The sequence below is a fragment of the Ranitomeya variabilis genome, chromosome 4 (assembly GCF_051348905.1).
Source record: "Ranitomeya variabilis isolate aRanVar5 chromosome 4, aRanVar5.hap1, whole genome shotgun sequence".
Taxonomy (NCBI): domain Eukaryota; kingdom Metazoa; phylum Chordata; class Amphibia; order Anura; family Dendrobatidae; genus Ranitomeya; species Ranitomeya variabilis.
Genome location: NC_135235.1, coordinates 576,653,528 through 576,725,616, shown reverse-complemented (window position 1 = coordinate 576,725,616; position 72,089 = coordinate 576,653,528). Strand labels below are relative to the sequence as shown.

Here is a 72,089-nt window from a genome sequence, read left to right as displayed (position 1 = left end):
CAGTATCAGGGTGTCTATATAAGAGGGTCAGTCGCAGTGCCCATATAATGGTATCAGGAGGTCTATATAAGAGCGTCAGTCACAGTGCTCATATAATGGTATCGGGGGTCTATATAAGAGGGTCAGTCACAGTGCCCATATAACGGTGTCAGAGGGTCTATATAAGAGGGTCAGTCACAGTGCCCATATAATGGTATCAGGGTGTCTGTATAAGAAGGTCAGTCACAGTGCTCATATAATGGTATCGGGGGTCTATATAAGAGGGTCAGTCACAGTGCTCATATAACAGTATCAGGGTGTCTATATAAGAGGGTCAGTCGCAGTGCCCATATCATTGTATCAGAGTGTCTATATAAGAGGGTCAGTCACAGTGCCGATACAACAGTATCAGGGTGTCTATATAAGAGGGTCAGTCACAGTGCCCATATAACAGTATCAGGGTGTCTATATAAGAAGTTCAGTCACAGTGTCCATATAACAGTATCAGGGTGTTTATATAAGAGGGTCAGTCGCAGTGCCCATATAACGATATCAGGGTGTCTATATAAGAGGGTCAGTCGCAGTTCCCATATAACAGTATCAGGGTGTCTGTATAAGAGGGTCAGTCACAGTGCCCATATAACAGTATCAGGGTGTCTGTATAAGAGGGTCAGTCACAGTGCCCATATAACAGTATCAGGGTGTCTGTATAAGAGGGTCAGTCACAGTGCTCATATAACAGTATCAGGGTGTCTGTATAACAAGGTCAGTCACAGTGCCCATGTAATGATATCGGGGTGTCTATATAAGAGGGTCAGTCACAGTGCCCATATAACAGTATCAGGGTGTCTATATAAGAGGGTCAGTCACAGTGCCCATATAACAGTATCAGGGTGTCTATATAAGAGGGTCAGTCACAGTGCCCATATAACAGTATCAGGGTGTCTATATAAGAGGGTCAGTCACAGTGCCCATATAACAGTATCAGGGTGTCTGTATAAGAGGGTCAGTCACAGTGCCCATATAACAGTATCAGGGTGTCTATATAAGAAGGTCAGTCACAGTGCCCATATAATGATATCAGGGTGTCTATATAAGAGGGTCAGTCACAGTGTCCATATAACAGTATCAGGGTGTCTGTATAAGAGGGTCAGTCACAGTGTCCATATAACAGTATCAGGGTGTCTATATAAGAAGGTCAGTCACAGTGCCCATATAACAGTATCAGGGTGTCTGTAGAAGAAGGTCAGTCACAGTGCCCATATAATGGTATCAGGGTGTCTGTATAAGAGGGTGAGTCACAGTGCCCATATAATGGTATCAGGGTGTCTATATAAGAGGGTCAGTCACAGTGCCCATATAATGGTATCAGGGTGTCTATATAAGAGGGTCAGTCACAGTGCCCATATAACAGTATCAGGGTGTCTGTATAAGAGGGTCAGTCACAGTGCCCATATAATGGTATCAGGGTGTCTATATAAGAGGGTCAGTCACAGTGCCCATATAATGGTATCAGGGTGTCTATATAAGAGGGTCAGTCACAGTGCCCATATAACAGTATCAGGGTGTCTATATAAAAAGGTCAGTCTATCCACCATATGGAGGAATTGTTTGCACAGGCTTTGGGTGATAACTCGAGGAACTTGCGGACATGGCAACCCTGGATTTTATTTAGGGACTCTGGGAGTTTCGGGGCTCTCATGGAGAAATGGGAGGTACTTTCCCGGCAGTGAGGTTTCTCCTCAGCTTTCCTGGGCTGGTTTCAGAGGGCTGCGGAGGCATGGTCCTTCCTTTCCTCTTCCCATTTTTCCTTTCTTTTTCCTCTTTTCTTCTTATCTTTCCTTTAAGTCTGACGTTATACCTTAAGCAACCATAGCTGCTGTCAGGAATAAATAGTGATATATTGGGCAGATTCTATGGATAAATATAGCAATTGGAAATAGACTTCCGCTTAGCGAAATAATTATCGAAATGGGGCAACAGGTGGTGGACAATACGAGATGCTAAGAAAGAACAGAAGAGTTGAGCAAGGAACATATACGGCAATAACTAATAAATATGACTCTGATGATACCATATTTGCGTGAAGTAAAAAACACGTACTATTTTGAGAAGTTTAGTAACTACTTTAGTCTATATGTACTGTATGTTTGTATTTGTGATATGTTGTACTATTTTAATACTTTAATAAAAGAGATTAAACATAAAAAGGTCAGTCACAGTGCCCATATAACAGTATCAGGGTGTCTATATAAGAAGGTCAGTTACAGTGCCCATATAACAGTATCAGGGTGTCTATATTAGAAGGTCAGTCACAGTGCCCATATAACAGTATCAGGGTGTCTATATAAGAGGGTCAGTCACAGTGCCATATAACAGTATCAGGGTGTCTATATAAGAGGGTCAGTCGCAGTGCCCATATAACAGTATCAGGGTGTCTATATAAGAGGGTCAGTCGCAGTGCCCATATAACAGTATCAGGGTGTCTATATAAGAGGGTCAGTCGCAGTGCCCATATAACAGTATCAGGGTGTCTGTATAAGAGGGTCAGTCACAGTGCCCATATAACAGTATCAGGGTGTCTATATTAGAAGGTCAGTCACAGTGCCCATATAACAGTATCAGGGTGTCTATATAAGAGGGTCAGTCACAGTGCCCATATAACAGTATCGGGGTGTCTATATAAGAGGGTCAGTCACAGTGCCCATATAACAGTATCAGGGTGTCTATATAAGAAGGTCAGTCACAGTGCCCATATAATAGTATCAGGGTGTCTATATTAGAAGGTCAGTCACAGTGCCCATATAACAGTATCAGGGTGTCTGTATAAGAGGGTCAGTCACAGTGCCCATATAACAGTATCGGGGTGTCTATATAAGAGGGTCAGTCACAGTGCCCATATAACAGTATCAGGGTGTCTATATAAGAGGGTCAGTCGCAGTGCCCATATAACAGTATCAGGGTGTCTGTATAAGAGGGTCAGTCACAGTGCCCATATAATGATATCGGGGTGTCTATATAAGAGGGTCAGTCACAGTGCCCATATAACAGTATCAGGGTGTCTATATAAGAGGGTCAGTCACAGTGCCCATATAACAGTATCGGGGTGTCTATATAAGAGGGTCAGTCACAGTGCCCATATAACAGTATCAGGGTGTCTATATAAGAGGGTCAGTCACAGTGCCCATATAACAGTATCAGGGTGTCTGTATAAGAGGGTCAGTCACAGTGCCCATATAACAGTATCGGGGTGTCTATATAAGAGGGTCAGTCACAGTGCCCATATAACAGTATCAGGGTGTCTATATAAGAGGGTCAGTCGCAGTGCCCATATAACAGTATCAGGGTGTCTGTATAAGAGGGTCAGTCACAGTGCCCATATAATGATATCGGGGTGTCTATATAAGAGGGTCAGTCACAGTGCTCATATAACAGTATCAGGGTGTCAATATAAAAGGGTCATGACAGAAAAACGACTGGCACATCCAAACTAGTGTGAATAGGTGCATACCAGGAGCAGCTACCTCCATATATAATATACAAAAAAAGGTTGCACTCTATCGTGCCAAAGCATGTCTAATATGAAATACATGAAATTTGAATAGCAAAATGGCTTTTGAACATTAGAAAAATATTTAAGAGACTATTTGCACAGAATTTGATTTAATCAAATAGTGTATATTAAATATAAAAGGGTCAGTCACAGTGCCCATATAATGGTATCAGGGTGTCTATATAAGAAGGTCAGTCACAGTGCCCATATAATGATATCGGGGGTCTATATAAGAAGGTCAGTCACAGTGTCCATATCATTGTATCAGAGTGTCTATATGAGGGTCAGTCACAGTGCCCATATAATGGTATCAGGAGGTCTATATACAGGGCTGCCACTAGAAATTTCGGGGCCCCATACTGGCAAAATTTCCGGGGGCCCCTTGAGACTCCGCCCAGGCTCCACCCCAGCCCCGCCTCCACGCTCCACCCCTCAAACTGTCCACAGTCCCACCGCTCTCTCTTGGAAAATCTCCACTTCTCACCTATCACACATTGACAGTTCCCATCACCAGATCACACATGTAGCCGGCAGCTTTTGTTTTGGCCAATAGATTTTTTTAAGCCACCAAAATGACAAGGTAGACACTTTTGGCCGGGCCCTACTCTACTGTAACCTATTAAATATTTGTTAAAATATGCAGTACAATTTAGGTATATTTTTATTTTTCAATTTTGAAAATGACCTATAATACCACATACAAGGAACAAATACCACAGCACCATGACCAGACACCATATTACCAACACATAGTGACTGAATACTACAATACTGATCAATAATAAAAAAACACACAATACTATCACCATAAGTGCCATTATACACAGGAGATCTGTACTTAGTATGCAGTGTCTGTGTACAGGTAATACAAGGATCACCAGTGACATTATACACAGGAGCTCTGTATATAGTCTATAGGTAATCCAGTGATCACTGGTGATATTATACACAGGACCTCTGTATATAGTATACAGTGTATAGTGTCAATGTATAGGTAACACACTGACTTACCAGTGACGTCTCTAGGTGAAGTCCTTCATCTTTCATCCCGCACAGACCGCCATCATTTCATGCAGCCAGGACTCGTTTCTGCAGGAAATAACACCGTTATCTCGAGTTCCACTTGCAGAACACATTACTTAATTTTCCCAACTTCTACATTACACCACATGAAGAAGGCGACATAGTGTCAATCTACACAGTAATAGGACCGCCCCTCCATTTAAAACAGTGTACTCAAAAAATAAAATAAATACATCACTGCAGTAATAATATCCCTTAATTAGCCCCTATGGTAATAATATTCGCCATCCTGGCCCCGTGTGTCTCATTACTGGGGTCAGCCATATGTTCTCCCATCCTGCCCTAATGAGTATCCATCCTGCCCCATATGATCTCCCCATCCTGCCCCATCTGTCTCCATCGTATCCATCCTGCCCCATGATCCTGCCCCATCTGTCTCCAATCCTGCCTCCAGTGTCTCCAATCATGCCCGTATCACCATTCTGCCCCGTCTCCAATCAGGCCCCCATTTCTCAATTCTGCCCCATCTGTTTCCATTCCTGCCCCAGTGTCTCCAGTCATGCCCCAGTGTCTCCAGTCATGCCCCAGTGTCTGTCATCCTGCCCCGTGTCTCCAATCATGCCCTGTTTCTCCTTTCTGCCCCCCTGTGTCCAGCTTTCTGCCCCTGTGTCCAGCTTTCTGCCCCTGTGTCCAGCTTTCTGCCCCTGTGCCCAGCTTTCTGCCCCCCTGTGCCCAGCTTTCTGCCCCCCCTGTGCCCAGCTTTCTGCCCCCCTGTGCCCAGCTTTCTGCCCCCGTGTCCTGCTTTCTGCCCCCCTGTGCCCAGCTTTCTGCCCCCCCTGTGCGCAGCTTTCTGCCCCTGTGTCCAGCGTTCTGCCCCTGTGTCCAGCGTTCTGCCCCTGTGTCCAGCGTTCTGCCCGTGTCCAGCGTTCTGCCCCTGTGTCCAGCGTTCTGCCCCTGTGTCCAGCGTTCTGCCCCTGTGTCCAGCGTTCTGCCCCTGTGTCCAGTGTTCTGCCCCTGTGTCCAGTGTTCTGCCCGTGTCCAGCGTTCTGCCCGTGTCCAGCGTTCTGCCCATGTCCAGCGCTCTGCCCGTGTCCAGCGCTCTGCCCCCTCCTGTGTCCAGCGCTCTGCCCCCCGTGTCCAGCGTTCTGCCCCCCGTGTCCAGCGTTCTGCCCCCTCCTGTGTCCAGCGTTCTGCCCCCTCCTGTGTCCAGCGTTCTGCCCCCTCCTGTGTCCAGCGTTATGCCCCCTCCTGTGTCCAGCGCTCTGCCCCCCTGTGTCCAGCGCTCTGCCCCCTCCTGTGTCCAGCGCTCTGCCCCCTCCTGTGTCCAGCGCTCTGCCCCCCCTGTGTCCAGCGTTCTGCCCCCCCTGTGTCCAGCGTTCTGCCCTCCTGTGTCCAGCGTTCTGCCCTCCTGTGTCCAGCGTTCTGCCCTCCTGTGTCCAGCGTTCTGCCCTCCTGTGTCCAGCGTTCTGCCCCCTCCTGTGTCCAGCGCTCTGCCCCCTGTGTCCAGCGTTCTGCCCCCCCCTGTGTCCAGCGTTCTGCCCCCCCTGTGTCCAGCGTTCTGCCCCCCCTGTGTCCAGTGTTCTGCCCCCCCTGTGTCCAGCGTTCTGCCCTCCTGTGTCCAGCGTTCTGCCCTCCTGTGTCCAGCGTTCTGCCCCCTCCTGTGTCCAGCGCTCTGCCCCCTGTGTCCAGCGTTCTGCCCCCCCCTGTGTCCAGCGTTCTGCCCCCCCTGTGTCCAGCATTCTGCCCCCTCCTGTGTCCAGCATTCTGCCCCCTCCTGTGTCCAGCGCTCTGCCCCCTCCTGTGTCCAGCGCTCTGCCCCCTCCTGTGTCCAGCGCTCTGCCCCCCCTGTGTCCAGCGTTTTCCCCCCTCCTGTGTCCAGCGTTCTGCCCCCCCTGTGTCCAGCGTTCTGCCCCCCCTGTGTCCAGCGTTCTGCCCCCTCCTGTGTCCAGCGCTCTGCCCCCCCTGTGTCCAGCGTTCTGCCCCCTCCTGTGTCCAGCGCTCTGCCCCCTCCTGTGTCCAGCGCTCTGCCCCCTCCTGTGTCCAGCGCTCTGCCCCCCCCTGTGTCCAGCGTTCTGCCCCCTCCTGTGTCCAGCGCTCTGCCCCCCCTGTGTCCAGCGTTCTGCCCCCTCCTGTGTCCAGCGCTCTGCCCCCTCCTGTGTCCAGCGCTCTGCCCCCCCCTGTGTCCAGCGTTCTGCCCCCTCCTGTGTCCAGCGCTCTACCCCCCCTGTGTCCAGCGTTCTGCCCCCTCCTGTGTCCAGCGCTCTGCCCCCCCGTGTCCAGCGTTCTGCCCCCTCCTGTGTCCAGCGCTCTGCCCCCTCCTGTGTCCAGCGCTCTGCCCCCCCTGTGTCCAGCGCTCTGCCCTGCCCCCCCCCCCCCCCCCCCCCCCCCCCGGATCGCCGCTCTCAATTAAAAAAAAAAAAAAGTTCTACTTACCTCCCGTCCCGCGCTCCTGCTCTCTGCACGCAGCTGCAGCGTGCACTCGCCGGCGACTGACAATGAAGTCAGATGCCGGCGACATGCACGCTGCGGCTGACGTCAGCTGCCAGCCTAAGATTGGCTGGCGGCTGTTAACTATTGACGTGCGGGCTCGGGCCCGCACTTCAATAGCGCTGCAGCGCCGGCCGCAGCTAAGGGCCCGGTTCAGCCTGCGGCTGCCGGTAGGGGCCCGATGGGCAGATGAGACGGGGCCCGATGCGGGCCCCTCTGCCCACCGGGCCTCATACGCCAGTCACGACTGTAATGCCCTGATGGCGGCCCTGTCTATATAAGAGGGTCAGTCACAGTGTCCATATCATTGTATCAGAGTGTCTATATAAGAGGGTCAGTCACAGTGCCCATATAATGGTATCAGGAGGTCTATATAAGAGGGTCAGTCACAGTGCCCATATAATGATATCGGGGGTCTATATAAGAAGGTCAGTCACAGGGTCCATATCATTGTATCAGAGTGTCTATATAAGAGGGTCAGTCACAGTGCCCATATAATGATATCAGGGTGTCTATATAAGAAGGTCAGTCACAGTGTCCATATAATGATATTGGGGGTCTATATAAGAAGGTCAGTCACAGTGCCCATATAATGATATCGGGGGTCTATATAAGAAGGTCAGTCACAGTGTCCATATAATGATATCGGGGGTCTATATAAGAAGGTCAGTCACAGTGCCCATATAATGATATCGGGGGTCTATATAAGAAGGTCAGTCACAGTGTCCATATCATTGTATCAGAGTGTCTATATAAGAGGGTCAGTCACAGTGTCCATATAATGATATTGGGGGTCTATATAAGAAGGTCAGTCACAGTGCCCATATAATGATATCGGGGGTCTATATAAGAAGGTCAGTCACAGTGTCCATATAACAGTATCAGAGTGTCTATATAAGAGGGTCAGTCACAGTGCCCATATAACAGTATCAGAGTGTCTATATAAGAGGGTCAGTCACAGTGCCCATATAATGATATCAGGGTGTCTATATAAGAGGGTCAGTCACAGTGCCCATATAATGATATCGGGGGTCTATATAAGAAGGTCAGTCACAGTGTCCATATAACAGTATCAGAGTGTCTATATAAGAGGGTCAGTCACAGTGCCCATATAACAGTATCAGAGTGTCTATATAAGAGGGTCAGTCACAGTGCCCATATAATGATATCAGGGTGTCTATATAAGAGGGTCAGTCACAGTGTCCATATAATGATATCAGGGTGTCTATATAAGAGGGTCAGTCACAGTGCCCACATAACAGTATCAGGAGGTCTGTAGAAGAGGGTCAGTCACAGTGCCCATATCATATCTTCAGACTGCTCCTATAAACCATTGGTAGCCACAGTACCTATTTAGTTGCTAACCTACAGGCAGCGGAGGTTCGGGCAGACAGTGTGGTATATTTTCATTAATGTACAAAGTTGCTTCCTGTTTCATTCATTGGCTGCACATGATGTGAGCATGCCCCTTACCGTGGCCAGACACCTCTGCAAATACACAACCATCATACATCTCCCTGAGCATACGCAGCGTAGATCCAACAGCCCCCGAGTCGTGTATACCAGCCACGGTGCCCCTAGCATAATGCGACAAGAAACAGGCGTGTTTATGGCGTGTGCTGCTCAGTCACGTGTCCCTCCGTCTTCACAGCAGTCAGCAGGGAAGAAATGGTGTCAGCATCTTTATCCATTATCGGCGTGGGTTACCATGGCAATTGAGTCTGCTCAGGATCCCAGGGTACCAAGAACACATAAAGCTTTGAAGCAGCGGCTCACAACCGGCTTCTTCACACACCCATCAGCCATAACATTAAAACCATCAAGTGAATGAACAAGGCAAGTCGGTGGTCACAGCGTGAGGCCCTGGGCAATGTTCTACTGGAAACCTTGGGTCCTGACTACATGGCAGCCTTATACCCTGTGTCCTCGTTCAACAGGATAATTCCTCTGCCATACTGCAAAGAGTCCAAATTTCCCAGATCTTAATCCAATCTTAATCCAATCGCATGTGGGATGCGCTGGAAGAACAGGTCCAATCCATGGAGGCTGAATCTCATAACTTACAGGATCTGCTGCTTATACTAACAGAGTGGAAAACACTGATTTATTCCTCAAAGTCTGTCCGTGAAATAAATTGCAGTATGCCCTAATATTCGGATCACAGTCGGCAATGCAAGCCAATGAGACTCCGAAAACCATCGGACCGCACTTGGATGACATCTGAGTGCAGTCCAATTTCCACAGACTGACACAATGGAGAAGATGTGGGAATATTTCTCCATCTTCTCATTCGGATCGGATCACACTGTGATCACACTCTGATCAAACTCTGAACAGAGTGTGATTTGCATAATTCATCAGATTTTCTCAGATGAAACAAAATACTCTCATCTGAACCTAGCTCAACAATGATAAATACATAGAAGAGTAATACAATATCAAAAACACAAAACAGTAACTATAATGAATACATAGTGCCACTATATAGTGCACACAGTATATATAATGCACACATATAGTACTGTGCAAAGGTTTCAGTCAGATGGGGGAAAAATGAGAGAAATCTAAATCACACAATATTCACCCTTTACCTCCAAAACATCATCACTTCTTTTCGGTACACTTGTCACTTGATGACATGTTTTGAGGGAACTCGGCAGAAGGTTGTTCCCAACATCTTGGGGAACTAACCACAGATCTTCTGTTGATGTCGCTTTTGCAAATCCTTCTGTCTCTTCATGTGATCCCAGATATTTGGTTTCGTTGTGCTCCTGAAGAATAAAATTGGAGCCAATCAGATGCCTCCCTGATGGCATTGTATGATGGATAAATATCTGCCTGTATTTGTCACCATTGAGGACACCATTCATTCTGACCAAATTGCCAACTCCATTTGCTGGAATGCAGCCCTAAAGTTGCAAGGAGCCTCCACCATGCTTCACTTTTGCCTGCAGACACTCATTATTTTACTGCTCTCAAGCCCATCGGCGAACAAACTGCCTCCTATGTTTTCATGCATAGTTGAGTCACTTTGCCTTATTTCCATGTTAAAGGTTTGGCTTTTGACTGCACTTCTTTCATGAAGAATACTAATGGCCAGATTTATTTGAACAGTAGATAGATGTAGCTGAGTGCCACTGGTTGTTGCCAGTTCTGTGCTGATGGCACTTCTGGACATCTTCCGTTTTAGAAGGGACGTAAGCATGATGTATATTTCATCTGCTGCACTAAATTTCCTTAGCCGACCACTGAGTCTACTGTCCTCAATGTTGCCCATTTCTTGGTGTTCTCAATGCTGAGAAATACAGGCAGATACTTATCCATCATGCAATATGATCAGGGAGGTATCTGATTGGCTCCTAATTTATTCTGCAGCAGAACAACAACCCCAAACATACAGCCAATGTCGTTAAGAACTATCTTCAATTTCAAGAAGAACAAGGTGTCCTACAGAGCCCTGATCTCAACAACATCCAGTCTGTCTGGGATTACATGAAAGCCTGAAGGATTTCCACAGGCGACATCCACAGAAGATCTGCGGTTAGTTCTCCAAGATGTTTGCAACAACCTCCATATCAAGTTTCTTCAAAAAACTGTGATCAAGTATAAGTGGACCTGGAAGAAGTGATGTTTGATGCTGTTTTGAAGGCATATAATATATGAGTTTCACTTTTTGTATTGAAGAATTGAAATAAATTAACTTTTTAATGATATTCTAATTTTGGGAGAAGCACCTATATATATAAATAATTACACACACACACATAATTACCTTTCTTGCACAGCAGTCACATCTCAGCCGTGGGTAGGATGTTGTGGTGATCAGAGATGAACCTGATTCCTGCCTGAGCTGCCAAATTTCTCTACTCTTTCCCTGCCTTCACCAGAAAACTGCCTAGATCAGGTTACAACGCCTATTTAAAAGCTCTAGCTGTTGTAACTTAAAGCAGTAGAGACAGGATAAGGAGGGCATAGGCAGGATCTTTAGACAACCTCATTCTGCCATGCCTAGACTGTAAGAACTCATTTGTTGGCACAAGGACTCAAGCCCAAGCAATATTAGGCAGGTGGTCTTAATGTTATGACCGATAAGCTTATATTGCAACAATTAATACTGCAACTGCGGTCCGAGGTCTCCAGAACACTGGAATAGGAGCCACTGAGACATCTTCAATCTACTATCATCAAGAATGAGTGTGGTGCTTTACTAAATATTAGTTGGTAAATGATCTAGAACCTAGATTTTTAGAAAATGAGTGTGGCATTATTTCCTGACATTTAGAAGAAAAGAAAGAAAAAACACAACAATTATTACATAGATCGATAGATAAATAGATGGATAGATAAATAGATAATTGATAATTGATAGATGATCTACCAGTCTCATTCTATGTATCGCACTCCTCAATGTGTCACATGACACGATGCAGTGTTATCTTTGCAATGTGTTCTAGCGCCTCCTGCTGGATTTTTGAGGTCTAAGAAATATTTATTGGAATAAATGTGAAATTATTTTTTTACTCATGTTTTTTCCCAAAACTTTGAAGTCCATTTATTCATCTCATAACCGCTTTAGGATTTTCTTTGTGCTTTTTATTTACTATATATATATATATATATATATATATATATATATATATATATATATATATATATATATATATATATATATATATATATATATATATATATATATTTATTTTAATACATTTAGTTTTTACCTTGCTGAAATAAATTAAATATTTCCACATTTGTTTACATTTTCAATTACTTTTCTTTATTATAATTAATATTTTTTCTTTATATCTTCCTAATATGTTGATCTATTTACAAATTTGTCAAAGGTATAATCGCAGTGTATGCCGTACATTCCCATTCCATTTAGTTTGTATTTATTTTTTTCTTATTCAACATTATGACCCTTGTTGTTTTCCAAGTCCAGTATGCGAATGGGCATCCCTGTATGAAAATAAATGAATGCATTGCATCTCTACAGCTGTAAACTGGACATTGTATTGCTCGTGATCATGAAATATTTACACAATATAACTTGGTCCTTCTGCCTTCTCTCATTACTGCGGCTGCTCAGCGAACTCCATTCGGCCAGCTTCGAAGTCAGTGCGATCATATAATAACTGGCTTATATTGTGTGATACCTCTATTGAAGCCACTCTAGCACTGTTTTCTCTAAGCAAATGGCATATATATTCTTAATTGCCAATTTATTCATTAATTTTCACACGGCACTGCCTATTTGAATATTGGGAGCTGAAAATAATGGGGGCGATAGCCAGAGGCGCAATTACAGTCTTATGGACCCCAGTGCAAAATTTGGACCTGGCCTTCACCCCCCTCCCCCACGCACACACCACAAGCATATCGCTTATTTGAGTGGGCCCCAGTAGAGTCATTATTCACACCCCTACTTGTAAATTTTAAAAAATAATAATACAAATATAATATATAAATATTTTAGTAAACGCAGCAAAAAGACCCTCATACAGTCAGCAAATCCTATCACTATACTGTTAATGAACAAATATAACCTAGAATAAAAACAATGACCAGATACCCTGCCTATATACAGCAGGTGAAATAAGCATTGAACATGTCACCAATTTTGTAAATAAATATATTTCTAAAGGTGCTATTGGCATAAAATTCTTGCCAGATGTCGGTAACAACCCATCCAATCTACACAGGCAAAGAAATCAAATCATACATGTTCCCAAATTAAGTTATGTGTATAATGAAGAGAAATGACACAGAAAAAAAATACTGAACACGCTTACAAAAATTTCTTACTACGTACAAAAGTATTGTTGGTGATGACAGGTTCAAAACACCTCCTGCATGGAGAAACCAGTTACATGCATTGCTCAGGTGTGATTTTGGCCCATTCTTCACATCCTAGAGGTTCCATGGGCTCCTTCTATAAACTATGAGCTTTATTTACTTCCATACATTTTTTTATTGGATTCAGGTCAGGTGATTGGCTGGGTCATTCTGACAACTTAATTTTCTTTATCTGAAAGCAATTGAGAGTTTCCTTGGCTGTGTGTTTGGGATCATTGTCTTGCTGAAATGTCCACCCTCGTTTCATCTTCATCATCCTGTTAGATGGAAGCAGATTTTTATAAGAATGTCATGGTACATTGATCTATTCATTCTTTCTTCAATCATATGAAGTTTTCCAGTGCTGTATGCTGAAAAATTGCCCCTTTCATTATCTTCCCACCTTCAAACGTCACTGTTGGTGTGGTGTTTTTCGATGATATGTGCTTTTTGGCCTCCAAACATGGTGTATTATGGCATCCAAAAAGTTAAATTTTGGTCTTATTTGACCAGACTGTATACTCCCAGTATTTCACAGGCTTGTCTAAATGTTGTTGAGTAACTTTAAACACTTCATGATCATGACCGGTTTATGATGAAATTATATTCTTTCTTCTTCCAGATTATGGTCCCAACAATGCTCACTGGAACCTTCGGTAGTTTAGAAATTCTTCTGTAACCAATACCATCAGTATATTTTGCAGCAATAAGGTTGCAAAGGTCTTGTGAAGGTCACTAGCTTTACCCTTTATCCATCATGAGATGTTTCTCATGTGGCGCCTTGGTAATGAAATACCTTTTTATAATCCATCATATTATTTTTCACTAAGTGGCAAGATTGCTTTCTAATTACTGACAGATTTCAGCTGGTGTCATTACTTTCTATGGCTTTTTATACCACTCTTTCTTAATGTATTCAATACTTATTCCCTGTGTCATTTCACATTATTACACATAACTTAATTTATGGACAAGTGCACATGTGTGCCTACATATTACACTTATACCAACAGATGTGCAGGCCCATGTTTTTGGTTTTGTTAATGAACAAAACCCACTATACCAAGACCAAAAAAACAATAATACACTCTAACAAAAGAGAAAAAATACCGCTTCCCTATGAACATACTGTGGTGACTAACTAATGCCACCATACTGATCATTATTTATTAACCAAAAATCACTGTAACTAATACCAATATTAAACCCATACGGTGACCATATAGTGGTAAGTGCCAGTTATACAGACAAGTTCTGAAGATTATATATGTGTTTGCACTATAGGTAAATCCAGTGACTCACCAGTGTCAGCTCTAATAAAATAGTATAGGGAAAATGGTGTGCACTCAGGTCATAAGACAGTGAGGTGCTGGTAAACTGACCATAAGGTCAAGTCTATCATAGAGAAAATTACCGCACACTCGATACTGGTGTAATGCAGAAAAAGGGTTAATGCCAATTTTATTCAAGAAAAAACAAAGTAATAGTTTGCCACATTGATAGAACAAAACCCGACGTTTCGACCCTCCCGGGCCTTATTCATGGGGTTACTGGAGAAACAAACAAAAAATATATATAAACAATTGTTTGACATACATTAGGTAAGGATACATAACTACAAAATAGATAAATAAAATAAAATAAATCACCAAAAGGAAAAACAAGCAAGACTAATATATACAAAACAACTCGAAGGATGACAATGGTCATACAATAAGGAGCGGCGAAACAATTCAGTCATAAAGTGCAATGATAATGAAAATAGACTATACAAAGTTTTACCTCTAGTCTAATGATATACATGCATTAAGGTGGCAGTAGTGGAGGAGAAACAAACGATCCCTGTTTTAAAGGGCATAACCTGTCACAGTGACAAGATTACAGTGTTAATACATAAATCTCATGAGAGTACAGAATCAAGATCCTAGCAATAAAGGATGGGTACCAGACACGTGTATTGTTAATTAAATATTATGTATGGCCGAACTGGTAATAAGGTGTTAATCCGGGCATAGTGAAAAATGATATACATAATGTGATGCCTCTATGTGTACAGGCAACATACGGATTACACCATAGATGATATTGAGTGTTATACAGATGTGTCCCATTGGGGGTGCCCACACTAATGCAGAACAAAGGAACCCTCCTTTTGCATGTAAAGTACAATACCTTATAATGAGGCCAGTAAGGGCTGCTGTCCCAAAAAATTTTTGTAACTTATTTCAGAAGGGCCGTATCGTACATGGTGGGCCTGTAAATTAGGTGGAGACAAAAAGGGTAAATGGGTGGTAACCAGGATTACCAGGTAGAAGCGGTCAGGAATGACCGGCAGGGGAAGGAGGGGTGGCGCCATATATGTACCTGATGGGGGTCTCTTGTGAGGTCAGCGGCGCATCCCGCGCCTTGCTGTGTTGTCCTGGAAAGAGGCTTGCAGAGTGGGGGTGGGTGGAAATGCCGCCCTGAAATATCGCCGGACCGGAAGTCCCGGACCGGAAGTGGCGGAGCTGCGCATGCGCACTGAGCCCTGAGTGTATGTAAGGGCATAACATTGCCCAGAGGTGGGAGTGTTGCAGCACTGTTAGAAGTGCTGGTGGAAGAAACACTTGCGGAGACCATATATAGGCGCCAAAGGAGAAAACTATGTATAATGACAAAGTATAATGTGGTCATAGCTGGGACGACTTGGGGATATATTAGTAGAATTGATGGTTGTAAAAATGAAAATAAGAATAAAAATAAGAAGTAAAAATGATGAAAATAAGAAACGCAAATAAAAAACGCAAACAATAAAAATAAATGTAAAAATAAAAAAATTAATGAAGAAAATGAAAAAAATGAATGAAATAAATGAAAAAAAGAAATGGTGGACCAAACAAGAAAGATAAACCCTGGGAAGGGGAAATGAGTATTCTGAAAATGGAAAAAATAAAAAAATAATAGAAAATAAAAATTAATATTAAAATAAAATTAAAATAAAAGAAAAAATGTATGTAAAAAAAATAAAAAATAAAAAGCACTCATTTTGTCTTGCCTTCTTCATCCGGAGCAGACAGCCATAACTTTTTCCAGCCTTGTCTATGCAGAATGTAACACACAGACATCTGCAGCGCCCCAGAGTCCTGGTCGTTGCAGTAATGTTGTTCTTCCACCAGGGGCAGCAATATTACGTCTGAAGGCAATAAAGGAGATCTTCTGTCCAGGTATCACAACCACACACAACACACTTCACACACCAGTCCACCAGGAGGAGAAAAGGTTCTATCCACTAGGCCACTCCTCACGGTTAGGTAAAACTGGTGGGTTGGTTAGAAAGTTAGACAGAAGCTGACTGGGCTTCACACAGACAGTGAGATCCCGACGGAGTTTGGCAGAAGCTGGCTGGAGTGGCTTCCAGCCAGATCCAGACTACGGTCTGTGGAGGACGAGGGTCCACGGAGCTGCGCCTGCCCCACGTGCGGCAGCATCCAAAGAAAGGGACATTGAAAGGAAGTGTATTGCAGTGAGTGAGAAATGAAGGCATAGCAACAAGTGGATACCAGAGAGGATAGTGACCAAAGAGAAGCGGCATCCTTCTGGTGCGCGTTCCGGTAGCCAGAATACCGAGGGAGTAAAATCCTGTACGCCTTGCTTCAGAGACTGGCAGGACAGTCAATTCCAAGTTGGCTGCCCGACCTTAATACCTAAGAAGACACGGTGGCAACTTGTGGGGGTCGGGGCATCTCTAGGGTCCCTATAAACAAGCCTCAGGCCATCAGTCATACGGGTTTTGTTCTATCCGACCACGGGGAACAGTGAGAAGAGTAATAACAGTGAGGACTTAATTAGAGCTTATGCAAGTGAGGACCTACTGTGTTACTGTGCGTATAGGAAGGCTATTGCATTCCACCTGGACAAGGAGACTCTGGATTTGCCTTCAGACCGGCCGGACTCTGCCTACCCTGTGATCCGGTGCCCTGGACTGAGGACACTGAAACCTTCAGTAAAGGTAAAGAGACTGCAACCTTGTGTCCTCGTTATTTACTGCGCCTCACACCATCCACCATCTACACTCTGGGAAGCCCTGGGGATACACTTCACCTGTGGGAAGGTATACCATCAAGCTGCCATAACATCACCCCAGCGGACCCCTAAGCAGCGTCGGTCACCCTGACCGAATACCACAGGTGGCGTCACAAACACTTCCCCTTTAAAGACCTTTCCCAAAACCATAAAAACTCTTCCTTTTATTGGACGCCCCCCACGGCGGACCGAGTTTGGCCTGGCCACCGTGACATCCCCGCTGAGAACCGAAGGACCCGGTGCCGAGTACCCCATTGCCCTAACCTGGGGGTGATCCACATCTATTGCTAACTGATTCTAAAGCATCCACCCCATTTTTCCCCCCACATCTACACAAACCCAGTACTAGTACCTCATTTTTAAGCGCAATAGAAATGCATGTATATAAGGACTCAAAATACAATGAAAAAAACACCGCAAAGTAACCTACTTTAGCTAATAGGTGGAGAAATTCCGCAGAAAACCTGACAAACTTACCAAATACTCATTGTGGGAATGTAGCCTAACTATACTGACTCACCTCTCTATGTGCCTAACCGGGCCTCAAATGGAATGAAGAAGAGATAGGAGCCAGGCAATTAAACCAAACCAATATTCATCAAGCATACATACTGTATATACCGTGCCTTGCGAAAGTATTCGGCCCCCTGGAACTTTTCAACCTTTTCCCACATATCATGCTTCAAACATAAAAGATACCAAATGTAAATTTTTGGTGAAGAATCAACAACAAGTGGAACACAATTGTGAAGTTGAATGAAATGTATTGGTTATTTTAAATTTTTGTGGAAATTCAAAAACTGAAATGTGGGGCGTGCAATATTATTCGGCCCCTTTACTTTCAGTGCAGCAAACTCACTCCAGAAGTTCATTGTGGATCTCTGAATGATCCAATGTTGTCCTAAATGCCTAATGATGATAAATATAATCCACCTGTGTGTAATCAAGTCTCCGTATAAATGCACCTGCTCTGTGATAGTCTCAGGGTTCTATTTGAAGCACAGATAGCATCATGAAGACCAAGGGACAAAACAGGCAGGTCCGTGATACTGTTGTGGAGGAGTTTAAAGTTTTGGATACAAAATGATTTCCAAAACTTTAAACATCCCAAGGAGCACTGTGCAAGCGATCATATTGAAATGGAAGGAGTATCATACCACTGCAAATCTACCAAGACCCGGCCGTCCCTCTAAACTTTCATCTCAAACAAGAAGAAGACTGATCAGAGATGCAGCCAAGAGGCCCATGATCACTCTGGATGAACTGCAGAGATCGACAGCTGAGGTGGGACAGTCTGTCCATAGGACATCAATCAGTCGTACACTGCACAAATCTGGCCTTTATGGAAGAGTGGCAAGAAGAAAGCCATTTCTCAAAGATATCCATAAAAAGTGTCATTTAAAGTTTGCAACAAGCCACCTGGGAGACACACCAAACATGTGGAAGGTGCTCTGGTCAGATGAAACCAAAATCGAACTTTTTGGCACCAATGCCAAACAATTTGTTTGGCGTAAAGGCAAAACAGCTCATCACCCTGAACACCATCCCCACTGTCAAACATGGTGGTGGCAGCATCATGGTTTGGGCTTGCTTTTCTTCAGCAGGGACAGGGAAGATGGTTAAAATTGATGGGAAGATGGATGGAGCCAAATACAGGACCATTCTTGAAAAAAACCTGTTGGAGTCTGCAAAAGACCTGAGACTGGGATGGAGATTTGTCTTCCAACAAGGCAATGATGCCAAACATAAAGCAAAATCTACAATGGAATGGTTCACAAATAAACATATCCAGGTGTTAGAATGGCCAAGTCAAAGTCCAGACCTCAATCCAATCGAGAATCTGTGGAAAGAGCTGAAAACTGCTGTTCACAAACGATCTCCATCAAACCTCACTGAGCTCGAGCTGTTTGCCAAGGAAGAATGGGCAAGAATTTCAGTCTCTCGATGTACAAAACTGATAGAGACATACCCCAAGCGACTTGCAGCTGTAATCGCAGCAAAAGGTGGCGCAACAAAGTATTAAGTTAAAGGGCCCGAATAATATTGCACGCCCCACTTTTCAGTTCTTGAATTTCCACAAAAAAACCAATAAATTTTGTTCAACTTCACAATTGTATTCCACTTGTTGTTGATTCTTCACCAAAAATTTACATTTGGTATCTTTATGTTTGAAGCATGATATGTGGGAAAAGGTTGAAAAGTTCCAGGGGGCTGAATACTTTCACAAGGCACTGTATTAGTATTGGCTAGAGATATATTAGTCCCCCTATCGATACTTACAAACAATCAGTGGAGTGGATTCCTCCAATGTTAATGCCTACATATAAATACCAAAAGTATTCCAAAACCATTCACATATATATAAAATATATCCCCAAAAAATGTTATTGCACAAGTTAAAAAATAGACAAAATAACAGAAATAAATCTAAAAAATACTACTCGAATTCTACTTCAACTACACAGCATTTATCTGATGAAGGTCCACGTGGACCGAAACGTTATTGACTAGCTGTTGATCTATGGACTGATCCACTGTAAATAAATTCATCTTGTTTTGCAACATATCTGTGTAAGTGCCGAGTTTTACTACTACTACTAGTAAGGGGCAAGGTTAGCAGTTCTCGTGTTAAGAATGGCTCCCATACATAAATGACCAATCCTGCACAATTGCCTGTAGACATATGGCCATCAATATCCACATGTCACAGCATACTGCTACTGCTTACTAGTATTATAGAATAGAGACCACCTCAGCCATCCCGACAAGCGTTTCGCAAGAAATGCTTTCTCAAGGAGTGTACAAAATAAACCTCTCCTGTATACCTTATAAATCCACCAGGATTCAAATATGGTCCAATCAGGTGGCGTATGTAGCACCAGTCTCCCCTCACAGGTGGATCCTTTTCCGATTCTTATCACTGTCACATATCAGAAGAAATGATCTCCATGATGTCATAGGCGCATGCTGGGATAGTGTGAGGCCTTTACAGGTGAAGGAGACGTCAGAAATAGTGCGCATGTGCAACGGCTGTCATCTCTATAGAGTCCATAGGTAAGCACCATTTCATGTAAGTACAAACAAGTGATCATTAGGTCCCCTGAAAGTGCTATGTGCAAAGTGAAATGTGCAAAGTGCAAGTTGGCGAATAAATAAATGTATAAAAAAATGGGAAGAATTAATAATGATGAGAAGAAAATATAAAATAAAATAAAAAATAATAGATAAAAAATACAAAATATTGGTGAGAAAAAATGACAAATAAATAAAGTAATGGGGAATAAATAAAATAATTTCTTAAAGTGAAAAAATATATTAAATAATTAATACATACAGATAAAACTAATAATGCATAATGAAGTGACAGAAATAATAATGGACCGTTTCATAAATATTAGTGAGTACAAAAATAGTAATAATTAAAATCAGAAATCCATACAAAAATAGAGCAAACATCATGACCATATCCCCCCCAAAAAGGATAAGATGACAGGAGAGATGGACATCTTCATGCCATTCATTCTTCTAGTTCAATGAAGATCCTGGGGACATGAAGGAATATGGATGCAGTACACATTACTAAGATCCTATGGAAAGGAGAAAACAAATTAAAAACTGAATGATAAAAACACAGGCAAAGATATTACAGAAGGAATGAAGCTTAATTTTTTCAGTTAATCCACCTGAGGACATAGTACCGAGGTCTACTATCCACCAGGATTCCAATTGGGCCGAGGTCTGTTTTGTATTCCAAGCTCTGATACGACAATGAACTCTGCCAATACCACGGACTTTAAAATGTTGAGGATCCGAGTCATGAAAGATTTTAAAATGTTTGGATATAGTTTTTAGTGAGGAAATATCCCTCACCTCCCTCATTGCAACAATATCTCTCACATGTTCCCTAGTCGAAATACTCAATTCGCGTGAGGTCAACCCTATATATCTTAGAGCAGGAGCAGGTTGCATAATACATTACATAGGTACTGCGTAATATATAGTTAGTGATTACAAATTATCTAATCTCATCGGCTGATGAGAAAGAAGTTGCTCAATTTCCACATGGATAACAACCCCATCTTCGTCCCCTTGACCCAAATACATTTTTAGTTTTATCTACATAATGGCTTTTGACCAAATGATCTTTAAGGTTTTTACTTCTCCTTGCCGTCATAAGGGGAGTCTTGGGGAGATCAAGCCCCAAAATGGGGTCAGTCTTTAAGAGAGACCAATGTTTCATCAGAATTTAGCGAATCAGGTTCCATTCACAATTAAAAGTGAATATAAAACGTGTTTTGAAGTTTTTCTTAGAGCTTTGTTTTAGACAAACTCAAAAGTTTTTCACGTGACACAGCTCTAGATCTCTGATATCCACTTTTAATTGTCCTGTGGCTATACCCTTTATCTAGGAACTTGTCCCTCAGATCTATAGCCTGTTCCTCAAATCTATCATTAGTTGAACATGTACTTCTCTCCCAAAAACTGAGAAACAGGTTTGTGTACAACGGGGCATATGCTGCACCCATGGCGGTGCCTTGTTTCTGTAGATAGCATTGTTACTTAAATACAAAAAAAATGCTTTAGACAAATGTAAGTAGTTCTAGTATCAGGTTAATTAATTGGCCATCTAAATTGCTCATCTCCAAAAAGAAACTTACAGTTCTTACACGTCCTCATGCCATATACATGTGTACAAGGACTCGACGTCTGTCGTCACCAGAATCATAGCTGGTTCTAGGATGATACCATTAGTTTTAGTCAGCACATCAGAGGCATCCCTGACATGGGAGGCCAGGGTCCTCCCAAGTGGTTTGAGACAGTAGTAAATGAATTTACAAGTGCCAGAGCCAATTGGACGTCCAGGAGCATTGACTGGATCTTTATGAATTTTGGTGAGGAGATATAATGTTGGAATCCTAGGAAATTTACAGTAATAGTAAGGTTGGTTATCTAGCACTTTCATGGGGATAATCCCTTATTCAAAGGCCATACTCAAAATCTGTTGTAGCTGCTGTGAAAATGATAACAGAGTGTTATTAAGGATGCCTATATAGTTCTCTTTGTGTCTAAGCTGCTTAAAGGCCTCTTTCTCATATTTTTGTATAGGCCAGACTATGACATTGCCGACCTTTCAGCCGCTTTAAATACCACATCATCCCATGATTTGAGCTCTTTAAGACTTCTATTCTATGTAGGGGTACGATTATCACCCTTCGTTCCACACGGGATCTTTTTGAACTTGTTCATTACCAATTTGGCAAAGATGTCAATCTGAGGGCAGACTGACAAGGGTGGGAAGGTTTTGGAGCTGGGTAGAACTGATTCAAAGAACTCACCTATAATCTCATGTGCTTGTTCACTTTAGTAACTCCTCATGGACAGCCAAAGCCTCCTGTTCTGCCTCACTATCAAGACCCAATTCATTTCATGGCCATGGTGAAGTTTTTTAAGGGAAAGCCTGAGGCAAAAGAGGTGGAGATCGTTCAGTGCTGTAAAGTAATTAAAACCATTAGTTGGTCCAAATGTTAAACCACGTCTCACAACCACACATTATGTATCAGAGAGGGTATGTGTGGATAAATGTATTGCCTCTAAATTATTCTACCTGGTTTTCTTTTTATAGTGACAAGGGGATGTAGTTTTCCCTTTACAGTATGATTTCACTCTATTATTCCTGAGTTGTCTCCCATTCTCTGATTTAGTGTTCCCCTCAGTAGTCTGGTCATTGTTCAGTGACAAAGGTCGTCCATGGATGTGTAGGGAGGAGAACCAAGTTGATGGTCTCTCCTGCATATTTGTGCCGGAACCGTCGGGGCTGTCACCATTGTTTCAGGGGGAAGAGATTACTGACCGGAACAGTACAGGGCACCTGACTGATGGGGGCGGGTCGGACTTAAATAGCAGTTTGAGTGGGAAGACAGGACACTTGGCGGGGACCGAGCTTGTGAGTAGTAAGATGGTTAACTCCCTCTTCACGGACCCACGCCCGCTGTCAGGACTCTGAACATTTTTTATTACCTTTTGTGCATTACTGCCCTTTTCCAAGATGGCGTCCTTGGTCTCATGTGCACTGTGTCTTCCTGCTATAAAACTCCACCCCAGCCTTCAGTCTGTGCTAGAGTATTCTGCCTTGCATCCAGCTCCTGACCTCTGGTTACTCCCTGGCTATATACCTGCTCCTGTGAACCTGTGGGGTTATCCTGCTACTCTGCTCTGAGTTCCTGCTGCATACACCAGTTCCAGTAATCCTCCTTCATCTGCTGCTCCTGTTTACTTCCATCTGCATTTGCTGGACATGTAAGCTGTTGCTGCTCTGCAAGAACCTGAGACTATTACCCAGGCCTCCCTGGTTGAGCTAAGATATTATTTGAACTGCCTTATAAGCATATCTATCTGTGTTTTGGACTAAGCAAGGACTTATTCATGTCAAGTATCCTCAAGAATAATTGTGCTTCATAGACTTTCTGCGTGATTGCATTTTCCTCTGAAGTTTCCTATAGACTGCTAAGCTGCATTTAATATTTACACCAAGTGTTGTGGACTTGAGTTTCTCTCTGCACCTGTTTGAATCACCGTGTGATAATATAGACTTTACCACTTATAAAACTGTGTACTGTAGTTGTCTTGTTCCACGCAAAGAGTCTCCTGAGTTATCCCCTATAATTATTACAGGATATTCTAGCCTAAAAAAAAGGAGACTGCTGGAACAATGACTGCAGAAAGCAGACTAGAGCAGGTGTTTTCCATAATTAGATCACTGCAGAAAGATGTGGAAGGTCTGCAAAAGAAGTTTAGAAGCTTTGAACACAATCAACAAGTGTTTGGACAGACTTTGCAGGACTTAAGCACCCGCATGGCAGCCCAGGAAAACAAACTTGCTGGCATAGAGTCCCACTATGGACGGGCTTTTCAGGACATAAGCACGCAAATAGCTGCACAAGCGACTTTTCCCTCTGGGCAACCACCACCGGCTAGCCCACCTAAGCTGCCCCATTCAGATTTAATGGTGATCGCGACAAATTTCATGGCTTTGTGAATCAATGTATGCTATATTTTGATGTGCATGCTGACCGTTTTCCTAATGATAGATCCAAAGTATTGTATGTAATAATGCTGCTGACCACACGAGTGCTCGCCTGGGCGAATCCGATGAGTAAGTCTCGAGACCCATGGTTAAATAACTTGGATGATTTCTTGGCCGCTATGGCATTAATGTTTGATGATCCTAATCACCGTGCAACTGCTGAATCTGCTTTATTGTCTTTACGCCAGGCAAAACATTCTGTTATTGAGTATGCTACTGAATTCAGGAGATTAGCGGTAGATACCAATTGGGACAGTTATGCACAATTGCCTATTTTTAAAAGGGGTCTGCTAGTATTGTAAAAGATGAACTATCTCGCTCTGAGTCACCACAAGAGCTAGAGACATTTATACAGCATTGTGTGCGCATTGACATTCGCCTTACTGAGTGTAGGCAGGAGAAGTTTGCTGCATATAACCGTATTTCTAACTTTTCCCTTCCTTCCAAAGAGCCTGCAGGTAAAACATCTCGGGAGGTGGAGGAGGTGCCCATGGAAATTGATTCCGTTCAGACGCGCGAGATCAATGAGCGCCGGGAGCATCGCCTTCGTGAAAGTCTATGTTTCTACTGCGGCCAGTCTGACCACTTCTTGATCAATTGTCCTAAGTGTCCTAGACGTCCTAACAAGGTGCTAGCAGCAGTAGGGGAGTATGACAACTGTGATGATGAATCTGACATCTCTGAATGTAGCCTGCCTTTATTCCATTCACTTTCTATGACTTCACCCCCCAAGGAGCTTAAGGAAAAGAACTCCCACTGTTCTCTCCCTATTAAGATCCTGTGTTCAGGACAGTGGATTTCCAGTGCAGCTATGATTGACTCTGGTGCAGGTGGCAATTTCATGGATATCGCATTTGCCAAGGAACATGGTATTGAAATTCAGCAAAGAGCCTCTCCAATTACCATGGAAACAATGGATGGATCACCTTTAATCTCTGGGCCTGTGGATCAGGAGACCGTACCCCTTGAAATTTTGTTGGAGCCTAATCATCAGGAGCAACTTTCTTTCCTGCTAATTTCTTCTCCTCATTTTCCTGTGATTTTAGGCATTCCTTGGTTGCATTCTCAGAACCCAATTATCAACAGGGAGACCAAGGAGATTATCTTTCCAACAAGGAGCAACTCAGCGTTAACAGAAGCTGTCCCTGAGTCCACGGCTACGGAACCACATGTACAGGTATTTTCTTTACCTCCAGCATATAAAGAGTTCTCTGACATCTGTGACAAGAAGAATCCAGATCAGCTTCCTCCACACAGGCATTATGACTGTGCCATTGAGTTGCTTCCTGGGGCAACTATTCCTTTTGGTAACGTATACCCTTTGGCGGCACCTTAAAGGAGTATATTGATGAAAATCTGGCCAAAGGCTTCATACGTCATTCTTCCTCACCAGCAGGGGCACCTATCTTTTTTGTAAAGAAGAAGGATGGGACCCTGAGACCCTGTGTTGACTATCGGGAACTCGATAAGGTAACCGTACGAAACCGTTACCCTTTGTCTCTGATTCCCGAATTACTGGAAAGAGTCCGCCATGCTAAGGTGTTCTCTAAACTGGATCTTCGTGGGGCTTATAATTTGGTGTGTATTCGTCCAGGGGATGAGTGGAAGACAGCATTCAGATGCCGGTATGGACACTTTGAATCTCTTGTGATGCCCTTCGGGCTTTGTAATGCCCCTGCAACGTTTCAACACCTTGCTAATGACATTTTCAGAGATTTGTTGGACCAGTTTGTAGTGATCTATTTGGACGATATACTAATCTTTTCTGACTCTCTACAGGAACATAAAGAACATGTCAAAACTGTTTTAAGATGTCTGAAAGAGAACCATCTGTATATTAAGCCGGAGAAATGCGAGTTCCATCGTTCTGAGATACAGTTCTTAGGTTCTTAGGTTATATCATCTCTCCCCAGGGTGTCAAATATAAAATACAGTCTGTATAGAGTCTTGTGCTTGGGTGCAAGGAAACACAGAAGACACAGGCTTCTTTAAGTAGTTCTTGTATTACTTCATACAAGTAAGGGTTAACACAGTTGCAGGCAGGATACAAGACAGGCAGGAATAAACCTTAAGTCCATCTAGTCACAGAAACAGGTTAAAGGTTCTCTCTCTACTTCCCTTGTCAATGTTGATGGTAAGCTGAGAGATTCCTGAGTCCACACATGTCCAAGGATCTGAAGCAGAAGGTGGTTAGGATAAGTCCAAGTCTTCCAGGAGCAAGGTGACAGGTAACCTGCAGACTTGATTCTGAAGCACTGATTAAACAGCTGATGCTGCTTAAAAGGGCAAGTGGCAGAGAACAGGGCGGAAACATTGAAACTGAGAACTCCATGCTGGTTAAGGGCAAAGTAGATACAGCATAACAGAAAGCAAAATGGCTGACAGAAAAAACTAGGTTCTACTAAAAATAACAGCAGATAATAATAATAATAATCTTTATTTATAAAGCGCCAACATATTCCGCAGCGCTTAGCAGATATAGCAAATTGTCTAAAACCTTACATTACTCCCCCCTTAGGGACAGCCTCCGGATGACCCCAGACCTGGCTTATCTGGGTACCTCTGATGGAACTGGCGAAGTAAGCGAGGAGCATTAATGTTATCAACCGGTTCCCATGAGTTGTCTTCAACTGAGTAGCCTTGCCACTTAATCAGGTATTGTAGCTGATTTCTATGCAACCTAGAATCCAGAATCTTTTCCACTACAAATTCCTCCTGACCATCAATCAGCACTGGGTCAGGATGAGGAGAAGAACGTCCAGGAAACATATTGGGTACTGCTGCCTTTAGTAGGGAAACATGAAAAACAGGGTGAATTCTCATGGTTCTGGGCAGACGAAGACGACAAGCCATGGCACTTACAATCTTACTGATCCTGTAGGGACCAATGTACTTATGTCCCAATTTGGATGATGGAATCCTTAACGTAAGGTTCTTAGTTGACAGCCAGACCAAGTCTCCTACCTTGAAGGCTGGTGCGGGTTTACAAAACTTATCAGCTGCTCTCTTATATTTCTCCTGAGCCGATTCCAGATTCTCTTTTAGAAGATCAACATTCCGTTGTAGGGAAGCGATTCTGTCCGCCACAGCTGGCAAAGGCGTATCTATAGGAAATCGAGGAAGTATGTTAGGATGATAACCTAGATTAGCATAAAAAGGAGACTGCTTAGTGGAGGCACTCTGAGCGTTATTATAAGAAAATTCAGCCAAAGGAAGTAAATCCACCTACTCATCCTGTAGGTGGCAGATAAAGCAGTGGAGATACTGCTCCAGGGTCTGGTTGGTCCGTTCTGTCTGGCCATTAGTCTAAGGATGAAAGGCAGAAGAAAGATTTACTTTAATGTCCAATGCGGCACAGAAATTCTGCCAAAACCTTGAAGTGAATTGCACCCCTCGATCAGAAATGACCTCATCCGGTAGTCCATGCAAGCGAAACACATCTTGAATTATTAAGTCTGCAGTCTGTTTAGCAGTGGGTAAGCCGCTACAGGGAATAAAGTGAGCTGCCTTTGTCAAATGATCCACCACCACCAAAATGGTGTTTTTCCCTTGCGAGGTTGGCAACTCCACAATGAAATCCATGGAAATGGATCCCCATGGACGGGATGGGGTGGGTAGTTGTAATAGACCCGTTGGTGAAGAATGTGGTGTCTTGCATCTCGCGCACACTTCGCATGAAGAGACATAATTTAGGACATCTTTTCTATAAGTGGGCCACCAAAAAAAACGAGAAAGGAATTCTTGAGTCTTTAGGACTCCTCTATGTCCCGCTATCTTAGAGTCATGGATGAGTTGTAGTACTCTCAGTCTGACCATTTCAGGTATATACAAACGTTGACCCTGTAACCACACACCATTCTTATAAACAAGACTTACATCCCTAGGAGGTTGCGCTAGAAAGGAATCCGAATGGTATGCCTCCTTGATGTCATTAAGTAGGTCTTGATTGTGAATCACTCCCAGGAACCTGGAATCGGGAAGAATAGTCTTAGAAGTAGAGAGTGGAGAGGTCTCAGTTGAATGGATCCTAGAGAGTGCATCTGCCTTTCCATTGCACGACCCTGGCCTATAAGAGATTACAAAATTGAATTGATTCAAGAACAGACTCCAACGAGCCTGGCGAGGAGACAGGCACTTAGCTGATCTGATAAATTCAAGATTGCGATGGTCGGTCAGGACGACTATCTGCTGTGCAGTTCCCTGAAGATGATGTCTCCATTCCTTGAAGGCAGCGATGATGGCCAACAATTCTCTATTGCCCACGTCGTAGTTCTTTTCTGCTGCAGACAACCGCTGTGAAAAAAAGCACAGGGATGCAAAACATTCTTCTCACCTGTTCTCTGGGAGAGTATAGCTCCGATGGCACAGTCAGAGGCATCCACCTCTACTATGAAGGACAGTTCAGGGTTGGGATGCACTAGGATAGGTGCTGTGGTAAATTTACTCTTCAGGTGAGAAAATGCTTCTTGGGCTTGAGGAGTCCAGGTGAAGATAGATCTTTTACGGGTAAGTTGCATGATAGGTGACACTACTTCAGAAAAGTTCCTAATAAAACGCCTGTAGAAATTGGCAAACCTGATGAAGCGCTGTACTTCCTTCACATTCTTAGGAACTGGCCAGTTCTTGATGGCTTGGGTCTTACTTTCATCCATACAAATACCTCGTGATGACATTACATACCCCAAAATTTGAATCTCGGTCTGATGGAATTCGCATTTTTCAAGTTTGATATAAAGATGATTCTGTCGTAGGCGTTCTAAGATCAACTTCACGTGTCCATGATGTCCTTCTGTAGAGTTAGAAAAAATCAAAATATCATCCAAATAAATCACTACAAAAGTATCCAAAAGATCCCTGAAAATGTCGTTCACTAAATGTTGGAAAGTTGCTGGGACATTACACAGACCGAAAGGCATGACTAAGTATTCAAAATGTCCATAACGTGATCTGAATGCGGTCTTCCATTCATCCCCAGGTCTAATACGGACCAAATTATAGGCCCCACGGAGATCCAGTTTAGAAAAATTTTTGGCATGCCGTACTCTCTCCAATAACTCAGGGATCAAAGGCAGTGGGTAACGGTTTCTGATAGTAACCTTATTAAGCTCCCGGTAATCTATGCAGGGTCTAAGAGATCCATCTTTCTTGTTCACAAAGAAGATGGGTGCACCTGCAGGAGATGAGGAGTGGCGTATGAAGCCTTTGGCTAAATTCTTATCAATATAGTCCTTCAAAGCCTTTAGCTCGGGCCCTGCCAAAGGGTAGATCTTACCAAAGGGTATACCTGCTCCTGGCAAGAGTTCAATTGGACAATCATATGGACGATGAGGGGGAAGCTGATCAGCGTTCCTCTTGTCACATACGTCGGCATACTCATGGTACATAGCCGGTAGCTCTGAAAGCGTTGGGGATCCCTCAGGAACAGCACAAGCTGCAACTTCTGGACCTATCTGTTTCTCCGGGAAGTGCAGCTCCTTGGTTTCCCAGTTAATTGTAGGGTTCTGAGCCTGCAGCCATGGCAGCCCTAAAATGATAGGAAAATGGGGAGAAGCGATAAGCAAAAAAGACAGTCTCTCTTGATGATTTTTACCCATGAACACCTTCAAGGGCTCCGTCTCCTGATCCACTGGTCCAGAGTTTAACAGGGAGCCATCCACAGTCTCCATCTGTACCGGAGTAGCCTTCTTCACGGGACGTATCCCATGTTTCTGGGCAAAAGAGATGTCCATAAAATTGCCGCTTGCCCCTGAGTCAATCATGGCAGAGCTACACACACATACCGAGTCAACCCAGAGTTTGATGGAGATGGAGCAATGAGAGTTGTTCTTCTTACAGCTCAACCGGGATACTGTTGGGGAAACTTGGAAAATTGCTGCATTTATACAATCATCGGGCTCTGAAATAATGTAGTTTTAAGTCCGAGAAGTCAGTATCTATAGCTGCAGATCTCCCTAGAACTTGAGATTCGGATTTGACAGATCCCCTTTTGCAGCACTCACAGTGTATGACTGCTGCAGCAGTCTTACGAGAACGGTTGGGGCAGCTTGTAATGAAGTGCCCTGACTTACCACTATAGAAACATAAATTTTCTTTTAGTCGATGTTCCTTGCGGGCATCACTCACTCGTCTCTGTAAGGAGTCCACCTGCATTGGTTCCGGTTCTGGTTCCCGTGTGGTCCGGCTCACAGACTCCTTAGCTGGGGAGGAAGGCAGAAAATGATTAGGACGATTAATTTCAGACCATCTCTCCTGTCTGCGTTCAGTAAGACGGGTATCAATACGGATGCAGTAATTAATAAAGTCTCCCAACGCGGTGGGAGGGTCGGCACGAGCAAGTTCGTCCTTAATCATTGGAGACAACCCTTTACGGAAAATGGATTTTTTTGCGGAACTGTCCCAAGTGGTATCGAGAGCCCATCTCCTGAAATCCAAGGCATATTCAGCTACTGAGCGCTTACCTTGGCGCAAAGCCAACATGGCTGCTTTAGCTGTTGCAGCTCGGTTTGGGTCATCAAAAACCTGCCCCATGGCTGAAATGAAAGCTTCAAGATTATTTAGACATTCATCCTCAGTCTCAATCAGGGGGTTTGCCCACATCAGAGCTTTGTTGGAGAGTAGCATGATTATGGTTAGCACCTTGGATCGTTCAGAGAGAAATTGTGAAGCATGAGAAGAGAAAAACAGTTTGCATTGATTAATAAATCCCCTAAATTTTTCCCGTTCACCGCCAAAATGGAAAGGTGTCAACTTTGGAAACCTAGAACCCGGGGGTGTGGGTGGTGCCAGGACTCGTTCCTCCAGAGCCTCAACCCTGGTTCGCAATTCCTGCGTATTTTGTCCGAAAACTTGCAAATTGTGATTATTAAGATCTTGCTGGTTTGCAAAGCTGGTCTTTAAAGCCTGAATATCCGCAAGAATCTTATCAGTAACTCCACATAAGTCTTTTACACGAGCCTCCATCTTCCCAGATATTTTACGGCAGAAAAGCTGGAAGAGAGAAAAGAGCGCACAATAGTGTTTACCTGTGGTAACACACCTGGCTGAAAAAAAGGAATGCGCTCACCTGAAATGGTTGTGAGAAGTCACAACCACTGTCGTCACAGAATGTATACATTAATATCTTCCCAGATCCTTTAAGATAGACATGCTGGAAGAGAAACAAGGGCGCACAATAGTGTTTACCTGTGGTAACACACCTGGCTGAGGAAGAAAAAAAGAATGCGCTCACCTGAAATGGTTGTGAGAAGTCACAACCACTATCATCACAGAAGGTATAACTGGATATCTGGCATTCACGGTCCACAGCAGACTCGGCGTTCCCAGACCCAGCAGACACTAACGTTGGCTTCAGAATCTTGTCAAATATAAAATACAGTCTGTATAGAGAATCCAGATCAGCTTCCTCCACACAGGCATTATGACTGTGCCATTGAGTTGCTTCCTGGGGCAACTATTCCTTTTGGTAACGTATACCCTTTGGCGGCACCTTAAAGGAGTATATTGATGAAAATCTGGCCAAAGGCTTCATACGTCATTCTTCCTCACCAGCAGGGGCACCTATCTTTTTTGTAAAGAAGAAGGATGGGACCCTGAGACCCTGTGTTGACTATCGGGAACTCGATAAGGTAACCGTACGAAACCGTTACCCTTTGTCTCTGATTCCCGAATTACTGGAAAGAGTCCGCCATGCTAAGGTGTTCTCTAAACTGGATCTTCGTGGGGCTTATAATTTGGTGTGTATTCGTCCAGGGGATGAGTGGAAGACAGCATTCAGATGCCGGTATGGACACTTTGAATCTCTTGTGATGCCCTTCGGGCTTTGTAATGCCCCTGCAACGTTTCAACACCTTGCTAATGACATTTTCAGAGATTTGTTGGACCAGTTTGTAGTGATCTATTTGGACGATATACTAATCTTTTCTGACTCTCTACAGGAACATAAAGAACATGTCAAAACTGTTTTAAGATGTCTGAAAGAGAACCATCTGTATATTAAGCCGGAGAAATGCGAGTTCCATCGTTCTGAGATACAGTTCTTAGGTTCTTAGGTTATATCATCTCTCCCCAGGGTGTCAAATATAAAATACAGTCTGTATAGAGTCTTGTGCTTGGGTGCAAGGAAACACAGAAGACACAGGCTTCTTTAAGTAGTTCTTGTATTACTTCATACAAGTAAGGGTTAACACAGTTGCAGGCAGGATACAAGACAGGCAGGAATAAACCTTAAGTCCATCTAGTCACAGAAACAGGTTAAAGGTTCTCTCTCTACTTCCCTTGTCAATGTTGATGGTAAGCTGAGAGATTCCTGAGTCCACACATGTCCAAGGATCTGAAGCAGAAGGTGGTTAGGATAAGTCCAAGTCTTCCAGGAGCAAGGTGACAGGTAACCTGCAGACTTGATTCTGAAGCACTGATTAAACAGCTGATGCTGCTTAAAAGGGCAAGTGGCAGAGAACAGGGCGGAAACATTGAAACTGAGAACTCCATGCTGGTTAAGGGCAAAGTAGATACAGCATAACAGAAAGCAAAATGGCTGACAGAAAAAACTAGGTTCTACTAAAAATAACAGCAGATATAGCAAATTGTCTAAAACCTTACACAGGGGCTGAACATGGAATCTGGTAAGATTCAGGCTATCCTTGACTGGACGGTACCCAAGAACGTTAAGGAGGTCCAACGTTTTATTGGTTTTGCAAATTTTTACAGACGCTTCATTTGAAATTTTTCTGATATTGTCCGTCCCATTACTTCCTTGACAAAGAAGGAAAAGCCCTTTAAGTGGTCATCACAGGCTCAAGAAGCTTTTGATCAGCTTAAGATCTGTTTCACATCAGCACCGCTGTTGATACACCCAGATCCAACACTTTCTTTCATTGTGGAGGTGGACGCTTCTGATAATGCTTTGGGGGCTATTCTCTCCCAAAGAACTGGAGAGAAGCGTCTGCTACATCCTTGTGCTTTCTTTTCCCGTAGACTAACCTCAGCAGAGAAGAATTGCAACGTGGGAGACAAGGAATTGCTGGCTATTATTGCGGCTTTCAAAGAATGGAGGCATCATCTGCAAGGAGCTGCACAATAGATCATAGTGTTAACTGACCATCGCAATTTAGAGTTCCTTAGATCCGCTAGATGTCTTTCTCCTCGTCAGGCTCGTTGGAACTTATTTTTAAATCAATTTAACTTTGTTATCTCGTACCGTCTAGGTTCTCGTAATGGGAAGACTGATGCTTTATCCCGAATCCATGCTGCGGATTCCGTACCTGGAGCCCCGCCCAAGACCATTCTATCTGATGCCAATTTCATCGGAGTTATCCACAATCAGGACTTGTGGAAGGAGTGCAGGGAGGCCTATGACAATGATGTATTTCTGGCCAACCCACCTGTGGATATTAATCTTGTCTTTAAGGGTGGCATGTGGTTCAGAGATCGACGTATCTATGTCCCTGAGGTCGTCCGTCTGCAGATCCTCAAGTTGGTACATGACTCCAAGTTGGCTGGTCACAGGGGGGTACAGAAAACACAAGAGTTCCTGAGCCGATTCTTCTGGTGGTCAACTTGCCTAAAGGATACCAAGGACTATGTTCTCTCTTGCGAGGTATGTGCTCGTTACAAGACTCCTCATGTGGCACCTACGGGTCTTCTACAACCATTACCTGTTCCGTTCCGCCCTTGGGGGTCTATATCAATGGACTTTATTGTGGAGCTGCCTACATCGGGGGGCATGAATACAATCATGGTGGTAGTTGATCGCCTGACTAAAGCTGCTCATTTTGTTCCGTGCACCGGCCTCCCCTCAGCTAAAGATACAGTGAACTTGGTTATACAGAATGTCTTTCGGTTGCATGGGGTTCCGGATGAGATCATCTCTGACCGTGGAGTGCAGTTCACTTCAAGATTCTGGAAGGGGTTTTGCTCTGCACTCAATATTAATGTCTGTCTCTCTTCCGCTTACCATCCCCAGACAAATGGTCAGACTGAGCGTACCAACCAGACGCTGGAACAATATCTAAGATGCTATGTCAGCCATCTCCAGGATGATTGGTTGGAGTTGCTTCCGTTAGCCGAATTTTCATATAACAATTCTCAGAGCGCCTCCACTAAATTTACATCTTTCTTTGCCAATCTGGGTTATCATCCGTGTATCTTACCTAGGTCTCCAATTAATTCTCCGGTTCCGGCAGTGGAGGAAAGGCTGACTGCGATAAGGCAAAATCTGGAGGTTCTGAAGGAATCCCTGACCACAGCTCAAGAACGTTATAAGAGATCGGCTGATAGATTCCGTAAACCTGCACCCATGTTCAAGGTAGGAGATTCCGTGTGGTTAGCAACTAAGAATCTGAAGTTAAACGTTCCTTCACAAAAACTTGGACAGAAATTAATTGGCCCTTTCAAGATCAACGGTATTGTGAGCTCTGTGGCCTGCCGGCTGAAGCTGCCTAGGACTATGAAGGTACACCCAGTTTTTCATTTATCTTTACTAAAGCCTGTATCTCCTAATACCTTCCAGGGACATGTTGTGCCACCTCCGCAGCCTGTGGTGATTGATGGGCAAGAGCAATTTGTGGTGGAGGAAATTGTTGATTCCAGGATTCGCAGGAATCGACTCCAGTATCTGATAAGATGGCAGGGATATCCCCCTGAGGAAGACTCTTGGGAACCTGTGGAAAACATCAATGCCCAACAGAAGATTTCTCGTTTTCATCAGAGATTCCCTGAGAAACCAGGTCCTGGATCATCCTGAGGCCGCTTCTAAGGAGGGAGTAATGTCAGGACTCTGAACATTTTTTATTACCTTTTGTGCATTACTGCCCTTTTCCAAGATGGCGTAATTGGTCTCATGTGCACTGTGTCTTCCTGCTATAAAACTCCACCCCAGCCTTCAGTCTGTGCTAGAGTATTCTGCCTTGCATCCAGCTCCTGACCTCTGGTTACTCCCTGGCTATATACCTGCTCCTGTGAACCTGTGGGGTTATCCTGCTTCTCTGCTCTGAGTTCCTGCTGCATACACCAGTTCCAGTAATCCTCCTTCATCTGCTGCTCCTGTTTACTTCCATCTGCATTTGCTGGACATGTAAGCTGATGCTGCTCTGCAAGAACCTGAGACTATTACCCAGGCCTTCCTGGTTGAGCTAAGATATTATTTGAACTGCCTTATAAGCATATCTATCTGTGTTTTGGACTAAGCAAGGACTTATTCGTGTCAAGTATCATCCTCAAGAATAATTGTGCTTCATAGACTTTCTGCGTGATTGCATTTTCCTCTGAAGTTTCCTATAGACTGCTAAGCTGCATTTAATATTTACACCAAGTGTTGTGGACTTGAGTTTCTCTCTGCACCTGTTTGAATCACCGTGTGATAATATAGACTTTATCACTTATAAAACTGTGTACTGTAGTTGTCTTGTTCCACGCAAAGAGTCTCCTGAGTTATCCCCTATAATTATTACACCCGCTAGCTGTGCCCGTACCACCAGCTAGCCAGACCGCCTACACTTTCTACCCTCAGTACAGAGAGACTTCCTCACCAGGTAGTGACCAGGATGAAGTTCAGATCTTCACTCCGCTCACCACTGTGGAGGAACCGCTTAGTCCCATCCTTGCGGTGCCTGCTGAAGACTGTGGCTGTGTCCGCTGGACTGTGTGCTCCTACTGCGGCCTTTCTCACTGAACTCTCTGCTTCTTCTTCTGTACCGCTTACCATCACCCCTGCCTCACCGTGCACACGGATCAGGAGGTCGCGTTCCGAAGAACCCAGAGGATTCGTCATCGCAAGGAGAAAGTGCATCGTTTGTTGTGAATTCTGCTCTTGGGCTCCCTCCGGTGGTTGTAAGTGGTAGCGCTGCTGTCTCTGAATCGCAGCATTTATCAGGTGTGTTCACTTTTTGCAATTTTGACTGGGCTATTTAGTCTTGCTTCACAGTTTAGTCAGTGCCAGTTGTCCATTGTTCGTGGAGGATTCACATCCCTGCCTGGTCTCTTCTGCTTTGCAGTTCATTTCAACAAAGATAAGTTCTGGCCTTGATTTTTGCTGTCCACATGCTGTGGCCTTATTGTTCAGTTCTTTTCCATGTTTTTGTCTTGTCCAGCTTGGTCTGTATAAGGATTTGTTTAGCCAAGCTGGTATCTCTGGAGATGCAGATATACCCTCCATATCTTTAGTTAGCTGTGGAGATTTTGTATTTTCTGTGGTGGATATTTTCTAGTGTTTTAATACTGACCGCATAGTACTCTGTCCTATCCTTTCTATTTAGCTAGAAGTGGCCTCCTTTGCTAAATTCTCATTTCAGTCTGTGTATGTTTTTTCCCTCTCCTCTCACAGTCAATATTTGTGGGGGGCTGTCTATCCTTTGGGGATTTTCTCTGAGGCAAGATAGTTTTCCCTTTTCTATCTCTAGGGGTAATTAGTCCTCCGGCTGTGTCGAGATGTCTAGGGAGCGCTAGGTACATTCCACGGCTACTTCTAGTTGCGGTGTTAAGTTCAGGGTCTGCGGTCAGTACAGGTACCACCTTCTCCAGAGTACGTCTCATGCTGCTCTTAGGCCACATGGATGTTCAGGGATTGGCTTCTCGTGTGGATCAACTTGCTGCTAGAGTACAGGGTATTTCCGATTATATCGTTCAGGCTCCGGTTTTAGAGCCTAGAATTCCAACTCCTGATTTGTTTTTTGGGGATAGGTCCAAATTTCTGAGCTTTAAAAACAACTGTAAACTGTTTTTTGCTCTGAAACCCCGTTCCTCTGGTGATCCCATCCAGCAGGTTAAAATTGTTATATCTCTGCTGCGTGGTGACCCCCAGGATTGGGCATTTGCCCTGGAACCTGGGAATCCGGCGTTGCTTAATGTAGACACCTTTTTTCAGGCGCTTGGGTTATTGTATGACGAACCTAATTCAGTGGATCATGCTGAGAAGACCTTGTTGGCCCTGTCTCAGGGTCAAGAAGCGGCAGAATCATATTGCCAGAAGTTTAGAAAATGGTCTGTACTGACTAAATGGAATGAGGATGCCTTGGCGGCAATCTTCAGAAAGGGTCTTTCTGAATCCGTTAAAGATGTTATGGTGGGGTTCCCCATGCCTGCTGGTCTGAGTGATTCTATGTCTCTGGCCATTCAGATTGATCGGCGCTTGCGCGAGCGCAGAGTTGTGCACACTATGGCATTGTCTTCCGAGCGGAGTCCTGAGCCTATGCAGTGTGATAGGATTGTGTCTAGAGCTGAACGACAAGGATTCAGACGTCAGAATAGGTTGTGTTTTTACTGCGGCGATTCTGCTCATGTTATTTCTGATTGCCCTAAGCGTACCAAGAGAATCGCTAGTTCTGTTACCATCAGTACTGTACAACCTAAATTTCTTTTATCTGTGACCCTGATCTGCTCATTATCCTCATTTTCTGTCATGGCATTTGTGCATTCAGGCGCCGCTCTAAACTTAATGGACTTAGAATTTGCCAGACGTTGTGGTTTCCCCTTGCAGCCTTTGCAGAGTCCTATTCCTTTGAGGGGCATTGATGCTACACTGTTGGCTAAAAATAAACCTCAGTTTTGGACACAGCTGACCATGTGCATGGCGCCAGCCCATCAGGAAGATTGTCGTTTTCTGGTGTTGCATAATTTGCATGATGCTATTGTGCTGGGTTTCCCATGGTTACAGGTGCATAATCCGGTATTAGATTGGAAATCTATGTCTGTGACTAGTTGGGGTTGTCAGGGGGTTCCTGGTGACGTTCCTTTGATGTCAATTGCCTCCTCCCCCTCTTCTGAAATTCCTGAGTTTTTGTCAGATTTCCAGGATGTATTCAATGAGCCCAAGTCCAGTTCCCTTCCACCGCATAGGGACTGTAATTGTGCTATTGACTTGATTCCAGGCTGTAAGTTCCCTAAGGGCCGACTTTTCAACCTGTCTGTGCCAGAACATACCGCCATGCGGAGCTATGTTAAGGAGTCCTTGGAGAAGGGCCATATTCGGCCATCTTCTTCACCATTGGGAGCAGGTTTTTTTTTTGTTGCCAAAAAAGATGGCTCCTTGAGACCCTGTATTGATTATCGCCTCTTGAATAAGATCACGGTCAAATTCCAATACCCTTTGCCTTTGCTTTCTGATCTGTTTGCTAGGATTAAGGGGGCTAGTTGGTTTACTAAGATTGACCTTCGAGGGGCATATAATCTTGTTCGTATTAAGCAGGGTGACGAATGGAAAACTGCGTTTAATACGCCTGAAGGCCATTTTGAATACCTTGTGATGCCATTTGGACTCTCTAATGCTCCATCTGTGTTTCAGTCCTTCATGCATGATATATTTCGGAATTATCTGGATAAATTCATGATTGTATATTTGGATGATATTTTGATTTTTTCAGATGATTGGGAGTCTCATGTGAAACAAGTCAGGATGGTATTTCAGATCCTTCGTGATAATGCCTTGTTTGTGAAGGGGTCTAAGTGCCTCTTTGGAGTACAGAAGATTTCTTTTTGGGGCTTCATTTTTTCTCCCTCATCTATAGAAATGGATCCTGTTAAGGTTCAGGCCGTTCATGATTGGATCCAGCCCACATCCGTGAAGAGCCTTCAGAAATTTTTGGGCTTTGCTAATTTTTATCGCAGTTTCATTGCCAACTTCTCCAGTGTGGTTAAACCCCTGACCGATTTGACGAAGAAAGGCGCTGATGTGACGAATTGGTCCTCTGCGGCTGTTTTTGCCTTTCAGGAGCTTAAACGCCGATTTACTTCTGCCCCTGTGTTGCGTCAGCCGGATGTTTCTCTTCCTTTTCAGGTTGAGGTTGACGCTTCTGAGATTGGGGCAGGGGCCGTTTTGTCTCAGAGGAATTCTGATGGTTCCTTGATTAAACCGTGTGCCTTCTTTTCTCGAAAGTTTTCGCCTGCGGAACGCAATTATGATGTCGGCAATCGTGAGTTGTTGGCTATGAAGTGGGCATTTGAGGAGTGGCGACATTGGCTTGAGGGGGCCAAGCACTGTATTGTGGTCTTGACCGATCATAAGAATCTGATTTATCTCGAGTCTGCCAAACGGCTGAATCCTAGACAGGCCCGATGGTCCCTGTTTTTCTCCCGTTTTGATTTTGTGGTCTCGTATCTTCCGGGTTCTAAGAATGTTAAGGCTGATGCCCTCTCTAGGAGCTTTTTGCCTGATTCTCCTGGGGTCCTTGAGCCGGTCGGTATTCTGAAGGAAGGGGTGATTCTTTCTGCCATCTCCCCTGATTTATGACGGGTTCTTCAGGAATTTCAGGCTGATAAACCTGACCGCTGTCCAGTGGGGAAATTGTTTGTTCCTGACAGATGGACTAGTAAAGTGATTTCGGAGGTTCATTGTTCTGTGTTGGCCGGTCATCCTGGGATTTTTGGTACCAGAGATTTGGTTGGTAGGTCCTTTTGGTGGCCTTCTTTGTCACGGGATGTGCGTTCTTTTGTGCAGTCCTGTGGGACTTGTGCGCGGGCCAAGCCTTGCTGTTCCCGCGCTAGTGGGTTGCTTTTGCCTTTGCCGGTCCCTGAGAGGCCTTGGACGCATATTTCTATGGATTTTATTTCGGATCTTCCGGTTTCCCAGAGGATGTCAGTTATCTGGGTGGTTTGTGACCGGTTTTCTAAGATGGTTCATTTGGTACCTTTGCCTAAGTTGCCTTCCTCTTCTGATTTGGTTCCGTTGTTTTTTCAGCATGTGGTTCGTTTGCATGGCATTCCGGAGAATATTGTGTCCGATAGAGGTTCCCAGTTTGTTTCTAGGTTTTGGCGGGCCTTTTGTGCTAGGCTGGGCATTGATTTGTCTTTTTTTTCCGCATTTCATCCTCAGACAAATGGCCAAACTGAGCGAACTAATCAGACTTTGGAAACTTATTTGAGATGTTTTGTGTCTGCTGATCAGGATGATTGGGTGGCTTTCTTGCCATTGGCCGAGTCTGCCCTTAATAATCGGGCTAGTTCTGCTACCTTGGTTTCACCCTTCGTTTGTAACTCTGGTTTTCATCCTCATTTTTCTTCGGGGCAGGTTGAGCCTTCTGATTGTCCTGGGGTGGACTCTGTGGTTGACAGGTTGCAGCAAATTTGGGCTCATGTTGTTGACAATTTGGTGTTGTCTCAGGAGGGGGCTCAGCGTTTTGCTAACCGTCGTCGGTGTGTTGGTTCCCGGCTTCGGGTTGGGGATTTGGTCTGGTTGTCTTCCCGTCATGTCCCTATGAAGGTTTCTTCCCCTAAGTTTAAGCCTCGGTTTATTGGCCCTTATAGGATTTCTGAGATTATCAATCCAGTGTCTTTTCGTTTGGCCCTTCCAGCCTCTTTTTCCATCCATAATGTTTTTCATAGATCTTTGTTGCGGAAATATGTGGTGCCCGTTGTTCCCTCTGTTGATCCTCCTGCCCCGGTGTTGATTGATGGGGAGTTGGAGTATGTGGTTGAGAAGATTTTGGATTCTCGTTTTTCGAGGCGGAAGCTTCAGTATCTTGTCAAATGGAAGGGTTATGGCCAGGAGGATAATTCTTGGGTTGTTGCCTCCGATGTTCATGCTGATGATTTGGTTCGTGCGTTTCATTTGGCTCGTCCGGATCGGCCTGGGGGCTCTGGTGAGGGTTCGGTGACCCCTCCTCAAGGGGGGGTACTGTTGTGAATTCTGCTCTTGGGCTCCCTCAAGTGGTAGCGCTGCTGTCTCTGAATCGCAGCATTTATCAGGTGTGTTCACTTTTTGAAATTTTGACTGGGCTATTTAGTCTTGCTTCACCCTTTAGTCAGTGCCAGTTGTCCATTGTTCCTGGAGGATTCACATCCCTGCCTGGTCTCTTCTGCTTTGCAGTTCATTTCAACAAAGATAAGTTCTGGCCTTGATTTTTGCTGTCCACATGCTGTGGCCTTATTGTTCAGTTCTTTTCCATGTTTTTGTCTTCTCCAGCTTGGTCTGTATAAGGATTTGTTTAGCCAAGCTGGTATCTCTGGAGATGCAGATATACCCTCCATATCTTTAGTTAGCTGTGGAGATTTTGTATTTTCTGTGGTGGATATTTTCTAGTGTTTTAATACTGACCGCATAGTACTCTGTCCTATCTTTTCTATTTAGCTAGAAGTGGCCTCCTTTGCTAAATTCTCATTTCAGTCTGTGTATGTTTTTTCCCTCTCCTCTCACAGTCAATATTTGTGGGGAGCTGTCTATCCTTTGGGGATTTTCTCTGAGGCAAGATAGTTTTCCCTTTTCTATCTCTAGGGGTAATTAGTCCTCCAGCTGTGTCGAGATGTCTAGGGAGCGCTAGGTACATTCCACGGCTACTTCTAGTTGCGGTGTTAAGTTCAGGGTCTGCGGTCAGTACAGGTACCACCTTTTCCAGAGTACGTCTCATGTTGCTCTTAGGCCACCAGATCATAACAATCGTTCATCTGCGGGACCGGATCGAAGATATCTCATGCCGCCGTGGGATCTTCCAGCCACCTTCCTCCAGCGCACAGAGACTGATAACTGTTACATTCTATTGCATTTGACTTTCCCCCTATCCTCCAATCACATTCCTTACTCCCTGCTTGTACCATTACTGTTCTTACACATAAAGAACCTGTTAACCCTTGTTCTGCCTCCTGTGTGTCACTGCATCCTACGCACCTGCTATCATCCTATAGACGTATAGGATGATATGTAGCCTGATCATGATCGAGATATTGATCTGATTATGTTTTCTTTAGTCCTCCATCTAAATACTGTATTGTTTTGTAAGTCAAGAGCACATATATCAAATTCTGGCACATGGGGTGAGTATATTTGACCCACGACACCAGGGGTCCCTAGAGTATATTTGGCCTGCAACGTCAGGCAGGTGCCTCGCCCAGCATCAGACTTTCACCTTGCATCGCATTTTCAACTATGTCGGCATCCTAGATACTATACAGTTGAAAGCAATGATAGTGGAAGGAGCATTCCTCCTCTACGTCAGACGTCTCAGCAAAGAGGGCACAATCATGTCTTACCGAGATGTGCAGAGGATCTGAAGACACCACCAAGAGACCAGTGCCAGGAGGAAATGGGCAGAAGTGAGTATTTTTTTGTTACGTGGGGCCTATTATAATGTATGGAGCACTATGTGGGCCCATTATACTGTCTGGAGCACTATGTGGGGCCATTATACTGTATAGAGCAATATGTGAGACTATTATACTGTATGGAGCACTACATGGAGCCCATTTTACTGTATGGAACACTATATGGGGCCTAATATACTGTATGGAGAACTATGTGGGGCCATTATACTGTATGGAGCAATGAGGCTATTATGCTGTATGGTTCACTATGTTGGGCCATTGTACAGTGTGGAGCACTATGTGGGGCCATTATACGTATAGAGCACTATGTGGGGCCATTATACTGTAGAGAATATGCAGTGCACATTATACTGTATGGTACACTATGTGGGGCCCATTACACTGTATGGACACTATTTGGGGCCATTATACTGTATACAACACTATATAGGGCCCATTTTACTGTATGGAGCACTTTGTGGGGAAATTATGCTGTATGGAGCACTATATGGGGCCAGTAAAGTCTATGGAACCATTAAACTGTATCAAACTGAATCATAGAATGTTAGAGTTTGAAGGGCCCCCCAAGGTCATCGTATTCAACCCCCTGCTCAATGCAGTGCAGGATTCAGTAAACCATCTGAGAGAGATGTCTGTCCGGCCTCTGTTTGAAGACTTCCATTGAAGGAGATTTCACCAGCTCTCATGGCAACCTGTTCAACTCATTGATCACCCTCACTGTAAAAAAAAAAGTTCTAATATTTAATCTGTATCTTCTCCCTTTCAGTTTAATTCCATTGCTTCTCGTGTTTCCATGTGCAAATGAGAATAAGGATGATCCCGCTACACTGTGACATCCCTTCAGATATTTGTAGACAGCTACTAAGGCTCCTCTAAACCTTCTTAATTTCAAGCTAAACATTCCCAGATCTTTTAATCGTTCCTTGCAGGACATACTTTGCAGTCCGCTCACCATCCTGGCAGCTCTTCTCTGAACTTGCTCCAGTTTTTCAATGTCTTTTTTAAAATGTGGTGCCCAGAACTGGACACAGTATTCCAGATGGGGCCTGACCAAGGAGGAGTAGAGGGGGATAATTACTTCACATGATCTAAACCCAATGCTTTTCTTAATACATCTTAGAACTGTGTTTGCCTTTTTGCTGTTGTACCACACTGCTGACTCAAGTGCAATCTGTGATCTATTAGTATACCCAAGTCTTTTTCACATGTGCTGCTGCTTAGTTCTATCCCTCTCTTTCCGTAAATGTAATTTTGTTTTTTTTTCCCCAGATGTACAATCTTGCATTTCTCCCTGTTAACCCCTCTCTGACCTCGGATGGGATAGTACGTCTGAGGTCAGGTCCCCTGCTTTGATGCGGGCTCCGGCGGTGAGCCCGCATCAAAGCCGGGACATGTCAGCTGTTTTGAACATAGAAAAGAAACCGGATTGGCACATACCGTCCAGTGCATACGATCATTTCATGCTTACATTGTGCTTCAACAAGTCAACAGGATGACCTGTTGAAGCGCACTGTAAGCGTGAAACGATCGTCATCTGTATTTGCTCCACTGTTTTATCTGCCTGCTGTTGGTATAATGATTAGTGATGAGCGAATATACTCATTACTCAAGATTTCCCAAGCACAAGTACATGTGGGGATTCCCTAGCAACCAGGCAACCCCTACATGTACTTATGCTGGCTAAGAGATGTAAATCATTCAGCTGCGGCAAAAGAAAAACTAAATCTCCTAGCACTAAAAAATACTCGGAGGACACCTGAGCATGCTCGAGAAATCTCGAGTAACGAGTATATTCGCTCATCACTAATATTTAGCATTTTTCACATTTTTAATTTGTATATCCTTAAATATGAGAGTTATAACACACAAAATAGTTCATAAATAACATTTCCCACATGTCTACTTTACATCAGCACAATTTTTTAAACATAATTTTTTTTAGGAAGTTAGAATGGTAAAAAGTTGACCAGCGATTGCTAATTTTTACAACAAAATTTAGTAAACCATTTTTGGGGTCCCACATTACATTTGAAGTGACTTTGAGGGGCCTATATGATAGAAAATACCAAAAAGTAACACCATTCAAAAACTGCACCCCTCAAGGTACTCAAAACCACATTCAAGATGTTTATTAACCCTTCAGGTGCTTCACAGGAAAAAATAAAGATTTAAAGTTTTTTCACAAAATGTTTACTTTAGACCCATTTTTTTACTTTCCCATGGGTAACAAGAGAATATGGACCATAAAATTTGTTGTGCATTTTCTCCTCAGCATGCCAATACCTATTACATGGCAGAAAAACTGCTGTTTGGGTGTACGGCATCGCTTGGAAGGGAAGGAGCTCCATTTGACTTTTTGAATGCAAAATTTGCTGGAATCATTAGTGGACGCCATGTCGCGTTTGCAGAGCCCCTGATGTGCCAAAATAGTGGAAACCCCCCAATTGACACCATTTTGGAAACTAGACCACTAAAGGAACTTATCTAGATGTGTGGTGAGCAGCTTGAACTTCCCAGGTGCTTTATAGAAGATTATAACATAGAGCTGTGAAAATAAAAAAAATAACATTTTTCCCCACAAAAAATTTATTTTAGCATTTTCAGGGTAACAGGACAAAATACACAGTCCAATTTGTTGGTCAATTTCTCCTGAGTACGCCGATACCCAATATGTGGAGGGAAACTACTGTTTGTGTGCACGGCAGGGCTCAGAAATGAAGTAGTGACGTTTTGGAATGCAGACTTTGATGGAATGGTCTGTGGGTGTTAGGTTGTGTTTGGAGAGCCCCTGATGTGCCTAAACAATGGAAACTCACAACAATTGACCCTATTTTGGAAACTAGACCCTTTTGGACTTTATCTAGATGTGGGGTGAGAACCTTGAACCTCCAGGTGTTTCACAGAATTTTACAACGTTGATCTGTGAAAATGAATAAAAATAATTTTTCTCACAAAAATGTTGTTTTAGTCCTAAGTTCTTTGCATTTTACACACAAAAAATTGTTGTGCAATTTCTCCTGAGTACATCAATACCTCATATGTTGTCATAATGTACTTTTTATGCACAGTGCAATGCTCCAAAGGGAAGAAGCGCCATACTGGAGTTCAGATTTTGCTGGACTGGTTTGAGGGTGCCATGTCACATTGGTAGAGCGCCTGAGGTGCCAGAATAGCAGAGCCCCCATAAGTGACCCCACTTTACAAACTACACCTCTCAATTAATTCATCTAGGGGTGCAGTGATCATATTGACACAATAGATGCGTCGCAGAATTTTATACCAATAAGCAGTGAAGAAAGAATAATTACTTTTTTTACCACCAAAATGTTGTTTTAGCACTAGAATTTACATTTTCACACTGAGAAATGGGTAAAAATGGCACCAAAATATGTTCCACAATTTCTGCTGAATGTAGAAATACCCCATATGTAGCTGTACAGTACTGCTTAGCCATATGTTGAGACTCAGGAGGGACGGAGCGCTATTTCCTCCAAGAGCGCAGATTTTCCCATAATAGTTTGCAGACTCTATATACAGAGCCCCTAAGTGCTAGAAGAGCAGAATCACCTCTCAAGTGACCCCATTTTGGAAATGATACATTATAGTGACCAGTACGTTGTAGTGCCCAGCTTATGCTTCTGGAGACACGCACCTGTAAATTAGGCGTGCTGTCATCACTACAGAAATGCCAAACATATGGACACTAAATGTGGTTTAGCTACACTGTGGGGCTCAGAAGGGAGAGAACATTTAGATTTGGGGGAGCAGAATTTGTTGGATTTCTTTTCGAGTGCTAGGAGCCATAGCACTTTTCCAGAGCCTTTGTACTAGCAGTAACATGGAAGCGCCCTACATCTGTTAACAGATGACAGACCTGAGTGGGGACTTGCTTTTTTCATTGATTCAGTTGAAGCTTTTATTGGGAACATTTTACATAACATTAGGGATCACATTTATCCGGCGCTGTACGCTGAGCACTTACATCTGGGTTTTCATCTAAATCTCCGAGTGTCGAAATTCAGATGAAACTTCCGACGGATCCAATCACTATAATGAGGCAGCAGTGTTACTCTGGACTTCCTCTGGCCTCTGTTCATCAATGTCCTTTTCAGAAGTGCACAAAACTGTGGTGGACCTCGCTTTTATGCACGTTTAAAAGGGCGAACACCTCAAGATCACAGGTCCAATGGCATCCACAGTGCCTCCATCTGCCTCATTATAGCAAATCTTCTTCTGACGGTTCTGTCTGAATCACGTATTCCAGAGATTTACACGGATACCCTGGTGTAAGCGCTCAGCGTGGAGCGCAGGATAAATGTGCGATCTTTGGGAGGCAGAATGAAAAAATTAACAGCAGTTGAAGAATTGGTTTTATTTATTTTTTTAAACATTTCTCATGTGGTACAAGTGATTAGGCGACTTTATTCTTCGGGTCATTGTGATTGCAGCGATACCAGATTTATATTGTTTCTTTTTATGTTTGGCTGCTGTCAGACACTAGAAAATGCTTTTTATTGTAATAATTTACATCCCTATATTTTGATAGCTATAATTTTTCCATATTTCGACAGACAGAGTCATGCGAGGGCTTTTTTTTGTGGGACAAGTTTACGTTTTTATTGGTGCCACATTCGGGCAAATTACATTTTTTAATTGCTTGCTATTTCGATTTTTGGGAGGCAGAATTAACAAAAACCAGCAATTCAGGAATTGTTTTTCTGTTGTTTTTTTTTATGCTGTTCCGTGAGTGATAAAATTGATAAGGCAACTTTATTTTTTGAGTCAGTACAATCACAGCAATACCACATTTCTATGATTTTTTTTAATCTTTTGGTGCTTTCACACTAAAAACTATTTTATAGAAAAAATAATTTCGTATTGTGTTATTCTGATAGATATATATATACTTTTTTCCGCTGACACTACATTTGTAACGTATGATGATAAAGCATAGTTTTTAGCCTTTTTTTTTTTTTTTTTTTTTTTTAACGGTGCTCACTGAAGAAGTCAACTAGTGAGACAGTTTTATAGGTCGGGTGGTTCTGGACGCGGAGATACCAAATCTGTGCACTTTTTTTTTACATAAATAAATGTATTTATTGGATTAATATTTTTTCTTTTCTTCATTTTGTGGTTTTTTAAAAAAAAAACTATTTTTACAATTTTTAATAACTTTTTTTAAAAAAACTTTTTTACTCTGACCCAGTATGGGAGATCAACTTTTCTTGCCCTGATTGGTGTTCTAATACTCAGCAATCCTTTTAGCTCAACATCTCTCACACAGGGAGGGGGTGTATCAACTCCTTCTCTAAGCAGGAGTTACAGGCCACCGTCCCTGGGTGACCCGTCGGCCATCTTTCTGCCCGGGATCACCATTGAGACCATTGGCACAATGCATTCTCAATTGCGTTGTGTCGATTGGAGCAGACAGTGAGCTCCCTCCCTCTGTGATGCCCTTTGATGTCGCTGTGACTATTGACAGCGGCATCAGAGAGGTTAAACACCCGCGATCGGTGCTAGCACTGACCGTGGGCGTTTCTGCAGGGTGTCAGCTCTCATATAGAGCTAACACCCGCGCTTGCATGAGCGCGCATAGTTGTCAGAAAGTAAATGTATGGCAGTTTGCGGGAACGCAGCTCCCGCAGCACCATACATATACTGTGGAAGTCGAGCAGGGGTTAAACACATCCAAATGTGGAAATTATTATGCTAAGATGTATTGATTGATTAAAATGTTGTTTAAAGTTAACTTTGTTCAGTTGAAAACCCCTTTACCTTATGTATTGCACACTCCTATTACCATATATACTGTACACAAAAAAATGACGCCATAATAGCCTCACATAGACTATTGGGGAAAGCCTCAATAAGGGGAACAAATGAAGCGTTGTTTATAACAACCAATGAAATTACTCTTTTCCCCAATGTCTACATAGAGCAGAGCTGGAGCCTGAGTAGCGTCTAATTGCTCACTGCACTAGATTTGATGGATCCCCTATTTTGTTGAGATGGTGACAGATAATATGGCTGACTGTGATTTACATGGCGAGTTTTGCCATTAAAATGCCCCCAACTCCATACTTTTCTTCTATCTTGTCATTATGGCTATGTGCACACGTAGGAAATGTGGTGCAGAATTTTCTGCACAAAATCCGCATCTCCTGCAGAATCCGCAGCCGCGGATTTGCCGCGGTTTTTATGCCGATTTTGTGCGGATTTGCTGCAGAATTGATGCAGATTTTGAGCGGATTTTATGCAGTTTTTGCCACTGCGGATTTCTATCATGGACGGGTGCAGAAACGCTGCAGATCTGCACAAAAGAAGTGACATGCACTTCTTTTAAATCCACAGCAATTCCGCACTGATTTTTCTACACCATCTGCACAACTTTTTTTTTTACCCATTGATTTACATTGTACTGTAAATTACAGTGCGGATCTGCAGCATTTCTGCGCGGAAAAATCCGCAGCGAATCCGCATCGTGTGCACATAGCCTATAACACTGATGCACAACTTTAAAAAGCCTGTAGTTTTTGAAGTGTACCACTAGATGGCGAGCTAACAGCAGAAATGAATGGGATTGGCCGGGAAGCTTTGCCAGACAGTCGGAAAAATAAGTGCGTAAAATTTTCATTACATCTATGAGGGCAGATTATGCCATTGCTATGAGACTTGCTAAGAATTTGGGATTCCAGGACTAAATAACTGACCTGAACTGAAGCAAGTATAGTATGGTATAGTATAAAACCTGCTATAAAGGATTATGCCACAGAAAGCTGACACTTTTACAATACAATGGGTGATGGAAGAGTTGTATACTCTATCCCTGCAGTGCCTCTCATGTCCTGTAGATGGCAGTGGAGAAGACCACTTCCCCAGTATCAGACTAAGCTTAGCATTAGCAGTCATTAGCTCCATTAACAAGTATTGCAGACCCCCTTATAACTCTGTTGCAGTGTTGCTATTTTCTATTAGACACAGATTGCATATGTATGTGCCCCCCAGACAACACCCCCTTTATCAAACTAATTCTGTTGTAATATATCAGATGCATCAATGTATCAGGGATATTTGATTGGTGCCAGTATGGGACAAGAGACTGTGTGCTCTCCTGCCTGGCTGTGACAGGGTTAACCAGACACCAATGTAGTGATTGGCCGGGGCTGTGAGTCCCTGAGGACAGTTCACTCTCATATAAGCAGTAACTGGAGCTCTTTCCCTGCTCTACAGACTGGCAGGCAGAGGGCATGGCCCACCAAGTGCAAGCTTTTGGGAGACAGCAGTGTAGGAATGATTGGCACTAGCTGAGGAAGTTGCCATTAACAGCTGCTGCCCAAGGAAGAACACGGACAGGAAGAGACTTTGCATTGAGGAGCCTGCAGAAGTGGGCACATGGTGACTGGTGAAGCTGGCACTGGATGTAGGAGAGGAGGGTGAAGCTGCCAGTGGGCAAGCAGTGGGCTGAACTGTGCATTGTGACGCTGACAGTGGGCAGAGCAGTTCAAGGTGAGACTGGCAGTGGGCAGAGAAGGGTTTGCTGGAGCTGGCACCGCGCTGCCCCCACACACTCCTGGTCCATGTCTTTATGAGTGTCGGGGAGGGAGCTGCTCACTTGGCTGCACAGGGGATGGCCGATCTGAAATCTGTCCCGGCTGATGCCTACTTGTCCCTGGCACAGTCCTATGGGCAGACCTTCTATGGAGCTCTCCGTGGTGGTGGTGCTGATGCCGCGCGCAATTACGCAGGAGCTCCTCCACCTCTAGACTTCAACCCAAGCTCCAGGGACCGGTCCGGGGACAGCAGCGATGACCAGACCGGGGACGATGAGGACAGCTTCGACCCTACCAAGAGCAGCCCAACCTATGACAATGAGGGCAAACTTACAAGCAAGAAACCCAAGGAGCAGCGGTCACTGAGACTAAGCATCAATGCCAGGGAGAGGAGGAGGATGCACGACCTCAATGATGCCCTGGATGGACTCCGATCTGTTATCCCTTATGCCCACAGTCCATCAGTCAGAAAACTGTCCAAAATTGCCACCCTGCTCCTTGCCAAGAACTACATCCTCATGCAGGCCCAAGCCCTGGAGGAGATGAGGAGACTGGTGGCCTACCTAAACCAAGGGCAGACTCTCAGCAGCTCCTCTTTGGCTCCATTTGGACAATCGTCAGTGTACCCCTACCCTGGAACCAATGTGCCCAACACCCCTGATAAATGCTCAGCTTTCCCAGCTGGCACCTCCAGCCTTTGCAAACACTGCACAGACAAACCTTGATGGACCTTCTCATGTAGACCATGTCCAGGACTCCAACCCCCATCATTGCCCCATCATCTTCTCAGGACTTTCGGTAATGTTCCGCCCTACACTAAGCTGTGACAGGGGACTTGGGGGGGTCATCATCATTATCACCACTACCATCCATGAGCAGAGCTGCCCAACCTTTGTCTGTAGGTGCCGAACCACCTACTTACATCGGGTCACATCAGGCGACATTTTCCGATATAATTGGAAAGCAAATCGATAATAAATCGGATGTCAATTAATGAAAAGTTTGGATCGTTGCTTTCTTCTGTGTTTATTGCATTGAGGGGAGTTTCTGTAGACCATTAGCTTCCAATAATCCATGACTGTAGTGATGATCATGGTCATAATGAGTGTGATGGGAGCTAAAGGCGAGAAGAAGCTGGAAAATGAATATATCCACCAAAGCCTATGTGATCAAAAATCCAACCAGTAATGTTTACCCATTCTATCAATGGTGGCTGAAACCAGAGAACACAAGCAGGTGTTTATTATATAAATTTATATTGAAAATGTTTAGATTTCTGCTTTTAACCAGACAGCAGGTGCCCTGATTATTTGCTGCTCACAAGTGCCGGTAATTTCTAATTAATTAATTTACTTATGAATGCAGTTATTAATTTCATTTATTATGTTATTAAATTACGGCAATTACAACTACTTCCCTAAATAATATTATTATCCATGCAGAAATGAGGACTGTATTGAGTAGACATGTAGCTGAGCTGAATTTGTCAAGTGGTAGACTTATTACCCCATTATCCCAACTTTGCTTTATAATACAATGCCAGCTCTGCTACATATTCATGTATATAAATCTATACATCATCTATATCTGCACATACACATGCAAAGAAATCATTTAATTGGAACATATTTAAAGGGATGATCTTTGTGGTTTCTGGACAGAGTGTTTACCTTTACACCTAGCAGTGCTCAGTGTGTACATGTAGAAGCAGCAGAGCTGAGTTTGTCATTTCTCTTTGTGCTATAATGATGATGTGTTTCCATTTGGCTGTGGATAAACCTAATGCATTATCTACATTTTAAATGAAAAATATAGGTTACAAGAAACAGGTGAAATGACACACAACACTCTGCTACATACAGGAAAGCGGCATCAACCACTGAGGACTCTGAAGACTCTCAAATCTTAATATTGATCTGCTGCATATGAATTTGTGTATATATATATATATATATATATATATATATATATATATATATATATATATATATATACCAACATGTTAGATATGTATGTAATGTTTATGCACAAGAGCCCCAGCTGGGCACAATGGACTCAGAGGAATCACAATGAAAACATGATTTATACAGACTGATGTAGCAGAGTTAAGTGTGTTGTGCCATCTTATTGTTTTGTGCTATCTCTGGTTTTCCACAGAGCTGCAGGTAAACCTACTGCATTATCTTAGATCATCAGTGGCCGCAGAAGGAAGACTTCTGATACCTTTGTTTCATTCTGTGATGTATTTCATGCATAGTGTATTTCTCATTATGGAGGATAAAGCACATGTTCTGTCAGTGCAGGGCAGGCTAAAGTGTGGTAAATGTTGTGAGGCTATCATTGGTCTATGTGGGTGTCAGTTCTATAGTACGTGACCTTTTTTCTATTATTTGAGTGTGTTCACATTTTATGGTCAAACTAAGGTTTTGCCACAAATTAAGGGAGGGGGAAATTGCTGCAAAAGCCACAATTTGATTAGAATGTGTGGACATACCCCTGGTGTTGTGATATTTCCCCCAGGACTAGTCTCAGCACAGTTCATAATTATCTTCACTGTGACTGACAGTGACAAAAATAAAAAGATAGATAGATATGGGATAGATAGATAGATAGATAGATAGATAGATAGATAGATAGATAGATATGAGATAGACAGACAGATAGATAGATAGATATATAGATAGATAGATAGAAAGATAGGGGATAGATAGATAGATAGATAGATAGATAGATAGATAGATAGATAGATAGATAGATAGATATGGCATACATAGATAGATATGAGATAGATAGATAGATAGATAGATAGATAGATAGATAGATATGGGATAGATAGATAGATAGATAGATAGATAGATAGATAGATAGATAGATAGATAGATATGGGATAGATAGATAGATAGATAGATAGATAGATAGATAGATAGAAAGATAGCGGATAGATAGCTCTATAGATGATAGATAGATGAGATAGATAGATAGATAGATAGATAGATAGATAGATAGATAGATAGATAGATTGATAGATATGGGATAGATAGATAGATATGGGATAGATAAAGAATAGATAGATAGATACATAGATACATATAAAGATAGATCTATAGATAATAGATAGATAGATCTATAGATAATAGATAGATAATAGATACATAGATAGATAGGAGATAAATAGATATGAGATAGATAAGATCGATAATAGATAGAGAGATAGACCTATAGATAATAGATAGATAGATAATAGATACATAGATAGATAGATATTAGATAAATAGATATGGGATAGATATGAAATAGATAAGATAGATAGATAGATAGATAGATAGATAGATAGATAGATAGATATGAGATAAATAGACAGATACTCACAAAAATAGACATAACTCCAGAAATGTGCCCATACTTGAGGCGATGTTTCGACTCTTTCAAACAATCATAAGTATGAGATACTGATTTATATGTACCCATGATATTAGGAGAGGTGGCAGGGCTGAATCTGCCTTTGGTGATCATAATGTTTTTACCTAGGACTGTGACTTACGACATCCATCTGAGGAACTAAAGTGACAACCTCTGCTCTGCTGCCTCCTTACTGGACCTACGGTGTTCGCTATGAACCTGCTTTTGCCATTTAAGATGAAATCCCAGACACACAGGAATCACCAGAGCCTATTCTGAGTTCATTAGCGGCTTTCCGTTGTGTCTAGGGCCCTGGGCAGGGATATGTCTCAATGGATCTGTCACACACCCAGGGTGGGACCAGTTAAGGTTATTAAATCGATTTCCAGAGCTGTCTTCCATCCTGTGCTAATTGGAGGAAGAAGGGTTTTGTCCTGAAACCTAACTCCTTTCTGGTATTTAACGACTAATCAAGATGGTTACAGGGTCGTCTTGTGCTTACGAAGGAGACAACTTTCATTTTTATCATTGCTGACATGTTCCAAGTCTAGTTCTTTGACCTTCTACAGAATGGAGGCCAAAAACGAGGCCCCTAAGCACCCCAGTTGAATATTGTGCTGTCACTATTCTCTCTTTAGGGAGTTCTACACTTCTCATTGTATTCTATGTTATGGACATTCTCCTATTTCATGCTATAGAAATAGATTTTCTTATAGTTTTGGTTCATTCACCTAAAGTTGACATTGTTATCTGGAGAACATCATATAACAAACTCCTTAAGGTCCTTAATTTATACTGATATCTCCATATCTCCTACAAGAACCTCCTGTCTTCTACCTTTATATAGATTAAAGAAAGGCTACTTTCTGAGGCATACACATAGATGTCCCTTTTATGTTTCTGGTCACCTTTCTTCACCAAGAGCTTGATTTTGTCTATTTGTTGCTCATTTGTTCTATACTTTCTCCTTTCAATTTTTATAAACTTTTGCCAGCATGAAGTTCCTATCTTCATGAACCTAATTTTCTTCTATTTGTAGCCCCCCCGTCTGATTCTTCCCTATTACTTCTCCAGGAACCTATTTTCTTCTATATAATGTGGTCATCCTGCTATTTTTCTACATTCTCCTATATGTAGCTACATTGGCAAATTTCTGTCTCTGTACTTTACAAATTTCTTTATCCTGTTAATTTAGTTATCCAAAACATCCTTCCTTTACTTCTTCAGTTATGTCAGAATTGTATTTTTCTTAATTCTCTTCCTGCATTGGTTACCTGTGTCAACATTTTTTTTCTTCTATGACCTTCCTCTCAATTCTTGTCCTACATTCCCCTTCTTTCTTCTGTTCCCTTCTTAGATCTACAGTTTTATCTCCTTAAATCTAAATTTTCCTTCTTCCATTTCTTCCTTAGGTCTAAAACTTTTTCACATCTTTCTTATTTCTTCTGTCACCCCCTATTGTATATCTTGCTACCTTTCTCTTTATGTTTTCAGTTTCCTTCCACCTCTTACTACTGTTCCCGCCTTACTTCCACAGCTTCCATTCTTTATTTTCTAATATTGCCTCCTCAAATCTACAGCTTCATTCCTCTGCTTTCATCTATTACCTCCTTACGTCTAGTTTCTTAGCTATTTTCCTTCTATTCCCTCCTTTTGTCTACAGCTTCCTTCTTCTTTTTCTTCTATCTTCTATTGCCTCCTTATATCTCTAACCTTCTTCCTCTTCTTTTGTCTATTACCTGTTATGTGTACCGCTCTATTTTTCTTCTATTTTGTCCTTTTGTTTATTGCTTTATTCTTCATCTTTCTTCTATTGCCTCCTTTTGTCTACAGCTTCCTAATTCTTTCTCTTTTTTTCTATTTCCTCCTTATGTCTACAGTTTCTTCTTCTTTCTTCTATTACCTGTTATGTCTACACATTACTTCCTCTTATTTCTTTTATTGCCTCCTTATTTCTACTGCTTCTTTTCTCTCATTTATTTTATTATTATCTATTAATGTCTGCATCTTCATTCCTCGTGTCCTTTGTTACATCTTTATGTCTATAGCTTCCTTCCTCTTCATTCCTATTCTTTCTTCTTTTACCATCTTGAGTCTACATCTTCCTTCTCCCTCTTTCTTTTATTACCACCTTATGTCTACTGCTTCCTCTCTCTTCTTATATTATTTCCTCAACTGTCTTCATCTTCTTTTTTCCCTATAACCTTAGGTCTACAGCTTTCTTCCTTCCTTCTCTATTTCGCTAAAGCTTCCTTCCTCTTCCTTCTGTCTTCTGCTTTCAGAATTACAATTTCCTTCCTCGTATTTCTTCTTTTACTTTCCTATGACCTCCTTTCCCTTCTTTTAACCTTGATATTTTGCATCTTTTCACTAGAATTCTTTTCTGCCTAGTACTTATTTTTCAGTCTGTATGTTTTGTTCCTGTTTTCACTACCATGTTCAGATTCTCCTGACTGTCGCACAGATTTACTAATGGTATGCAACATTAGACAGTCTAAACTTAATCAAGGTGGTCTGTAAATGTGCCAAATTCATGACAGTGTTGAACCAATTTATAACTGATTATTTTTGGACATTTATTTGTGCCTAAAAACTAGCGCATGCCATTAAATAATTTGGCTTAAAATTTGATTTTGCTTAGCCATGACCACATCACAGCCCATAAAAAATTGTCTCCTTTGGAACTTGGAGGTCATACTTTTTGTCTTGAAAATTTTGCATCTGAATGTTGACAAGAAGTTCACCTAAAAACAGGCTCAGCCACCCTACTAAATGTGGGTTATTACTTTTCTGTAAAGTATGCATTTTCAATAAAACTATAAACATTATTTTCCTCATCTGAAAATTAAAAATGTATTTTTCTCCCTCTGTCTACCAGAGATATCCACCATACTAGCACTTTTCTGACTTAAATGACACTGAGGCTTCTATCACAGTGCATTTTGCAATGTCCCTTGAAGGTTGGATGGATTTCCAAGCATTACACTGTCATCCGTTGCCCAAACGCTCACTATTTTTCAAAAGCAAATAATCATTAAAATCAACCCATTCACAGATAAGTACTTGTCAATTACTGTATCACTGTGCCAATAAGACATTCATCAAAATCAACTTGTTGATGGTTTTCTAAATGAAACTAGTAAACTGAAAATGAATTGCAAATATGAAATTGTGTGTTATTAATGTTCTTATTTATTATAATAGTGACAATTAGTACATCATAACAACAAAGATAATACAAATTATAATAATCCAATAGTACACTAATACTAATCATTACTATTACTATGATGCAATTAGTGTCAGTCCTCATATGAACAGGCATAAACAACTCAAATATAACTATCTGTATTTTAGATATATCCCCCCAACAAAGCCCACACTCTCTGATCCCTGTAGACCACGATTTCTACTGAGCTGTAAGTTAAATTCAGCGGGCACGTCGGGGCTGCAGGACCAGAACATGGACTAATAAATGGCATATGGTGCAAGATGTCAGGAAGAGGTCTTAGGCTGTTGGTTTTACAGATATTACTCTATATAATTATGATGATGACTATGTTAGCCATATGTTGTTGTTATTATTATTATTATTATATTTTGATTATAATTATTACAATATTACTAAATCATTATGCTTCTATTATTATTGACATGATGATAATTATTACTATCATCATTATTATTATTACTACGATACTATTCTATTATTATTATTATTATTATTATTATTATTCTACAGTCAGTTTTCTGCAGTTGGTTGTGTACACATTGCCTGGAGATGTCTTCTTCATATTATGCCTCAATCTGTGGCGTTCTCCAGTGAGCAGCATGACATGTGGGTGGGTGAAATCCACGGCTCCAGGGCCTGCGAGCAAGTGAGGAATACAAGAGCATTTTCATAAATCTACACAATAACTTCATGTTGAAAAAGGATTAGAGAACGACAGAGCAACTCAGGTAGAGGATGAGAGACACATAGATGTAAACGTCTAAGAATCCACTGCTGTCCGATTGCATATATCCACTGTGAATCTAAAATGGCGAAACGGAAGGACTAACCCTAGGAGCACACAATCTAAAGTGGTGTCAAATTTGTGGTTCATCATCTGTTATACATCTACTACACTGGGAACAACAGGCTCAAAATCACTCAGAAGCAGATCCAATTTAAGGGGATATTAAACTCAATGGAGAGAGGCATATGTCCTATGCAAGGATCTTCCAGAGGAGAGGAGAAGCACTAGAGAGGTTTTGGTTCTAAGTCTTAGCTTGGTTGAGTATCTTCTCTTGTCTAGCTGTGTCTGAGTCTTGGTTTGGTTGAGTATCTTGTCTGGCTGTGTCTGAGTCTTGATTTGGTTGAGCATCTTGTCTTGTCTGGCTGTGTCTGAGTCTTGTTTTGGTTGAGTATCTTGTCTGGCTGTGTTTGAGTCTTGGTTTGGTTGAGTATCTTGTCTTGTCTGGCTGTGTCTGAGTCTTGGTTTGGTTGAGTATCTTGTCTTGTCTGGCTGTGTCTGAGTCTTGGTTTGGTTGAGTATCTTGTCTTGTCTTGCTGTGTCTCAGTCTTGGTTTGGTTGAGTATCTTGTCTTTTCTGGCTGTGTCTGAGTCTTGGTTTGGTTGAGTATCTTGTCTTGTCTTGCTGTGTCTCAGTCTTGGTTTGGTTGAGTATCTTGTCTTGTCTGGCTGTGTCTGAGTCTTGGTTTGGTTGAGTATCTTGTCTTGTCTTGCTGTGTCTCAGTCTTGGTTTGGTTGAGTATCTTGTCTTTTCTGGCTGTGTCTGAGTCTTGGTTTGGTTGAGTATCTTGTCTTGTCTGGCTGTGTCTGAGTCTTGGTTTGGTTGAGTATCTTGTCTTGTCTTGCTGTGTCTCACTCAGTCTTGGTTTGGTTGAGTATCTTGTCTTGTCTGGCTGTGTCTGAGTCTTGGTTTGGTTGAGTATCTTGTCTTGTCATGCTGTGTCTCAGTCTTGGTTTGGTTGAGTATCTTGTCTTTTCTGGCTGTGTCTGAGTCTTGGTTTGGTTGAGTATCTTGTCTTGTCTGGCTGTGTCTGAGTCTTGGTTTGGTTGAGTATCTTGTCTTGTCTGGCTGTGTCTCAGTCTTGGTTTGGTTGAGTATCTTGTCTTATCTGGCTGTGTCTGAGTCGGTTGGTTTGGTTAAGTCAGTGTCTTGTCTTTTATGGGAAAAAAGGACAGTGTTCAAATGCTCATTGCATGACCCTTCTTTCCCTTAACATAATCTGTTGATAAAGCCAGGAGGCCTCCATGGTTAGCTTATCCCACCAAAATAAGCTGACATGTATGGGGGCCTATGGTTTGCTCTTGGTCTATAGACAATGCACATTAATTGCCACCGGAGCAGTTAATTACTATCAGACCTCTAGACCCCATGTCCAGAGCCTCTCACCTAGCCAAATCAGTTCTCATGCTTCGCACTGACGAGGGCCAACAGCCCGAAACACCGTGTCTGCGAATTGAGATACTGATTTGGCTTTTATCCTAAGTCATATTGCACGACTCGTTAAAGGGTTGATTGTGACTTGTAGGATCGCTACTTCCAATAGGTGGCGCTGTAGAGTTTAAGTCCTCTTTTTCTCAGAAGAGGCAATTTGCATATCAGACCTCTAGTCATTCTTCGCCAAAAATGGATGGACCGAGACAAGATGTATCCCTGCTTTCTCTACCTGATTACACTCAATAGTATTTCTATTTTTTCACCTTTGCTTTCTTTTAACCACTATAGAAAAAAAAGAGCTTCCCCCTCTCCTAATTCTACAGTCCACCTGACAATATAACAGCATATGGCCCGAGGGAAAAAAAAAATCAGGATAAAAACAAGCTTCTGAATAAGGTCCCATATATCTGCCGCCAGAGTCCACTTTGACTACCTGCAGACACATAACTGTCCAGGTTGTCAATCTCCCAACCAGAAGAGGGATTAAAGTGAAACAAGGCGGAAAGCACAATCCCGAAAATGTACATGATTAAATGTCTGCTAATCCTGCAAAGTTTACTCGTCTGTGAGTCCCAATCACATGGCACAGATGAGCTGCTCGCCCGGACCTGTAATTACAGAAAGTGCGCAGACATGATACAATTATAGGATGGATTTGTATTGTCTGGAGATTAGGGAATGTTATGTGCCCTTCACCGGGTGTGTTACAATCATGATAAGCTTCTAGTTTATATCTAATGGTTGGTGGCAGAGTCAAATATTTAAAGGAGTATTCCCATCTCCAAGATCCAAACCCAATATGTAGTAGGTATAATAATAATAATAATAATAATAATGATAATAATAATAATATTAGCAAATATGTCCTATTAGAAATTTTGTATAGTTCTTCTGATTCGCTATGTGAGCAGTGTATTTTTTCTCACTATCCAGATTCATCTCAAGATGCTGCTGTCTTCCTTGCCTCTGCTTTTATACAGGCCATAGTCCCTCCTGATTGGCTGTGCTATACCATGTCATGTGGCATATGCAAGGTTTTATGAGGAATCCTGCCTAAGGTGATCTGAACCTGCCATTTTAGGTGGCTTGCGCAAATTGAATTGCATATGGCTCAAATTTGTTGGATTTATACAATTCCTAAAAATTTTACACAATTTGCATTGAATCAATTCGTTTTTATCTCATTCTAGTCTATGCTGTTCCTGGATTCCTGTGATTGGTGACCACTGAGTGCTTTCTTTATAACACCTGTGATATTCTGACTCTATAACAAAGCTGCGAGAGTAGGGCACTGGAGACTCCGATTCTATGGATATCTCTATGTACCGGTACTCACATGAAGAGATTTCATCGGATCGCTTGACTCGACTGTGGAGGCACATGTGAAGATTCCAGAGGAAGGTTTATTTTCAAGCTGAATTCTTGTGGTTATGCACAAATAGAGTAGGTAAAAACGACTATTCTGGACTAGAGATGCAATTCATGTGGCTTCTTAAGATGGCAGACATACAGAGAATGATGAAGACGGAGAGAGGGCTTACTGACATCAGAGCTAGGGAGTCAGACATGGAAGACAAACTTCTAAATGGCAAACCTTATTGCACAGAAACACAACAATGCAATGCAATACTGTATGATTTCTAAGTTGTGGGATATGACTTGTCACATTGATATACTTTCAGCATATTTACACTGTGTAAATGTTATATTTGCACTTGTGACATCACAAATAAAAATATATCACAGGATACAAGTCTAGTATCACATACATGCAGTTTTCTATGATGGACTATTTTTTATTGCACGTCTTTGATTAATTAGTATTTATCAACGATGTAATTCTTTATCATTCATAATTAATGTTAATTAAATATTTATATCAATATAAACCTGATTATTGCTGTATGGTATTGCTTGAACAAAGATTCTGCTGTTCTTGGGCTGAAACATCACCACTATACCACTGCATCACTGAACTCTATCAGAGTGGTACTTACCTTCGTTGACTTTATTTTGGATACAACCCCAATTTCAAATAAGTTGGGATGCTGAGTACAACGGAAAGAAAACAAGAATGCGCTGATTTGGAAATCTCTTATCATATTTTATTCACAGCAGAACATAGGACACAGATCAGAATGTGAACATTAGACATTTTTCCATTCCATCTGAAAAAATGTACTCATCTAGAAATTCATAGAAGAACACATCTCAAAAGGGTTGGGCAAGCCTTTGTCTACCATTGTGTGGCATCATCTTTTTTTTTTACAACAGTCTGTAAATATCTGAGAAATTAGGAAATAATTACTGGGGTTTTGGGAGAGGACTGTTGCCCCATTTTTGTCTGATGCCAGGTTCTCGCTGCTCCTCACTCCGGGGTCTTTGCTGGATTTTGTATTTCCGAATTAGCCAAATGTATTGTATTGGCGAAAGGGCTGGACTGCAGCCGGACAGTTCATCACCTGAATTCTTCTCCTGGGAAGCCATGCTGTTGTGATGGATGACATATATGGTTTAGCATTGTCCTGTTGAAATATACAAGGTCTTCTCTGAACTAGACGTTGTGTCGGTGAGAGCTCTTGTTATTCTAAAACCTCTATATATTGCTCAGCATTGATGGGACCTTCCAAGATGTGTAATCTTCCCATGCCAGGCATTAATGCAACCTTACGCCATCAGAGATGCAGGAACTGTGAACTGACAACAAGTTGGATGGTCCCTCTCGTCTTAAGTCCACAGGACACGATGACTGTGGTTTTCCTAAAAAGTTTGCAATTTTGATTCCTCTGACCACAGAACAAGTTTAGATTTTGACTCAGTCATTTTAAATGAGCTTTGGCCCAGAGAAGACGGCAGTGTTTCTGGATTGTGTTGATATATCGCTTTTTCTGTGCATGATAGAGCTCTAACTTTTGCAGATTCCACAGTGAACTGTGTCAATGGTTTCCTGAAGCATTCCTGAGCCTGTGCAGTGATTCTGTTTTTAATACAGTGACGCCTAAGGACTAGTGTTGAGCATTCCGATACCGCAAGTATCGGGTATCGGCCGATACTTAGCGGTATCGGAATTCCGATACCGAGATCCGATACTTTTGTGGTATCGGGTATCGGTATCGAAACAACATTAATGTGTAAAATTAAGAATTAAAATAAAAAATATTGCTATACTCACCTCTCCGACGCAGCCTGGACCTCACCGAGGGAACCGGCAGCGTTGTTTGCTTAAAATGCGCGATTTTCCTTCCTTCCGTGACGTTACGGCTTGTGATTGGTCGCGTGCCGCCCATGTGGCCGCGACGCGACCAATCACAGCAAGCCGTGACGTAATTTTCAGGTCCTCAATGCCTAATTCTAGGCATTCAGGAATTTAAAATTACGTTCCGGCTTGTGATTGGTCGTGTCGCGGTCACATGGGCGACGCGACCAATCACAAGCCGTGACGTCACGGGAGGCAGGAGACGCGCGCATTTTTAAAATTACGTCACGGCTTGTGATTGGTTGCGTGCCGCCCATGTGACCGCGACGCGACCAATCACAGCAAGCCGTGACGTAATTTCAGGTCCTCAATGTAGAAATAGGCATCAGGACCTGAAATTACATCACGGCTTGCTGTGATTGGTCGCGTCGCGGTCACATGGGCGGCACGCAACCAATCACAAGCCGTGACGTAATTTTAAAAATGCGCGCGTCTCCTGCCTCCCGTGACGTCACGGCTTGTGATTGGTCGCGTCGCCCATGTGACCGCGACGCGACCAATCACAAGCCGGAACGTAATTTTAAATTCCTGAATGCCTAGAATTAGGCATTGAGGACCTGAAAATTACGTCACGGCTTGCTGTGATTGGTCGCATCGCGGCCACATGGGCGGCACGCGACCAATCACAAGCCGTGACGTCACGGAAGGAAGGAAAAGCGCGCATTTTAAGCAAAGAACGCTGCCGGTTCCCTCGGTGAGGTCCAGGCTGCGTCGGAGAGGTGAGTATAGCAATATTTTTTATTTTAATTCTTTATTTTACACATTAATATGGTTCCCAGGGCCTGAAGGAGAGTTTCCTCTCCTTCAGACCCTGGGAACCATCAGGAATACCGTCCGATACTTGAGTCCCATTGACTTGTATTGGTATCGGGTATCGGTATCGGATTAGATCCGATACTTTGCCGGTATCGGCCAATACTTTCCGATACCGATACTTTCAAGTATCGGACGGTATCGCTCAACACTACTAAGGACCCGTCGATCCCATCCCATCCAATATTGACCATCTTTCTTATCACTTGTGCACATGGATTTTTCCAGAATCCCAATGGTTTTTGGTTATAGTACTAAAGATGATGGGATATTGAAAGACTTCGAAATTTTATGTTGAGTACTGTTTCTCTGAAACTGTTCCACAATCTTTAGATGCTGTTGGTCAAGATTGATGTACCTCTGACTATCTTTGCTTCTAAGAGACTCTGCCTCTCTAACATTCTCTCTTTATACAGTCATGTTGAAATTGATCCTCCAGCTGTTTTTTATTAGGACCTTTCACTTTTACAGCCTTTATTTAACCCTGTAACAACTTTTTTGAGAAGTGTTGCTGCCATCAATTTCTAAATGAGTTAATTTTTTTCAAGTGAAGTAGGACACTTTCTAATGTTTAGCTTCTAATGTGTGCTCTATTTTCAGTCAATAATAAATTATGGCTATAAGTTATTTCCACATAATTTAATAAAAAATACCTGTAAGAGATTTCCAAATGATTGCTTTCTTGTATTCTTTACATTATTACACAGCGTCCTAACTTTTTTGGAATTGGGGTTGTGGATAGAATGTAGAAAGATAGATTGACATGAGATAAATACAGAGATAGATGTTTATTTTATCTCAAGTTTACATCTATATAACTCTCTGAAATCTTTGGTTGTGATGCAAAGTACACAGTTAGCTTCTCTCCTCATAGTGCTGGCCAGCAGCCAGGGTTTGTCTCTGTGTGATGCGCCCTACGTTCTGCTGAAGACTTTCTTGGAAACTCATCTATCTAGTCTTCACTTTTAAGTGTTTGTAATACTCATTGGATTGTATTTATTTATGACCATGTTTGCTGACTGTCAGTTCTGATTTGCCAAACAGCCAAAATTCTGGTTTCTGGTGGTAATTGGCGCCAAGAGACAGACTTAGATCTGGAGACCCCAGAATCAGCTGCAAAAATTAGATATGCAAATTGCCTCTTCTGAGAAAAAGAGGACTTAAACTCCATAGCGCCACCTGTTGGAAGTAGCGATCCTACACGTCACAATCAACCCTTTAACGAGTCGTGCAATATGACTTAGGATAAAAGCCAAATCAGTATCTCAATTGACAAGCCAGAGCTGGTATGTCACTCTGCAAAAATGGAGACATTCAGGACATGGAAAATACTAACATCACTGTATCATGTAGATTGCAATCTAAAATCTAAAAGTGCATATAAATAGAATGTTCCTCCCATCAAGCCTCAGGAAAGAAGACAGATTTCCCTTTATTTGCTGTACCCTATGGAAAAGAGTATAAATGCTATAATTCAGGCCACTATATACAATAATATAGCTATAAAACTGCCTCCAATGTAAATTAAAAGGTACAAGAATATAACTACTATAATACTGCCCTCTATGTACAAGTATATAACTACTGTAATACTGTCCCCTATGTACAAGAATATATATACTATTATACTGTCTCTTATGTACAAGAATATAGCTACTATAATACTGGCTCCTATGTACAAGAATATAACTACTATAATACTGCCTCCTATGTGCAAGAATATAACTACTATAATACTGCCACCTATGTGCAAGAATATAACTACTATAATACTGCCCCTATGTGCAAGAATATAACTACTATAATACTGACCCCTATGTACAAGAATATAACTACTATAATACTGCCACAATATAAGAGAGTATAACTACTATAATACTGCCCCATGTACAAGAATATAACTGCTTTAATACTGCCCCTATTTACAATAATATAACTACTATAATACTGCTCCTATGTACAAGAATATAACTACTAGAATACTGCATCATATGTACAGGAATATAACTACTATAATACTGACTCTATGTACAAAAATATAACTGTTTTAATACTGCCCCTATTTACAATAATATAACTACTATAATACTGCTCCTATGTACAAGAATATAGCTACTATAATACTGCCTCTTATGTACAAGACTATAACTACTATAATACTGCGCCTATGTGTTAGGTTAAACAATTAATAAAATGTTCCCTCGAGTTGCCTACTCCTGGCCTAATGGTGCGCACTAAAGAAATACACCAGACACACACAGTCAGATGTCAACTCTCCTTGATCAATCTATGGCTCAGCTCCAAGGGCTTTATTTAGTCAGAACACAGGTTTATATAACTCCTATAAGGGGGCTCGGTTAGCTCTAAAATGGGAGTGATCGGATGTATTCCATTGGTTAGTGGGTTGGGCAATGAGCAAGTCCATGGGCGGATCCATGAGGTCATCAGGGTGGGTTGGTCAATGAGGTCATCAAGGTGGGCGTCACTGTGGGTGGATCCATGAGGTCATCAGGGTGGGCGTCATCTTGGATATCAGCACATGGCATGCTGATACAGTCAATGGCAGCCATCTTTAGGGTCTCACTTTGATCTGAGAAAGCTTATGTAAGGTTAAACAGTACACATTATGGGTTGCTTCTCTCAATCTCTTATGTCTTGAGGTTAATGAAGTATTTGATCTTATGGCTCTCCTCAACAGTCCCCCCTAAATACTTCATTAACCACCTTTTTTTATCTTGATCCCACTGTGGTTCCCTAACCCACCAGTGTTAAGTGTCACTATGACATCAGAGGCTTCATGACAATACGGATGCTATTGACACCAGAAAATGTGTGACCAATTATGGGTATACCGAGGAGGTATATAGGAGCCCGTTACCCATGTCCTTGGGACTTTCCTATCTGCTGGATCTATTACTCTCCAATCTCCCATCTCCATGGTTACATAAAATACACATGTGACTAACCCTGATGTACACATCCTAGATCTCGCCCGGGAGGGGGGAATTGGAGTTTTCACCAGTTTGTGACAAGTTTTCCCTTGTGGAAAATCTCCCTTTGTAGCTGGACTTTGGCAAGCAGGTCAGATCCTACTCTGTCCTTAACTGTCTAACAAGTTTACAATGTGTGTGATGGATCCAGGAGGCGCTCAGCAACCCTGACCAAAGTAGGAGTAGTCAGGAGCACTTGGTAGGGACCCTCAAATCTCAACTTCAGGGATGTCTTTCTGATGAACTTCTTTTCCAGCACGTAGTCACCAGGTTGGAAAGCATGGGTACCTTCACTGGAATCTGGATCTGGAATGGATGATAAAACTTGTACATGTGTTACTGACAGTTCTTTAGTAAGGACAATTACATAATTTACAAGAGTATCACTTCCTAAGGCTAGCTGATGTGGAAAATATTGACCCAACCTTGGAGGCCCCCCAGAAAGAATCTCGAATGGCGTAAGTTTTTAGTGGGACCCCTTGGAGTGTTTCTGACTGAGTATAAGGCAACGGGCAAAATGTCTATCCAAGTCTGACCTCTTGACTGGCCTTCAGTATTTTATTTTTGAAGGTGCCATTCAGTGTTTCTACTTTCCCACTGCTCTGTGGGTGATATGGAGTATGTAAACCCAAATCCGCTCCCACCAATGTCCATAGTTCCTTAGTCAGTGCTGCAATGAATGCGGGTACTTGGTCACTCTCAATTACCTGTGGGACCCCATATCTGCATACTACTTCAGTCATCAGGCTCTTAACAGTCACTCCGGCAGTCATGTTGGTTACTGGATAGGCTTCAGGCCATCCCGAGAACATGTCGGTCACTGCCAGTACATACTCGCACTTCCCTACTTTTGTCATTTGAATGTGATCTATCTGAATTCCCTGAAAGGGATAGAGTGGTTTAGCCAAATGTTTCTGAGTAACTTTCTGAGGCGGTGCTGGATTGCATGTTGCACACACAAGGCAGGACTTGAAATATTTTTGGGTGACAGTAGAGATCCCAGGTGCCATATAAGTCTTCCAAATCAGGCCATTCATCTGATTCTTGCCTCTGTGGGTGATACCGTGTGCCCATTCTGTCACCGAGGGGTACAGATTACGGGGTAGACAGACCGTTTTGTTCATCCTCCAGACTCCATCTTCATCCTTTTTAGCTCCTTGCTCTTGCCATGACTTCTTTTCATCATCTGATGTCTTGATGTAGATGAATAATCCTCATAAGAGAGCCTTTAGGCCCTTCTTCAGTGTCTTGTGACATGTACACCGCTGCTTTCTCTTTCCCAAATGGATCCACAGCATAGGTCTTTGCTGTTTTGTCAGCAAAGAAGTTCCCCCTTGCTTCTGGAGAATCTCCCGTGAGCTTTGATCTTGATCACTGCAACCTCTGAAGGTAGATCTAGAGCGGCCACAAGTTCTTGTATGGTAGCAGCATGTTTTACAGGAGTTCCACTGGACGTTAGGTATCCTCTGGCTACCCAGATACTGCCAAAGTCATGAGCCACTCCGAAAGCGTATCTTGAATCCGTGTAGATGTTGACCACCTTCTCTGTTGCTTCCTGACAAGCCAACGTCAAAGTTTTAAGTTCCGCTTCTTGTGCAGACATGTGCGGTGGTAGTGATCCAGCTGAGATGACCTGGTCATGTGTAACCATGGCATATCCCGTATGGAACCTTTCTGTTTCATCTGCAAATCTGGAACCATCAGTGAAGAACGTCAGGTCAGCATGTAGGAGTGGGTCTTCAGACACGTTTTTCTTGGAGGCTTCTTCTTCCTGCATTTGTTCGAGACAGTCATGATCCTCTGAGTGTGTATAAGCATCTTCTTCGAGAGCATCAGTATCATCATCCACATCCCCCCTGGAAAGAGGAAGCAGTGTATCGGGTTGAGGATGGTGCAGCAGACAAGAGTGACATTATCCGGAATCAAGAGCGAACATTGGAGTCTCATATGATGCTGCACCAACAGATGTTTAGGTTGCGAGAATAGCAATTATGTCGTGTGGAGCCATTAAGAGAACTGGATGTCCTCAGACGATATCAGAATTTGGGATTCCAAGAGCTGGTGCAGACTGTATGGCCTATTTAAGAGCGTAGAAAGCTTCCACGGATTTGGTACATAGTGGAAACGCTGACGTCTTGAGGTCGCCGTACAATGGCTGCATCAGCTTTGAGGCATCTGGAATCCATTGGTGACAATAAGTGATAGGTCAGCCAACTCATCCGAGGCCCATGTCTTAAGTTGTTGGCAGAACTTAACACCAGAGTCCCATGTAGTGTCACTGGCAAGTGAGGCATCATTGAACGCGATTTCCATAACAGGCCAACATGCATCGCCTGCTTTAAGATTCGCCAGGGAAATTAGATCTTGCCACGTGGCTGGGTAATTACTTTGGATTTGAAGCATGCTTCTGTTGAAAGGCATCTGCTGTTTTTTCTGGATCTGGAACTTTGTTCAACAGAGTAGCAGCTTGCTGGGGTATAAACTTGACATAGAGGGTGGGCTCCTCAGACATGAGCATTGGCACTGTTGGTGGTGGCACCTAAGGCGAGAGTAGAGATGGCACCGGGAGTACAGATGTAATCACTTTTGTATGAGGAGCAGGAGGAGGTAACAATACTGGAATTAGGGGCTCTATTTGGGCAGCTCCAGTATCATGGTGTGGGGTCCAGGTGACGCAGGCAGTCTTAAAAGCTTTAACAGTCCTGTCCTCATTACTAATTAACCTGATTTCAGAGAGGCAGCAAATGCTTGGAGGGCTACACTTGTTTATTATAATTCCAACGATTTCTCTTGTACATGCATGAACAGGGAAACCGAAAATGCCAACACCAATGGCGGGAATTGCCAAGGTCTCAATCTGCTCACTAATATTCGCATACTCTAAAATGCGAGTTATTGCTGCATGAGGTTGTTGAGCACTAACGTCTGGATGAATAGGGTCAAAAGTAGGGGTCACAGCGTGTATGATCATTCCACACAGAAGATTGCCAGATTTAGTCACAGCTATGTCCCCAACAGCTATCTGACCACGTGACTCAACAATGATTTGACTGTCAGCTTGAATAACCGCCCCTCCTGCTTCCACTATAGCTCTAGCTACACCTCCGTTGTGCTCTAACCGAGAATTGGCAGCATTAACAATAGCGTCTGTCTCCATTGTTGTTATGTCACCCTTTCCCACCACTAACAAGGGTCCCTCGGGAAGTTCTTTTTCAAAAATAGGTTGCCAACATTCCCTCCCCTTTGTGCTTCCTGTGCTATTGGTATCCCCCTCCCACATTGAGCCACCCCTTGTTACAGTTGCCACCGTCCCATACAGGTGTGCGCTTGGCTGTGAGAGAGCCTGTGAGGTACTGGGTATAGGGTTAGGTAGACTGCGTGAGAGTGCTGTTGTAATGGAAGCGTTGGGAGGAGAGGCCATTGCTTGGAGCATCTCGTGTGGGTGTGCGGCTAAATTGGCAGTGGAAGTGACAGTAGAAAGGGTCGGTGCCGGGGACGATCCAGGTGGGAGCATTGTTGGATTCACGACAGGAGTGATAGGGGAAAGGGTCGGTGCCCAATTGGAAACCACTGACGGGAAACATGGGTAAAGCCTGTTCACTTCCCAAAGGAATATAGTATTGGCCGTTAGTGGTCATTACTGGGTAACAAGGAAATTGTGATGTGGTGTGTAGCCTTAGACTAAGATGTTCACCACCAGGAGCAGCACATTTGCCATTCACAAAATGGCCACAGCAAAAATTACATTTGCCATCCACAAAATGGCTGTCTCAAGAATTACATTTCCATCCACAAAATGGCCGCCATTAGAATTAACACATTTGCCATCCACAAAATGGCCGCCGTCAGCATTATATTTGCCATCCACAAAATGGCTGCTGCCAGCATTAACACATTTGCCATCCACAAAATGGCTGCTGCCAGCATTATCACATTTGCCATCCACAAAATGGCCGCCGTCAAAATTAACACATGGCCCATCCACAAAATGGCTGCTGCCAGAGCTAGCACTTTTGTCATCCACAAAATGGCTGCTGCCAGAATTACATTTGCCATCCACAAAATGGCTGCTGCCAGGATTACATTTGCCATCTACAAAATGGCTGCTGCCATCAGAATAAGCACATGGCCCATCCACAAAATGGCTGCCGCCAGAGTTAGCACATGGTTCTGGGCCACCATTATATGGTGGTGGCCGCTCACAGGATATATTTTTGTAATACACATAACTCAAAACTCTGCCCTTTTTATTCCTTTCCTCTTCTACCCAATTTTCTCTATGCAAACTTTCAGAGACTCTTTCCCATGCCCTAGCAGCAGACAACAATCCATTATCTTCTAGGATACCTTTTCTTTCTTTCAAGACAATCTTCCACTCCAGGGGCTGTAAACTCCCCCCTTCTGGCATTCCACACAACTTCATAATCTTTTTACATTGTTTAACATGACTCTTCCCTTCACGAGTGGCTACTAATGTACACGGGTCTAACTGGCCATCTGAATTTGGCTTAGTGCCAATACGGCAGAACTGCATACATTTCTCCATCTTTCTATAGATAGATATATATCTATCAAGATAACAAACACCAAACAAACAATAAGACGGGGGAGATGACTCAAACCTGAGATTCTAAAGAGAACTGAGTCTGCACCACACAGTTCCTATTCCTTCTTGTCACGTGGTCCCTGTCTGACTTCCGTGTTCTGTACTTTACAAACCAATTATTCCCTACTTAATCAAATTACTCCTAAATTACCAGGCCCCGTGCTGAGTCAATTCACTCCAAGTCACAAGGCAAAACTAAATTTATTAGGCTCGAACTGAGTCATCTCACTCGAAGTTTACGGGCCACTACACAATTTATTAGGCGCCGAACTGAGTCATCTCACTCCAAGTTAACCGGCCCCTACTAGGCCGAGTCAACTCACTCCAGGTCCTAGTCTCTCCTATACAGAACTGAAAATCGTATCACAGGCGACAACCGTGTACTGTACCACAGACAAAAAAAAAATATTTTTTTTTCACACTGAAAAATTTGCTTTCCTTTTTTTTTTTTAACGCTGAAAAATCCGCTTGCTCTCTTAACTACCAGTCATCTCCCCTCTTCACAACACGTAACAGGCAGTAGGCAACTAAAACATGTGCCGGTTCTTGCAATTAAATGACCAGCAGCGGAGACACCCTTCTGCCGTCTTACAGATACCACGAAAACCGGACACGGTCAGGCAATCTGCACAGGATACCCCGAAGGACACAGGTAAAGACTACAGATTATAAAAATCAGCAGACTTACCGTGTTCTGATAAGGAGGTGATCAGTCTCCAGGTTCAGGGTATTCAGCACGTTCTGCTGTTCCACTCGCCGGTCCTCAGGGTTCAGGGCTCTTCCTCTGCTCAATCTATGGCTCAGCTCCAAGGGCTTTATTTAGTCAGAACACAGGTTTATATAACTCCTATAAGGGGGCTCGGTTAGCTCTAAAATGGGAGTGATCGGATGTATTCCATTGGTTAGTGGGTTGGGCAATGAGCAAGTCCATGGGCAGATCCATGAGGTCATCAGGGTGGGTTGGTCCATGAGGCCATCAAGGTGGGCGTCACTGTGGGTGGATCCATGAGGTCATCAGGGTGGGCGTCATCTTGGATATCAGCACATGGCATGCTGATACAGGAAATGGCAGCCATCTTTAGGGTCTCACTTTGATCTGAGAAAGCTTATGTAAGGATAAACAGTACACATTATGGGTTGCTTCTCTAAATCTTTAATGTCTTGAGGTTAATTAAGTATTTGCTCTTATGGCTCTCCTCAACAGTTGTACAAGAATATAACTACTATAATACGGACTCCTATTTACAAGAATATAACTACTATAACACTGCCCCTATGTTCAAGAATAATAATAATAATATAACACTGCCCCTATGTTCAAGAATAAAAATAATAAGAATTTTTATTTATATAGCGCCAACATATTCCGCAGCACTTTACAATTAAGCGGGGACATGTACAGACAATAAATTCAATACAAGTTAAGACAATTTAAACAGTAACATTAGGAGTGAGGTCACTGCTAGCAAGCTTACAATCTACAAGGAAATGGAGGGACATAATAGGTGAAAGAATATAAGTACTATAATACTGCTTCCTATGTACAAGAATATAACTACTATAATACGGCCTCAGAGAAAGCAAAGTCGTGGAAAAATAGAAGGTCACCACCATAGTATTTATCTACCCACCCAGGGTATATTCATATATTTACAACTGGGACCCAAGAACTAGGACCATACTGGACTAACTGCCAAACAATTAAACAAAAACCACATGGAGAAAGAAAGCAGCAAGCAGTCCGATTCATATAAATATACAAAATTCTTTATTAATAATAAGACCAAGGAAAAAACATGACAGGGGGAAGTCATCCCTGTGCAAAAAACAGCATGCATCAATAGGGACAGGGTATAGGTGACTAAGGTATACATCTAACCATTTACTTGCCGGTAAAAATCATCTCTACTACGTCTCCTGTATCAAAATACCCACATCTGATATAGTAAGGACTTAATGTCCACAGAAATAACAGGGG

General features: G+C 42.8%; 1 protein-coding gene across 1 annotated transcript; it reads left to right on the top strand.

The window, feature by feature from the left end:
- The first annotated feature begins 49,288 nt into the window (after positions 1–49,288).
- On the top strand, positions 49,289–50,586 carry BHLHE23 (basic helix-loop-helix family member e23). Its single transcript, XM_077257744.1, has one exon. It carries the CDS (start codon positions 49,633–49,635, stop codon positions 50,320–50,322), a length of 690 nt encoding a protein of 229 aa, XP_077113859.1. The 5' UTR covers positions 49,289–49,632; the 3' UTR covers positions 50,323–50,586.
- The last annotated feature ends 21,503 nt before the right edge of the window (positions 50,587–72,089 follow it).

Bases quoted from the DNA above. Each gene is read 5' to 3' on its own strand.
- BHLHE23 (XM_077257744.1), top strand. From the start codon at position 49,633: ATGAGTGTCGGGGAGGGAGCTGCTCACTTGGCTGCACAGGGGATGGCC.